At 38.8% G+C, this 72,089-nt stretch overlaps 1 protein-coding gene and 1 long non-coding RNA gene across 3 annotated transcripts; both read right to left on the bottom strand.

Moving 5' to 3' along the window:
- Window positions 1-22,991: 22,991 nt before the first annotated feature.
- LOC142176352 (uncharacterized) lies at window positions 22,992-28,603 on the bottom strand. Its single transcript, XR_012704862.1, has 2 exons — window positions 27,995-28,603; window positions 22,992-24,952 (listed from the first exon to the last, which is right to left on the bottom strand). It is a non-coding gene; the product is annotated as an uncharacterized LOC142176352 (long non-coding RNA).
- A 13,175-nt stretch (window positions 28,604-41,778) lies between these two features.
- On the bottom strand, window positions 41,779-49,052 carry LOC107767511 (mediator of RNA polymerase II transcription subunit 27-like). 2 transcript variants are annotated; one of them, XM_016586543.2, is made up of 2 exons: window positions 48,751-49,052; window positions 41,779-43,351 (listed from the first exon to the last, which is right to left on the bottom strand). In XM_016586543.2, the coding sequence occupies exon 2, from the start codon at window positions 43,284-43,286 to the stop codon at window positions 42,039-42,041; it is 1,248 nt and encodes a 415-aa protein (XP_016442029.2). In that variant the 5' UTR covers window positions 43,287-43,351; window positions 48,751-49,052; the 3' UTR covers window positions 41,779-42,038. The 2 variants fall into 2 exon arrangements, with proteins under 2 accessions (XP_016442029.2, XP_016442030.2); XM_016586544.2 differs by lacking the exon at window positions 48,751-49,052 and adding an exon at window positions 43,467-48,344.
- Window positions 49,053-72,089: the final 23,037 nt, after the last annotated feature.

Below are 72,089 nucleotides of genomic sequence, written 5' to 3'. Positions count from 1 at the left end.
TATTTTTTTAGCACAGGCGTCTAAATCTTCGGCGTTTTGGTAGGTGAAACTACCCAATGACTATGATTGTTCTATTTTGTATCATTATGGAAAGACCAATATGGTGGTTGATGCATTGAGCAGAAGATCTATGGGCAACTTGGCACATATAGTTCTGCCAAAAGGACCTTTGACTAAAATAATGTAGAGGATAAAAGGGGTACATGTATCAAATTTAGTATGGAGAATATAGAGATATTAGTGGCTTGTGTTAAAGCCAAGTTGTAACGACCCGACCGGACGTTTCGAGCTTTTGCACTTTGATCGCCAGTTCTCGGGCATGACTTGTCCCGTATGATGTATTATGACTAATGTAAATCGTTGATTTTGGTTTTCACGGAAATCGGTATGAATTCGAAAGAATAGTCTCAGTTGAAAGCTTTGAATTTGAAAGGTTTGACCAAGAATTGACCTATTTGTATATGAGGTCGGATCGGACTTTTTATGATTTGGTTAGCTTTGTTGGGTGATTTATGACTTAGGAGTGTGATCGGAATTTGTTTTGGAGGTCCGGAGTAGAAATAGGCTTGAATTGGCGAAGTTAGTATTTTGGCGATTTCTGGTTGATAGGTTAGATTTTGATCCGAGGATCAGAATGGAATTCCAAGAGTTGTTGTATCTTCGTTATGTCATTTGTGATGTATGTGCAAAATTTCAGGTCATTCGGACGTGGTTTGGTTGGGTTTTTTATCGAAAGCGTATTTTAGAAGTTTTTAGAAAACTTAGGCTTGAATTCGATGTGAATTAATGGATTTGATGTTGTTTGAAGTGTTTTGATGATTGGAACAAGTTTGAATAAGGTATTGGGTCATGTTCGTGCTTTTGGTTGAGGCCCGGGGTGCCTCGGGGTGATTTCGGATGGTTGGCGGGGAAATTGGAATTTGTGTTGCAGCTTTAGATTTGCTGCTTCTGGTATTTCAGCATCTGCAGATGCGGCACCGCAGATGCGGGTGTATTATTGCAGAAGCAAAAATGGGTCAGGCGAGCTGGACCGTAGAAGCGGCTAAAGGGATCGCATCTGCGGAAGCGCAGATGCGGAAGTGGTTCGCAGATGCGACTTAGGCCGGTTTAATGAACTCCGCAGAAGCGGATGTGTTGACCATATATGCGGTACCGCAAAAGAGGATTTTGGACCGCAGATGAGGTCATGTCTGGGCAGAATGTATATATGTCTTCCTTCGCGATTTTTGAAGGGTTTAACCATTTTTGCACTCGGAATTGGGAGCTTTGGGCGATTTTGAAGAGAGGAATCAAAGAGACTTCGTTGAGGTAAGGATTTTGGACTTAAAACACATTCATATAGTAGAATTTCATGAATTTAGGGCTATAACTAATGGGTTTAAAGGGTTAAAAATGGAGGATTAGGGCTTGAGTTAAAGAGGCCTTTAATGGAGGATTCGAGGGGACATTTGAACTCCGATTTTGATGTTGTTGATATGAATAAACTCGTGGAAGGATAAGGAACCCGTTGATGTAAAAAATTTTGAGTGTCGAAAAGTGGGCCCGGGGCTCGGGTTTTTGGTAATTTCAGGATTTGTGCCCGTTTTTGATTGTTTTCGCTTGGGCTTGGTTCCCTTAGCATATTGTGATGCATTCGTTCTGATTTTGGATAGATTCGATGCACGTGGAGGCCTATTTGAGGGGCAAAGGCATCGTGAGCTAGAGATTTCGCCGGTTCGAGGTGAGTAATGATTGTAAATGATATCCTGAGGGTTTGAAACCCCGGATTCGCACATCGTAGTGCTATATTAAGGTGAGACACGCACTTGATGATGAGCGTGGGGTCGTTTACTACAGGGGATTGTGACTTGGTCCATCCTGATTGACGCTTTTACCGCGTATTTAATTGAAACTTATTTGTTATCATCATGATTTGAACTGATTGTCATATTTGGGCTTCGAGTAAACTATTTGAACCCTCCGGAGATTTTTATCACTATTTCCTCACTGTTTTGACCTACTACTTGAACTCAGTCGTATTGTTTTCCACTGTTGTACAACTCAGCCACTTTTACTCGGTTTTGAAACTAAAATGATATATTAAATGATGTTTTGAGGCTGAGAACTACTATTTTTACTAACGCGTGAGGGGCTTATGTGATTTTTGGACTAAGTATGGCCGAGGACAAGATGTGAGGATACTATGAGATCGGGCTGTGCGCCGCAGCAGTGTTATACTAATATTGATATGAGGCCGAGGGTCTAGATTTGATGCCACGAGATGGCTTGATATTGCGCTTGGGCCGTAAGGGGCCCCTCTCGGAGTCTGCACACCCCTAGTGAGCACCGTCGATGAGATATATGGATTGGGCTGCATGCCGCAGCGGTGTTAGTACTATTCTATGTGTTTACTTTACTTCATCTGTTTGCCATTATCTGTTGTTTGTGCTACTTCATGTGATATCTATCTGATCGCCTAGCATTTATCTGTTAATTGAGTGTTGTGCCCAAGGGGCGGATTTTCGTGCTTATCTGCACTATTTGTTTACAGTCATTTGCGTAACAGTTGAAAAAGTCATTTTTAAAAGAGGTTTAAACTGAGCTAAGATGTTTTTCCAAGGATTTCACACTTTCACTGCTTTTATTCAAAGGGTTTTAGACTGCTCTATACAGCATGTTGATGCATTTTTTATGATTTCTTACTACTCAGTTATTATTTACCTTTATTGCTCACTGAGTTGGAGTACTCACTTTATTCCCTGCACCTCGTGTGCAGATGCAAGTATTTGTTCACCCGGTAGCGGGTTTTGAGCCGGTTGAAGGCTAAGTTATCGGAGTTTAGTGAGGTGACTGTCAACGTTCGCAGCACCGCATCTCTTCCTTTTGTTTATCAGTCCTATTTTATATGTTTCATGCCTTGCAGTTGTATTTATACTCTAATAGATGCTCGTGACTTGTGACACCCCGGTTTGGGCTATGTCGGGTTGTACTTCCGCTAATTATTATCATTTAATCACATTTAAACTGCTTATGAACTGTTTAACCACTTTAAATAGGATGTATTGGGTTTAGTTGGTTGGCCTTGTCTTCACGAGAGGCGCCATCACGACCAGATCGGGGATTGGATCGTGACAAGTTGGTATCAGAGCCTAGGTTACATAGGTCTCACGAGTCATGAGCAGGTTTGGTAGAGTCTCGCGGATCGGTATAGAGACGTCTGTATTTATCCTCGAGAGGCTGCAGAACCTTTAGGAAAAACTTCACATTCTTGAATTCTTATCGTGCTTCTTTGATCCAGTTTGAAAAGTAACTCTTGAAATTCCTTACACGCGCTCGCATGCGCGCATGAGCGCTCAATATCAGATATGCCTTGATGGCTTGTGATTCCCTGATCGAGGGGCGAGATGTGATCTCTGTGAGTTTGATGTTTGGCCAATCTGGAGAACTTGAGGCCGGATCTTTGCGTATGGCTTGAGCACCGAGGCGCTGATTGTGTGAGCATGTGTGTTGCACTTATATGTTCAGTATTGTCCCTATTAGTGGAAGTGATGGCTGGATAACTGTGTGGTGAGTATGTTAGTACTGCGAAATATATCTATACGACTTGGAAGTAACGAGAAAGGCCGGCTGGAGGATAGAAGAACTATTAGGAGCTTGAATTCCATCTTGATTCGAAGTATAACCCTGAGTTATGGGCGCGTGAAGGATCTTTTCATGTTTTCCAGTTGAGAGTGAAGTAAATTTTATGTTACGATATGAGTTCAGACTCAGGAAGACTAAGCGACTGTGTAATGTGTATAACGGTGGAAGGTATATAGAAATGTTAGATTGAGGTGAAGCAGGTGGGTTATCTCCTACGGAGTGTTCTGAAGTGGTGTGATCCTTATGTAAATGTTAGAAGATCTCATGTGTAAGTGAAAAGTACGTGTTGAAATTTGAAATTTCGGGTCGCTTAAGAAAGTGGGCTTAACTGTTGCGGGGATGAATGCGAGATTTGCAGAAGATTTAAAGTACTAGATGATATGTGTTTTCACAAGCTTACAAAAGGATTTGAGCTTAATCTCACTATGGTATTGTGGCATCAATAGAGTATAAGTGTTATGAGTTATCGAGTGTATTTTGATCTATGGGTCCGAGCCAAGTGGGGGAGTCTGCTGTGAGTAGTTGGTTGCACTGTTAGATGTTATGTTGGTTCCAGTTTGAGGCGTATGGGCAAATCAGTTATGGCTTGCGGAAATTGAGACCGAGGATGACTCGAGTAGAGGAAATTTTTTGACAAAGGTTATGTTATGCTTCATAGAGTAAGAAAAATCACGGGATGCCTTAAGTTGTTGTTGGTAAGGAATGCTCAGTGCATAGAGCAGGAAGTCCTGGATGTGTTGGAATGAGGATTTCATTCTGCGGTGTCAGAGTGCTAATGAGGCATGGGTGGTTCTGTTCGTTTGATTAGGCTAATTGCAGTTTGAAGAGAGTGAGTGACTCTCGAGAATGGTTCTAATGTGTTCGAGGTTCTACATGTAACAATTGGGTATCTTAAAGTTGTATATGGGGTTAGAAACTGTGTTTTCATGGGAAGAGGTCAAGACTTGTGATATTTCTATATTGAATATAGGACTCTATGTATCAGTATCAGGAAAGCAAAGGTAACAGATTTAGATTCGCAGGAAGTTCCTCAGAGTAAAGTGTTCTGGAATGTGGTGTTTCTAGGAGTAATTGAGTGAGTATTCAGCGGCTTATAGGTCTTAGACAATGTGGTCTTGTGCTTGGGTCTCGTGTGGTGAGCCTGGGTTGAGGAATTATGGTACTACAGCAAGAGAGAATATCAAGTTGAAAATGAATCAGAAGGAAATTTAGATAGATGGAATAGTTTGATAGTAGACCGAATCAGTATGGTAAGGATATGATTAATTCCTTGTGTGTGTTCGAGGTAATGAGTTCTTTCAGGTATTTTGCGGCAATTCTCTTAAGTTTAGATGGCTTGCTTAGCTTGATCGAGTTAGAAGGATTCAGTCCTGACATGTCTGATTTGTGCAAAGGGAACTCGGAGAGTTCTTGATGGTTTTTACCACGGTTTGGAGATGTATATTTTCTATGGGCATGCAGAGCATGGGATGTATAGTGATTCTTCTTCTAGATTGGGACCAATGGAAAGTTCTTGACCAATTAAGTACGTAGATATTTGTGGCTCGGAAGGAAGATAAAGTTCTCATGTTATCCTGAGATGGTATGTATATGCGGTAGGTTGTGGAGGATTGACAATTGCGTGTGGAAGGTTACAGTTCAGTTCTGAACGAAAAGTCATGAATCCTTAGGCAGCACGGGCAGTTTCAGATGATTAAGGAAGTGGTAATGCTAATTGGGATGATCTAACGAGGGTATATGTTTCAAAAAAGACAATAATTAAGTTGTTGGTACTTCGGTAGTATTGCAACACTTTCTTGTTAGATCGACTAGTGATATTCGAGTTTGCTTGGTGGCACAGGGAAATTTTTGAGTATCTATTGTGGAATGATTGGGTATTTGAGGCGTAGCATGTATTCGGACGGCGAAATTGGGATCGGATATGGTGATTCATCGGTCGTGTGGATTTGGAGATGGAAATTCTCATATTCAGGCTATGTTGTGGTTGTGGATCGTGTGTATCGGCACTGTTTAGTGACTATCGGGATTTGGAGGCTCGAGTAGATTTTTCTTTGTTGGTATGTTAGATGTTGGATGTGATGTTGGAGTTCAGACTGGTCGTCTTAGTGTTGGGTTATTCTGGACTATCACTCTATGGGCTATGCTGGAAATGCCACGGGTTGAGTGGCGAGGTGCGACGGATTATGTTCTAGTAGAGTGGTTTATATTTCAAAGACCTAGCGAACGGCTGGGAAGGACCGCCTTTCTTAATTGAGCCTTCGTGATGGATGTCAGTGTAGAGGATTCTACCACTGATTCAGTTCTGGTGTTGAGGAACTCTCCAGATGTGTTCCTTGTGGCCGAGCATGTCGCCGGGCAGAGTTGTTGATTTTGGTATTGATTTGGCATCGGGCACCGTATCGTATGGCTCCGGCAGGAGTTATAGTAGTGGAAGGAGCAGCTTCGGGCTTCTTTGATAAGGAGTTCGTTGGCAGGCCAATGTGGATGCGTGTTCTAGCTGAGTCGGCTTAGTTGGCCCCAAGCTATATTGTTGAGAGACAGGTTGATTCGACCGTTATTGAGCTTACTTGTGATCTGGGAGATCTATGAGTTGCCTTTCTGTGTTGCAAGACATTATGATTTGTTAGTCATGGGCACATATGGTGCGGTACTATTGGGATTCATAGTGGAAGTCGAGCGGGAAAAGTAATTGGGTGTTGCTCAGTGGATGGCGTATCAGTTACGTCGTATCGGGTCTGCGTGGTATGTGTTCCTTGTTTCACCGTGGGTGTAGTGATTTGCTTTGGTTCCAGGCGTCAAATTGTGCGCGGTTGTCAATTTCGAGCATAGTGACTTGAGGTGTTTCATGTGGAACAGTGTTTAGATAGAATCGCGCATTTTTGCAGCAAAGCTAGGTGGAGATATGACCTTGCGGGTTAGATTCAGGTGTTCTATTTCTATGATGTGAGACGGGTCCTCAGTCTTGTGTTATGGTGGTACGGGTGAGCTTGAGGTATAGCTCCTTCATTGAGTCATTTTCATGATTGAGTATGTTAGGACTGTTGCCTATTGGCGCGCGTATTATGCCAGTTGTGGCTTAGGTCTCTATTGATGCGTCATGTCACCAGAGTGATGTGTTGGATTAGAGGAGATCGTTGGGATCATTAATGAATACGAACGGATTCGATTTCAACATGTTGGGAGGATAATGTCGAGGTTCGGCTCGGAAATTTGCTATGGTATTTGCCAAAGGAGAAGTGGCTACATGAATAGTCGATCTCAGAAATGGTTATGGTTCAGTGCGTATTTCATTTATCGTTGGCAGTATATGAAAGTGTTGGAATGAGACTTTAGTTGATAAGAGGTTTTCTACCAGTATTCGGTTGTTGTGGGCAGCTGCGGTGAATAGAAGTTATCGCTACGAGTGTTTGAGTTATGTGGTATATTATGGGATTTCTCCCGAGGTTGCAGGCATGGGTTATTACAGCTGGTTCGGGTCTATTCAGAGTATAGATGTGAGGTTTTGATCGTATTGATGGTTTCGGAAGTGGAAATGTGGTTCTATGGCTTATGGGCCAGATTGGATTGTGCTATTTCAGTTGCAATATGTTATCGAACCTATATGAGATAGGGTGACCTGGGATCACCCCCAGGTATATGCATGGTAAAATTATTCAGCTACGGGTTGGCTTTTAGAACAACTCAGGGTACGTTCGAGGATGAACGTGTATTTAAGTGGGGGAGGATGTAATGACCTGATCGGTCATTTCGAGGTTTTGCATTTTGATCGCCAGTTCTCAGGCATGACTTGCCCCGTATGATGTATTATGACTGATGTAAATCATTGATTTTGGTTTTCACGGAAATCGGTATCAATTCGAAAGAACAGTCTTAGTTGAAAGCTTTGAATTTGAAAGGTTTGACCAAGAGTTAACCTATTTGTATATGAGCTCGGATCAGAATTTTTATGATTTGGTTAGCTTTGTTGGGTGATTTATGACTTAGGAGTGTGATCGGAATTGGTTTTGGAAGTCCGGAGTAGAAATAGGCTTGAATTGGCGAAGTTAGTATTTTGGCGATTTCTGGTTGATAGGTGAGATTTTGATCCGAGGGTCAGAATGGAATTCCAAGAATTGATATAGCTTCGTTATGTCATTTGTGATGTATGTGCAAAATTTCATGTCATTCGAACGTGGTTTGGTTGGGTTTTTGATCGAAAGCGTATTTCAGAAGTTTTTAGAAAACTTAGGCTTGAATTCGATGTGAATTGATGGATTTGATGATGTTTGAAGTGTTTTGATGATTGAAACAAGTTTGAATAAGGTATTGGGTCATGTTCATGCTTTTGGTTGAGGCCCCGGGGGGCCTCGGGGTGATTTCGGATGGTTGGCGGGGAAATTGGAATTTGTGTTGCAGCTTTAGATTTGTTGCTTCTGGTATTTCCGCATCTGCGGTTTGTGGACCGCAGATGCGGGTGTATCATTGCAGAAGCGAAAATGGGTCAGGCGAGCTGGACCGCAGAAACGGCTAAAGGGATCACATCTGCGGAAGCGCAGATGCGGAAGTGTTTCGCAGATGCGGCTTAGGCCGGTTTAATGAGCTTCGTAGAAACGGATGTGTTGACCGCATATGTGGTACCGCAAAAGCGGATTTTGGACCGCAGATGCGGTCATGTCTGGGCAGAATGTATATATGTCTTCCTTCGCGATTTTTGAAGGGTTTAACCATTTTTGCACTCGGAATTGGGAGCTTTAGGCGATTTTGAAGAGAGGAATCAAAGAGACTTCGTTGAGGTAAGGATTTTGGACTTAAAACACATTCATATAGTAGAATTTCATAAATTTAGGGCTGTAACTAATGGGTTTAAAGGGTTAAAAATGGAGGATTAGGGCTTGAGTATAAGAGGCCTTTAATGGAGGATTTGAGGGGTCATTTGAACTCCGATTTTGATGTTGTTGATATGTATAAACTCGTGGAAGGATAAGGAACCCGTTGATGTAAAAATTTCTGAGTTTCAAGAAGTGGACCCGGGGCTCGGGTTTTTGGTAATTTCGGGATTTTGTGCCCATTATTGATTGTTTTCGCTTGGGCTTGGTTCCCTTAGCATATTGTGATGCATTCGTTCTGATTTTGGATAGATTCGACGCGCGTGGAGGCCAATTTGAGGGGCAAAGGCGTCGCGAGCTAGAGATTTCGCCGGTTCGAGGTGATTAATGACTGTAAATGATATCCTGAGGGTTTGAAACCCCAGATTCGCACATTGTAGTCCTATATTGAGGTGAGACATGCGCATGATGATGATCATGGGGTCGTTTGCTGTAAGGGATTGTGACTTGGTCCATCCCGATTGACGCTTTTACCGCGTATTTGATTGAAACTTATTTGTTATCATCATTATTTGGACTGATTGCCATATTTGGGCTTCGAGCCAACTATTTGAACCCTCCGGGGATTTTTATCACTATTTCCTCACTGTTTTGACCTACTACTTGAACTCAGTCGTATTATTTTCCACTGTTGTACAACTCAGCCACTTTTACTCGATTTTGAACTAAAATGATATAGTAAATGATGTTTTGAGGCTGAGAACTACTATTTTTACTAATGCCTGAGGGGTTTATGTTATTTCTGGACTGAGTATAGCCGAGGGCCAGATGTGAGGATACTATGGTATCGGACTGCGCGCCGCAACAGTGTTATACTGATATTGATATGAGGCCGAGGGCCTAGATTTGATGCCACGAGATGACTTGATATTGCGCTTGGGCCGTAAGGGGCCCCTCCCGGAGTCTGCACACCCCCAGTGAGCATCGTCGACGAGATATATGGATCGGGCTGCACGTCGCAGTGATATATGGATCGGGCTGCACGCCGCAGCGGTGTTGGTACTGTTCTATATGTTTACTTTACTTCATCTGTCTGCCATTATCTGTTGTTTGTGCTACTTCAAGTGATATCTATCTGATCGCCTAGCATTTATCTGTTAATTGAGTGTTGTTCCCGAGGGGCAGATTTTCGTGCTTATCTGCACTATTTGTTTGCATTCATTTGCGTAACAGTTGAAAAAGTCATTTTTAAAAGAGGTTTAAACTGAGCTAAGATGCTTTTCCAAGGATTTCACACTTTCACTGCTTTTATTCAAAGGGTTTTAGACTTCTCTATACAACATGTTGATGCATTTTTTGTGATTTCTTACTGCTCAGTTATTATTTACTTTTATTACTCACTGAGTTGGAGTACTCACTTTACTCCCTGCACCTCGTGTGCAGATGCAAGTATTTGTTCACCCGGTAGCGGGTTTTGAGCTGGTCGGAGGCTAAGTTATCGGAGTTTAGTGAGGTGACTGCCAGCATTCGCAGCACCACATCTATTTCTTTTGTTTATAAGTCCTATTTTATATGTTTCAGGCCTTGCAGTTGTATTTATACTCTAATAGATGCTCGTGACTTGTGACACCCTGGGCTATGTCGGGTTATACTTCCGCTAATTATTATCATTTAATCACATTTAAACTGCTTATGAACTGTTTAACCGCTTTAAATAGGATGTATTGGGTTTAGTTGGCTGGCCTTGTCTTCATGAGAGGTGCCATCACGACCGGATCGGGGATTGGGTCGTGACACAAGTTTTCACTAGTAGAGCACATAAAGGCCACTCAATATGGACCGTTTTGTACTTCAGGAACAAGCATAAAGGGATATTGATCACTTTTGTCTTAATTTTAATTTTTTTAAAAAAAAGAATCAAGTGTCTTGGAATCAGATGTTCAAACAGTGTTTCTTGCTATTGAAATCTAAATAAAAAAATTATTTATGGAAATAAATTGCGTCGAATAGGATTTGAACCTATACCAAAGGTATGAAGATAAGTGATTATGTAAATAGATGAGGTCTTAGCTAGTAAAAGCAAGGATATGATTATTGATATTGATGGTATTCTTCAATTAGGTAACCGCTTATGTGTACCAGATATAGATGGGTTAAGACGAGTTATTCTTGAAGAGATTACAACTCTAGATACACCGTACATTCGGGGTCTAATAAGATGTACCGTGAGTAGAAGAAAATTATAATTGTGAGAAAAGAAAGAAGAAAGATTTCTTTAACTTATTTATGACTATTTGACTTGTTAGCATGTCAAGGTAAGCATTTGCGATTTGCAGGACCACTATAACAACTCAAGATTTCTAAGTGAAGATTATAAAATTATAGTAAATTTTATGATAGAACTACCTCAAATGATTGAAGGTTATGTTATATTTGGAAAATTATAAATTTGTTACATAGTAGGCACATTCGCTAGTCAAAACTTTTTGCAATGAGGTGAAATATGCACATATATACATGAATGGAAAATTATTCGACTCCATGAGGTTCTATTGTCCACCATTCTGATAGAGAATCACAATTTATTGCATGTTTTTGAATATCTTTCCAACAAACATACGAGTAGATCTTAGTACTAGTTTTATCACACGCAAACACAAAGTCCAAATATACTATACAGATCTTGGTGGATATGTTGAGAGATTTCATTCTTGAGTTCGGAGGTTGTTGGGATGCCTATCTATCTTTAGCTAGATTTCCCTACTGTAACGACCTGACTGGTCGTTTTGCCTTTTAGAACCATGATCCCTTAAAATAAAACTTCCCGCACTTGATTTAGCTAATTTACGACTTGCGGGGATGGTTGGTTCGGGATTTGGAAGAGTTTGGAGTGAAATATACCCATTTGTTTCCTTAGGATTTTCTTAAAAGCTAAGTTTGACTTTGGATAACATTTTAAGCAAATGGACCCGGATTCATGATTTGACGGTCCCGGAGGGTCCGTAGGAAAATATGGGACCTGGGCGTATGCCCGAAATCGAATTCTGAGGTCCCTAGCCCGAGTAACGAATTTTTATTAGAAATTGTTAATCTGAAGTTTTAAGGATTTAAAGAAACTAATTAATGATTGATCACATGGGTATCGGGCTCGTATGTTGATTTCGAAGCCCGGTATATGTCCGAAATAACATTTAAGACTTGACCGCAAAATTTGGTGCCAATCAGAGTAATTTAAGGGCGATTTGGCCCGTTAGAGGAAAATTAAGAACTTGAAGTTCATAAGTTTGATTCAATTGGTTTTAGGGGGTGATTCTTAGATTTAGCGTTATTTCGGGCATTTCGAAGGTTCGAGTAGGTCCGTTTTGTGATTTCAGACTTGTCGGTATGTTCGGGCAGGGCCTGGGAGCCCCGAGCGTCAATCGAACGAGGCTCGAGTGAAGTTGAAATTTTTGAGAAGTGCTGAAGCTGTTGCTTCTATCATAACCGCACCTGCGGTTTGTGGACCGCAGGTGCGAGACCGCAGATGCGGTCCATCTATCACAGATGCGGCCCAGGGAAGGCCAGGCCAAACTGCAGAAGCGGCTTTAAGACCGCAGAAGCGGTTCCAGCCCTTTAGGCCCCTTTTCGCAGATGCGGTCCCCTGACCGCTGATGCGGAAATCGCTGAAGCAGTGAGCTTCATTTAATACGGTTCTAAGTCAATTTTTACCACTTTTCACTTCTCCATTAGCGATTTTGGGAGCTTTTGAGAAGAGACTTCCACCTAGCATCTTGAGGTAAGTCTATCCCACTAATTCTTAGTTTAATACTTGTGTTTTAGGTAGAATAAACAGTAGAATTTAGGTAAATCAAGGGGTTAGAGCAAAATCTAGGGTTTTTAATAAAAGTTAAATTTAACCACGAAATTTGTTATGGAATGAATTAGAAATTATATATTATTGATCCTTAGGTTATAGAAAACAACTTCCTTCGAAAGATTTCAGAATTCGGGCACGTGGGCCCGAGGTAGGATTTTAGGAAACTTGTGTTAAAGGTTGGGAAATTGCTTAAATTGTTAGAATTCGATCTTGTGAGTTTATATTGACTAGTTCCTACCTCATTTAACTAGTTTGGGATCGTTCGACTCCGAACTGAGGGCTTGGACTCGTTCTTGATATTGGAAGTGCACTGTGGAGCGAGGTGAGTCTTCTTTCTAACCTTGTAAGAGGGAATTGTCCCCATAGGTATAATAATTGAATTAATTGTTATTATATGCGAGGGCTACGTACGCACTAGGTGACGAGAGTCCGTGCGTAGCTACTACTATGTTAAGTACGGGTAATCTAGGGCCCAAAAGCATGCTCTACGTGATATTCTTGTAACTTGATGATAAATTCGGATGCGTATAAATCATATTGATTAAGGTAAATTCGGATGCGTATAAATCATATTGAGGAACCTTATCTTGCTTGATCTTTTAAAAGAGAATTTGAATATCCATGTGAATAACTACTCCCTAGATATACATTATTGTCTGCTTGTTGATGAGTTTATTTATATTTGACCACGTCGCACGTGTGATTCGCGAGTGGGGTAATAGATACATCTATGGTTCGAGCCGTTCGACCCTCAGCAGTGCACAATTTACTTTTATGTTGGGTCGGTCCATACGTCCCTCGGTGTTACTTGCGCATGCTTTACTTAGTATTTCTCTGTGGACTGAACTTCATGTATGCCTTGAAACGTAAATGGATACCCATGATATTATTTGGAAGAAGAACTGTTATTCCCTTCCATACAATGTTATTAAATTGTACTATCCATGCTTATTATAAATTCTTTTCTCATATTACTTGACCATAGTAAGTATCAAGTCGACCTCTCGTCTCTACTTCTTCGAGATTAGACGGGATACTTACTAGGTATATATTATTTATATAATCATACTACACTTTTATACTTAATTGTATAGGATCTGAGGCAGGTGTATCTGGCTATCAGTCTGGTGAGCATCACTGAGCGGATTTCGAGACTTCTACGGTGAGATGCTTCCCTTCCCATGTCGTTCAGCAGCCTGAAGGAGTCTCTCTTCTGTATTTTTGTTGTCTATTCTGTTTCGGACAGTAGTATAGTGTGATTCTTTTGTATATTCTACTAGTTTCCCATAGCTTGTGACACCAGGTATTGGCACACACATTAGTAGAACATATTATTTTTTGGGTTGTATGATTATTTTCGGCTTTACCGATCATTTCTGATTTTATTACAACTTAAGGAATCATTGAAACTATTTTTGGATAAAAGTAAATGGGAGCTTATTTAGTATTTTCCGTGTTGGCTTGCCCGGCAATGGTGTTGGGGGTCATCATGACCTATTATGGAAATGGGTCATGACACCTACCATAATAACTTCCAGTCCAGCATTCAGATGACACCATACGAGGCATTGTATGGTAAGAGATGTTGTTCTCCTAACGATGGTTTGAAGCTGGTGAGACTAACTTATGGGGACCTGGCTAGTACAAGAAGCTATTGACAAGGTTGAATTGATCAGGCAAAAAAAATTGCTCACAACTAAAAGCAGACAAAAATTTTAGCTGGTAAAAAGAAAAAGGACTTGGAATTTTTAGTTGGGGATCGAGTATTACCATGTATCTCTCCCATGAAAGGTGTAGTGTGATCCGAAAAAAAAAGGAAATTAAGTCTTAGATTTTATAAGACCGTACGAGATAGTTGAACGAGTGGGCGTTGTGGCTTATCGTTTGGCACTTCCTCTTGAATTGTCTTTTATTCATCCAGTGTTTCACGTCTCAATGATAAGGAAATGTATATTAGACTCATCTCAGGTGCTTGAACTACCTACTATACCAATTGATGAGAAGTTGTCTTACAAGGAGGAGCTGATGGCTATTGTTGACAGGCAAGTAAGGAAGCTACAGTCAAAAGAAATTGTGTTCGTTAAAGTCTTATGGAGAAATCATATTGTTGAAGAAGCTACATGGGAAATGGAAGATGTTATGCGAGTCAAGTATCCTCATTTATTTCAGTCTACAGATACGTACCTGAGCTAAATTCGGAGGAATTTCATAAGGTGGAGAGAATGTAATACTCGTTACAAAAAAGAGGGTAATTAAGTAATTTACCAACAAGAACTAAAAAATAAAAAAAATTACAAAATAAGATGAAATAGGGCAAAGCCCTACGCTAGCTAACAGAAACAAAAAGGAAAAAGGCCGAAGCCCCTTTCTCTAGCCAAAAAATCAAATTTTGCTGTGTAAAACCAAGCCAGAAGTAAAATGGGATTTTGACGGGTCAAGGGTTAAGGCAAAAAACAAAAAAAATACAGAAGGTGAGTTGGAAAAAAAGTTTGGTGCCGCAAAAGAAGCCACTTCCACTCATTATTTGTTCAAATCTTCAGGTACTGTATTCCACAAATTTAAGAATATATTTTATTGATTAGAGTTAAATAAGGAGATTGGCAAAAGTCAATGAAACAAAGAAAGATATGTATAAATTTTTGTTAATCTTTTGCAATATGTTGAGGAATCTTAAGCACGAATTGTGTCTTATGGGTATTGTTTGAGCTTCTCCTTCTGATAGATTTTAATTTCGATTGTCATGATTGGAAGATTCTACAGAGTTAGAAATTACACTAGTTCATTCACATAATTGAGAATTTTCTTCCTAAAGAATCAATAGAACTTTATGAAATTGGATTAATAAAATATATGAATATGTTGGAGTTGATAGATTAGTAATTACTCATAGGTGGGTAAATATAATTCGGCGAATTAAGAGTCAAATATGAAACTTCGAGGGTTGGGTATTCTAAATTAGTTATGAATTAGCCTAAACAAGGAAATTAACATGAGATCGATATTATGTAATTATAAATTGATTGGAGGAATTTGTACGAATTGCTCGAGGTGAAGCATTTGGTATTTCGGCACGAGTACTGTGAGTAGTAATCTTACCGCAATTTGTGTTTTCATAACTTGCATGATTAATACATGATTTTTAATATGAATATGTTGCCGATTATTTTGAAATTGCATGTGGGACAAGTCCTTTACTTGATATGGTACTGAATAGTTTACTTGAGAGGTTTACAGTTATTTAAAATGTTCTCATGTTACTAGACATGTTTTACTGGTATTTGAGATATGATTACCGTTACCGAAATCGGATTACATGATTTGATAAGAATTGAAATGCCCTGTGCTATTTTGAAAATGCTTTCATGTGAATATTTAGTGTTACAAAGAAAGTATAAATGGGAGGAGACTTTGAAGGATCCCGTAACTAACGACGGGTTCGTTAGACCTGGTGCACCTTGTATTTATCGATTATCGAGTATAGTTATAGCCCTCTCTAGTGGGAAGGTATAACTAGCATACAGTTACAGTTTTCCCTCGAGTAGGGACCTACAGTTATATTTGACTCCTTTTATGAATAGATCCACATAACGATACAGATTACATGATCTTTTTCTGGAAACCTTCCAAATATAAAGATTTGCTATAACTCGGTATTTATCGAGTCTATTACTGAATTGTTAATTGATTTTGTTACATGAAACACATGATGAGACTGATTATTATAACCATTTTAAAAAGGGAATTTTATTTTGTGATTATTATACTGTCACACCTCCTTTTTCCTACACCCCAGAAGGGTATAACGGAGTTTTTTCCAATTAAAGTGACAAATTGAAACAGGATTTATTTATTTAAAGATTCAGAGTCGCCACTTGGGATAATTTATGGTGTCCCAAGACACCGGTTCAAATACTGAATCGAGAAAAAGATTGACTCTGTCTTACAGTCCGCGAACACAGAAATCTGGATAAGGAATTCTGTTAAACCGGGAGAAGGTGTTAGGCATCCCCGAGTTCCGTGGTTCTAGCACGGTCGCTCAACTGTTATTATTGGCCTAATTATCTGACTTTAAAACACTTTTGATCCTATGTGCATTTTATCTTTAAAACCGCTTTTAATTATTTTAAGGAAGATTTCAATGTCATCTGAAACATGTCTTTGGACCACGCCACATGAAATGCACCTGTAGTCCGAGACACATTTTATTTAACGTTGTTGAGATTTGGATTTGGGTCACATGAAATGTACACCCGAGTTTAAGGAGGTTAATTTAAATTATGCGCCTAAAGCAACTACGCACTTTCAAGTTAATAACAAAGTTTGCGAGGGCCATGGAAAGTTCAATTGATGGCACACCTCAATTTTAAAAGAGTTACTATTAATTAAATGAGGGCTATGAGTTGTTTCATGAAAATGGTACACCTCAAATTTTCTATAAAAAGCTAGCTAGTTTTATGAGGGCTATGGGCTTAGGGGTTTTATTTGGCATGGCACGCCTCAATTTATTTCAAAGGGTTTTATTATTCGAAGTTGTTATGATCGGGTTACATGAAATGCACCACCGAATCATTTAGCAAGAAATAAAACTACGCAAATCGGAAAGGTAACGAGCATGGTAAAGTGAATCAAAGCTTTCAGAAGTCATTTAAATCCCTTTAAACTATCCATGTTAATTCCTCAAATAATCAAATACCGAGTGTCTAACACATTATTCAATTCCTTAACGTTATCTCCCATATGCCAATTAATTCACAAAATAAATCACTAAAGTGACGAAACATGTTCGTTCCAGTGGACTAGACTTTTGAAAACCATATATCAAAATCAAATGACTCATTTTGAATATTGGCAACGCGAGACAGTGCCTTGAATCCGTCGAAACTAAAGTCTAAAATCCAACGTTAAAGGATCACACAATTGAAACAAGAGAATGAAAACTGCATTTATCCCCAACCACAAGCCCCAAAACTGACTTGTCTCGAGCAAAACGGATTTTTTTATATTCAGCGTGACAATTATTCTAACCCAACTAATAAGGACAATATTTCGACACTACGAAAGATTAAAAATCAGATTTGGCTCAAATAGTGTAAAATTGTTCAAAGCATCTAACAGTAGGACAAATTTTCAAACAATAAGAATTCCACCATATTTATCTCCTCTTTTACTAATATAACTCTAAGAAGGCTAAAGAAAATTCAAACATGAGCTTCAAAATTAAACGAGGAAATCTGAACACTATTTTTGTCATGGAACGAAGCCAAACCGAATTCAAAGTTCATTCATCTAATTTAGCCAAGATTCAAACCATATTATTACCAAAACCAAAGCATAAAATAAAGGGGATAAGATTGAACTTGAGAATTCAAGTTTCCTTTTGATAATAAAAATGAAGTCGGCTACAGGGCTTTGAACCTTAAATCCGAATGAGGAGGAACAACAACACAAACTGCAACCTCGATCGAAACCTAAGTCAACAACAAAAATTCGAACAACCACTCGGCTTTACTCCATTTTGAACAAAAATCCAAAAGAAGAAAACTGATTTTTCTTGTATCTTTGACTTTGAAGTAAAATTGAAACTAGACGAAATTGATTTTTCTTCACTTTTCTTGTCCAAAGACCTACAAATTTCTGTCCGATTTTATCTCTTCTTTTTCACTTTTTTTTTTTTGTTTTTCCTTCCATTTCGTCCCTTCTCTTTAATGTGTGTGTGTGGGACTGTTATTCTTCAGTGACTAAATCACTATTGGAATTTTTGAGGAAAGTGGGGGTTGATGCTTAGAGGATTTTAGAGATATAGGAGCCGATTGTCTTTCTTCTAAAAATAAACATGGAGATTCTTGTTTGGGATCTGTGGTCGTAGATTGGTGGATATTTGTTAAGAAAAAGTCATGGCCATGGTTGCTTTCTTTAGAGAAGAAGCAGATGATTCCATTTTTTCTAAAAACGGCCGAATTTTTTTCCCCCGGGGTGTTTAGGGATTGGGTAATATTATATAGGTGTATGGATTAGGTTAGGGGTATGGGCCTAGGAATTATGGGCTAGATCCAAAATTAGGCCTAAAGACGGGTTGCTCGAGCCCAAGTTTTATTCTTTCCCCGCGAACGAGATTAAAAACGCAACTTTATTTATTAAAATAAACTATTAAAATAAGACTGACCGTTAAAATAAACTATTTTTTTAATTATTTTTTTTGGTATTTTTCAAGATTAAAAATTACTACAGCACATTAATGCAACTATTGTTTTTGTAATTTTCATTTTCTTGTATTAAAATAAAGTAAAAGAATCAAAATTAATTAAAATAGCTATATTAGCCCTAAATTAAATATTTACGTGCTAAAATATGAAAAATCTTGGGGAGGGTCAAAAATCACATGTCTACAGTTGTCCCTCTTTGACTGGAAACGCGAAGAGTTTTCAGACAAAGAACAACTTTACAGGTTTTTTGACCCGATCCTTATTTGGAGAGACTAAAACTAAGAGAAAAGGGGAATGTGACCGAGCCCTGGTATCTGAGTTGCCTACATATCTTTGGCTATAAAGGAATCAGGCCACGTGTAGTTCAGAAGTGACTGAGATGATGGAGTACTGAGGTTGAGAGCCGAGTGAGGTGTCGTCGATGTTCCGGTCCGCTGTCCCGTTATTACTTCAAAATCAAAAATGAAAAAGGCTAACTAAGCCTATCAGCTACGAGTTACAAGATTCATATCTATGAGTCTTCTGAAGCTTGATCCTGAGTCTTGGTTGGTTCTTCATACGGACCCTGATCTGAATCTTGATGCTTGTTAGCTGCAGGTGCTGGTTCTTTCCTTTTCAACTTTTCGGATCAAAACCGGACACACCATGCTTGTGACCTCAGTCATGTCTTGAGCATCTCACATCTTTCATCAACTTCTGCATTTTGAGTTCATTTCTTGCCTTTCTTTTTGTTTGTTTTTTCTAGATTGTGACTAACTTCTGTTGATCATCTCAGACTGCTGACTCGCATTCTTGACATGAGCTTCTTTTGTTGCTGACTTGAATTGCATTCTGAGGTGAATTTCCTTGTTCTCCGGGTGGGCGCCTGATTGCTGAACTTGAACCGTCTTCTCTTGTTACTTGAAACTATTTTCCCTTACACCTTGAACAATTTTCCCTTAGAAACTTGAACTGTATCCCTTTGAAACTGTTTTCCCTTGAAAGTTAAGTTGTCTTCCTTCGAAACTGCTTTCCCTTGAAACTTGAGTTGTCTTCCCTTGTTCTCCAGGTGGGCGCCTGATTGCTGAACTTGACCTGTCTTCCTTTGAAACTTGAATCATTTTCCCTTAAAACTTGAACTATCTTCCCTTGTTCTCCAGGTGGGCGCCTGATTGCTGAACTTTAACTGTATTCCCGTGCTCTCCAGGTGGGCGCCTGATTAGCAAAACTTTAACTGTATTCCCGTGCTCTCCAGGTGGGCGCCTGATTGCCAAAACTTTAAATGTATTCCCGTGCTCTCCAGGTGGGCGCCTGATTGCCGAACTTGAACTGTATTCCCGTGCTCTCCAGGTAGGTGCCTAATTGCTAAACTTTAACTGTATTCTCGTGCTCTCCAGGTGGGCGCCTGATTTCAACAAAATAGACAAAACAAAGAAAATTTTCTGCCCCAGTTTGGTAGCTGGGCACATATGTGAGTGTTTATCGAATATTTTAAGAATTTAAAAGCTAGATCCCATTATCCAGGAGGGTCCTGGCAACTCCTAGTTAAATGACAGTTTTTTAAAAGTTGAATTATGTTTTCTAAATGTATGACTTCCGCTAAATCTTGTTATCTAAGAAGTTCTTAAAGCTACATCCCATTATCCAGGAGGGTCCTGAAAGTCAAAAATCAAGTATTATCCTAAAGTCAAAAATCAAGTATTTACGGCTGAATTACACTACCCTACAACAGAGCTTATGCTAAATCTTGTTATCTAATGGAAGTCTTAAATCTAAGTCTCATTATCCAGGAGGGTCCTAAAAACTCCTAATTGAATCCTATCTCAAACATGTCAACTTATATTCCTTCGGGGTACATTTATGCTAGAGTTTGCTACTCATGATTGTTTTGAATTTTAACCTAGGTCCCATTTTCCAGAAGGGTCCTGATTTCGAGACAACTAATGATTGATAACTCAAGAAACTAAAATTGACCCCTTCTTTTTTTTCAAATCCAGACTTTTTTTTTCAAATTATCCTAGGAGAAAATTCGTCACACTAGGTTTTTTATCTTAGGAGAGAGATTCATCATACTAACATTTCTATCCTAGGAGAAAATTCATCAGACTAGGTTTCTTTTTTTTGGTATCTTAGGAGAAAGATTCATCAGACTAAGATTTATATCCTAGGAGCAAATTCATCAGACTAGGTATTCTATCTTAGGAGAAAAAATCATCAGATTAAGATTTTGATCCTAGGAGAAAATTCATCAGACTAGATCATTTTTTGGTATCTTAGGAGAAAGATTCATCGGACTAAGATTTCTATACTAGGAGAAAGTTCATCAGACTAGGTCTTCTATCTTAGGAGAAAAATTCATCAGACTAAGATTTTGATCCTAGGAGAAAATTCATCAGACTAGATCACTTTTTTTTGGTATCTTAGGAGAAAGATTCATCAGACTAAGATTTTATTGAGAGAAAATCCATCAGACTAGGACCTTTTATCCTAGGAGGAGAAAAAAAATGTGAAGATCAATGGCAAGGTTTTATGCACAATAGCAAGACAAATAAAGGCAAAGATTTGAGAAACTTCCCTTTGTCGGCTCTTCTCGTCTTTTCTTTTTCTTCTCTCTTTTTTTTGGTTGTTTTTTTCTTTTTTTCATTTTTTTTCTCTTTTTGAATCACTTTCCTTGCACCGCTTTGTTCCTCTTTCATACAAAGAAAAATTTGTAAGTTTTGAAAATGGTGGTCGGTTTGTGGCCTTTAGTCTTGGGCAGCTTGGCGTCTGCTCAATCAGCTTCAGTCGGCTTCAAGAGACTTTTGCTCTGCATCAACCCTGATTGTTTCACAACCATTTGTATTTGCAGCTCAAACAGCCTTATCCCAATTGGAGATCTTTGCTTAGGTGACCTTTTCCGATATCTTGAATGACTTCTTGCTTTTGAGCAATTTGTCTGTTAGAGAGAATCACCAGTTATCTTTGCTTGCGCCAAGTAAGCTGGCAAGAGTCTTTTTTGGGGAAGCCTTTGCATGAATCAAGGTATATTGACAGTAACAACTGAGTGTGATGGCCAAATTTACTTTGTGCAACTGAAAAGTTGGTAGCAGATTTTGAAATTTTTTCTTGCTTGTTTTGACAAGGACGGACTCAGAGTGAAGGACACAATGGTGCAGGAAACAAGTATTAACAAGAAATGCCCCTGTCGGAAGGATAGAAGGAAGAAATTTTCTTTTCTTTTTCATTTTTTCTTTCAATAACTAGCCTTAATGATCATGACATGCATTTTGGACTCAACGGCCTGATCAAACTAATCCAATCTTCCCTTTTACCATTCTTATGACCTTTGAAGTCGGGTTTGTTCGTGCCAATCCTTTGCATCAGCTTCACGACTCACTTTCGACTAGTGGTGCCCCAAGGGATTTTCACCTACAAGTCTCTCTCATTTATTTATCTCTACTTACCGTCGCCTTACAGTGCCCGTAAAGGTTTTTACTAGTAAGGCTCTCTCATTTTTCTTTTTCTTTTTCTTTCTGTTGCTTTCTTGTGTGGGCAACTTGACAGTGTTCTATGTCGCGTGACAACCGTTGCTCAGTGCATACTTCTCTTGGCATTCTTGAAGGCGCATCGGGAGGTCTTTATTTGGAAGGTTTTTGGATAGGGTTGGAAAGAAGGGTCGGCATGACGGCTCAAAGTAAACTTAAAATGAGGGGTTATGCACTTACAACTCTTGGAACCGACTCTTTTACAAGTGAAATAAAAATTTCTGCACCAGTTTCAGCTATTGGGGATTTTTTGGATTTTTTTTTTGAATTCTTATTTGGTTGGACCGAACCGTGAGGCTGCCTACGTATCCTTATTTTTTAAAGAATCAGGTTGAACATAGTTCAAACATCTGACCTAACTAATTTTTTCATTTTTCTTTCTGTTTTTTTTTGTCTTTTCTTTTTCTTTTTTCTATCTTTTTGTTTTCAAAACAAGTTGCCCCAGCTTCTATTTTTTTTTAGGGCATGGACCTTTGACAATTCTTTTTTTTTTTAACTTTCCAAGAATTGCCCCAGTTTGTACTCTTGGGATATGGATTTTTTTTTTGACTCTAAACTTGATTCTAAAAGAGGGTAGTCAAAGAAAATAACACAGACTCAAAAGGGGTTGCGAAGGATATAAAGTGTTTGGGTAGCAGAAAAAAGGGCTTCCCAACCTCGAGAACGTCAAACATGGTATCTTTTCACGATCACAGCATTGACGAACATGTCTGTCTTCTTGGTGTGCCGAGGTCACAAGACATTTTTTCATCCCTTAGTGACAAACTTTCCAACAAACTTCAATTGATTAAACATCCTCAAGCCCGATCTTCACAATGATTTGAAGGTGAATTTTACTCGACCTTAGTTCCAAAGTATTCCAACTCTTTATTCATCCTCAAATATATTTTTTTATTTTTTTTAGTTATTCAATTCCAGATTAAATCAGTTCCTAAGATCTGACCAAAATTTCCGCATGCATGTCATGCCATTAAAACTAGCGGGAAAAGAACTAAGCATGGAATGAAACAAAAGGACAAATTGTATTTCATTGAGTAAACAACAAGACAAACAACCTAAAATTCGAGTTACAACCCTAAATAACCCGGCTAATGAAGAAAGACAAGACTCACACAAACAGAATGGATGGATAGAAGGGTTTGACTAAATAAAATAAATAAAATCTGGATCACAACCCTAAAATAACCCAGATAATAGAAAAAAAAATCAAAACAAACTACCAAGATTCCTTCCTAGTGATGAGGGAATGACTTTTCAATTGCTAAGCTTGACATTTAGCCACAAATTTGCTCATCAGAATCAGCAGAGCCTTCTCCAATTTTAAAATCATTAACTTCAGTTAGCAAATTCCCGAGAAGATTCTCATACTCCCTGTCACCATGCATCATCCCCACAAAGTGTGCATCATCATGTGCAGGTAAAGGATTCTGTGCGATATTCTGTGTGTCACTGTCTTGGATTACAATCAGGTTTTCCTGGATCATCCTTTTTATTTTTCTTTTCAAATCCCGACAGCTTTCAATATTGTGCCCCTGGGCATTGGAATAGTATTCACACCTTTGAGAAAGGTCAAAGCTTCTTGCACGTGGGTCCACATGATTTGGAGGAATAGGTGCAATCATGTCATAATACTTTAATTTCTCAAACAAGCTTGCATAGGACTCTCCTATTGGTGTAAAATTATCTTTCAACTTTCGTTCCCCTCTATACCTCTGGCCTGGAAGTGGGTTATAGGGTACCTAAAAATTTTGTGGAAGCTGGTGAAGATTTTGTGATGCTCGTGCTCGCCTTCTGGGGTGTTTTGGTGGTTGGACAACATACTGATGTGGAGCAACAGAGTATTGTGGGTTCTCAGGTGGATAGAAATGCTCAGGGGAGTCATGGGAAACCTGATGAGGCTGCTCATACCTTCGAGGTATTTTCCTGGGACCTCTTCTCGACCCTGTTGTCATCATGATTTCTTCATCCTTCTCATTCGCGCCACTGGAATTATCAGATTCAACCTGGACAGCCTAAGTTGCGGCTTTAAGAACTGCTTGACTTATAATTTTGCATGTCTTAAGACTATTCTCTACCATTTCTCCCATTTTGATTGCTTCCGAGAAGGATTTACCCATTGTGGACATCATGTTTTGAAAATAATCTGGCTCTTGAGCCTGAAGGAAGATAGTGACTAACTCGTGCTCATCCATGGGTGGCTTAACTTTGGTCGCTTGCTCTCTCCATTTAATGGCATATTCTCTGAAACTTTCAGTTGGTTTCTTCTTCAAGTTTGAAAGGGAATTGCGGTCTGGGGCAATGTCAATGTTGTATTGGAACTATTTGACAAAGGCCTGTGCCATGTCATCCTAGACATACCAGCGAGACATGTCTTGATCCATAAACCATTCGGAGGCTACTCCCGTAAGGCTTTCCCCAAAATAAGCCATCAACAATTCTTCATTTCTTCCCGCACCTCTCAGTTGATTGCAATACCTTTTTAGGTGGGCTATGGGATCTCCATGTCCATATACTTTTCAAATTTGGGAGTCTTGAAACCAGGCGGCAAGTGGACATCGGGGAACATACATAGATATTTGAAGGCAACACTCTTTTGACCTGCCAACCCTTGCATGTTTTTTAACCGTTGTTCTAAGCTTTTCGCTCTTTGGGTCATTTCTTCTTGTACCATCTTTCGGGCAGGCTTCTCAATGTTTGCAGGAAGATCAAACGAGTATGAGTGGTACTGCTCTTGCTGTGTAGCAAATTATGACTCATGACGAGGTTGTCCTTGACCACTAGCCCATGCTTGACACATTTCGGTCATTTGCTGTTTCAGTATTCTATTTTTCTCAAACACAGTAGACTCTTGTTGAACCCTCTGACCCTGAGTCTCTTGAGCACTTGGAACAGCTTCGATGTCAGTTATCATTTTTCCTTAGATCTTGTATTTCCAGCTTACCACAAATCGACCACCTCAACTTTCTTCACAATTCAAAACAAAACATGTTAGAATGGATTCAGTCGGTCCTTATTATTATCAATATTTTTTCTTTTCTTCATTTTTTTCATTTCTTTTTAATGATGATCGAACCTGATGTGGGTTGCCTACGTATCATGTGGGAACATGAATCAGATCTTGCGTAGTTCGGGAAGATTTAGGAATAAAGTAAATAAACTAACTCATTTCTTTATGGATTTTGGGCTTTTTTCGAAAGAAAGACTTATAAAGAAAAAAGAAAATATTTTTCGATTTCAATTTTTTGCTTTGTTTTTTTTTCCCTGAGAATTTCTGAAAAAGGCTTCTAAAGAAGGCAAAAAATATTTTCTTTTTTTTTTGGAATTTCGAAAGAAAAACTTCTAAAGAAGAAAGAAAATATTTTTGAATTTTTGGACTTTTACTTTGAATTTATGAAAGAAATACTTATAAAGAAAAGAGAAAATATTTTTGAATCTTGAATTTTCTTTTGAATTTTCGAAAGAAGAATAAAAATATTTTTAGATTTTGAGAAGAAATTAAAAGAAAATATTTTTGTATTTTTTTAGAAATTGGGGTCTAAAAGAAATACTTTCTAAAGAAGGAAGTAATGAAAAATATTTTTGGACTTTTTTGAAAACTGTGGGCCAGAACCGATGAAGTTTGCCTATATATCTCACATCCGGTGAGAATCAGACTCACGTAGTTCGCCCAGTTTTGACGGAACAAAAGAAAATATGACTTATTTTGAAATGACTTTTCTTTTTTTTCTCAAAATTTCAACAGAATTTCACGGTAATTCAAATACCTACCTCTCACTCTCTTTTCTTTTCTCTTTTTTCAGTTTTCATTTTTTTTATTTTCTTTCCCTATTCTAGAAGTCAGTCAGCATGCAAGCCGAAATAGACAGATACGCAAGTAGCACGTAAGATGTATCAAGATGGTCTTTTAATTTGGGTGCACCTGTCCTAAACGGACCCAACCCCTGTGTTGAGTCCCCAAAGTCAAATGCACATGATACAAACATACATTCCTACTAGGAATCTGTCATGAGGCTGAGTTATTCTAAGCTAAAAACTTGGGTATATTGTTCTAGACTTGTGTACCCGAGCGGACAACTTGAGCCGAGGAGGGGGCTATGTACCGGGAACCAAAAGGCCATCCGGCTTTGTAATTTGTCCGAGCCTCTTTCGTATTTCAACGTATGACACTAACAGAATAGGGAGTCACGCCAGCGTGCACATCCCTGAAGATGAGAAGAGAGGGGTTTCGTAGCAGTTTATATACAGTTCAGACAATATTAAAGCGGTAAAAAGCAACATTTAGCACATTAGGCCCAATCATGTAGTTAAAACCAGATAATAGATAAAAGCCAAATATAACAATTATACTAAGCTCGAATTTTGAACCCTGAACTAGAGATTCTGGGTTCTTGTTCCCAGCAGAGTCACCAGAGCTATCACACCTCCTTTTTCCTACACCCCGGAAGGGTATAAGGGAGTTTTTTCCAATTAAAGTGACAATCGAAATGGGATTTATTTATTTAAATATTCAGAGTCGACACTTGGGATAATTTATGGTATCCCAAGTCACCGGTTCAAATCCTGAATCGAGGAAAAGATTGACTCTGTTTTACAGTCCGCGAACACAGAAATCCGGGTAAGGAATTTTTTTAACCCGGGAGAAGGTGTTAGGCATTTCCGAGTTCCGTGCTTTTAGCATGGTCGCTCAACTGTTATTATTGGCCTAATTATCTGACTTTAAAACACTTTTAAATCTATGTGCATTTTAACTTTAAAATCGCTTTTAATTATTTTAAGGAAGATTTCAACGTCATCTGAAACACGTCTTTGGACCACACCACACGAAATGCACCCACAATCCGAGACACATTTTATTTAACGTTGTTGAGATTTGGATTTAGGTCACATGAAATGCACACCCGAGTTTAAGGAGGTTAATTTAAATTACGCGCCTAAAGCAACTACGCACTTTCAAATTAATAACAAAGTTTGCGAGGGCCATGGAAAGTTCAGTTGATGGCACACCCCAATTTTAAAAGAGTTACTATTAATTAAATGAGGGCCATGTGTTATTTCATGAAAATGGCACACCTCAAATTTTCTATAAAAAGCTAGCTAGTTTTATGAGGGATATGAGCTTAGGGGTTTTATTTGGCATGGCACGCCTCAATTTATTTTAAAAGGTTTTATTATTCGAAGTTGTTATGATCGGGTTACATGAAATGCACCACCGAATCATTTAGCAAGAAATAAAACTACGCAAATCGGAAAGGTAACGAGCATGGTAAAGTGAATCAAAGGTTTCAGAAGTCATTTAAATCTCTTTTAACTATCCATGTTAATTCCTCAAATAATCAAATACCGAGTGTCTAACACATTATTCAATTCCTTAACGTTATCTCCCATATGCCAATTAATTCACAAAATAAATCACTAAAGTGACGAAACATGTTCGTTCCAGTGGACTAGACTTTTGAAAACCATATATCAAAATCAAATGACTCATTTTGAATATTGGCAACGCGAGACAGTGCCTTGAATCCATCGAAACTAAAGTCGAAAATCCAACATTAAAGGATCACACAATTGAAACAAGAGAATGAAAACTGCATTTATCCCCAACCACGAGCCCCAAAACTGACTTGTCTCGAGCAAAACGGATTATTTTATATTCAGCGTGGCAATTATTCTAACCCAACTAATAAGGACAATATTCCGACACTACAAAAGATTAAAAATCATATTTGGCTCAAATAGTGTAAAATTGTTCAAAGCATCTAACAATAGGACAAATTTTCAAACAATAAGAATTCCACCATATTTATCTCCTCTTTCACTAATATAACTCTAAGAAGGCTAAAGAAAATTCAAACAAGAGCTTCAAAATTAAACGAGGAAATCTGAACACTATTTTTGTCATGGAACGAAGCCAACCCGAATTCAAAGTTCATTCATCTAATTTAGCCAAGATTCAAACCATATTATCACCAAAACCAAAGCATAAAATAAAGGGGATAAAGATTGAACCTGAGATTTCAAGTTTCCTTTTGATAATAAAAATGAAGTCGGCTACAGGGCTTTGAACCTTAAATCCGAATGAGGAGGAACAATAACACGAACCGCAACCTCGATCGAAACCTAAGTCAGCAACCAAAATTCGAACAACCACTCGGCTTTACTCCATTTTGAACAAAAATCCAAAAGAAGAAAACTGATTTTTCTTGTATCTTTGACTTTGAAGTAAAATTGAAACTAGACGAAATTGATTTTTCTTCACTTTTCTTGTCCAAAGACCTCCAATTTCTGTCCAATTTTATCTCTTCTTTTTCACTTCTTTTTTTTGTTTTTCCTTCCATTCGTCCCTTCTCTTTAATGTGTGTGTGGGGCTGTTATTCTTCAGTAACTAAATCACTATTGGATTTTTGTGGGAAGTGGGGGTTGAAGCTTAAAGGATTTTGGAGATATAGGAGCCGATTGTCTTTCTTCTAAAAATAAACATGGAGATTCTTGTTTGGGATCTGTGGCCGTAGATTGGTGGATTTTTGTTAAGAAAAAGTCATGGCCATGGTTGCTTTCTTTAGAGAAGAAGCAGATGATTCCATTTTTTCTAAAAACGGCCGAATTGTTTTTCCCCCGGGGTGTTTAGGGATTGGGTACTATTATATAGGTGTATGGATTAGGTTAGGGGTATGGGCCTAGAAATTATGGGCTAGGTCCAAAATTAGGCCTAAAGATGGATTGATCGGGCCCAAGTTTTATTTTTTCCCCGCGAACGAGATTAAAAATGCGACCTTATTTATTAATTAATCCTACTTAAGTAAAATAAACTATTAAAATAAGACTGACCGTTAAAATAAACTATTTTTTTAATTATTTTTTTTGGTATTTTTCAAGATTAAAAATTACTACAACACATTAATGCAACTATTTTTTTGTAATTTTCATTTTCTTGTAATAAAATAAAGTAAAAGAATCAAAATTAATTAAAATAGCTATATTAGCCCTAAATTAAATATTTACGTGCTAAAATATGAAAAATCTTGGGGAGGGTCAAAAATCACATGTCTACATATACAATCATGTTTTCTGACTTGTCCCCTATTAAAAACGATTGCGGTTAAGTGTTATTACTCACGGAGCTAGCGACCCACTCCCCGTTTTTATTTTTACAGAGACAGCAGTAGACGCAGGTGAGGATTTCGTTAATTAGAGTATACGAGTTGACAATTCCTGGTGAGCCCCGCATTTATTCATGTGGGCAAAGATTGTTATTTATTTGTTATAGTCTCTTTCTTGAAACTCTTAGAGTCGCTCCATAGTCATTTTTACGAGTGTCATAAGTATTCTTTTATTTATATAGATTTGTGACTCCTATTAGACTTTCCTATCGTATAATTAGAGATGAAGTTAGTATAATTGTGTTGGAAATACTTCGTGAATGAGGATTATAACTTGTTTGGTTAATATAGGTTGGTTGTGTAGTTGATTTATAAGAAAGGTTTATTTTTGGATAGTCCTAAAATAGGGAAAACTCTGTCCGATTTTCTGTAAAATACCGATGAGGCTTACTTGGGGGCACTTGCTCCCAGGCGCCGGTCATGATCCTAAATTGGGTCGTGACATCCCGGCCCTTGTGTCTTAAAATCCGACTTCATAGTCGAGAACCCTCCATCGATCCCTGGCCGACATGAACACGTGTCGAGATACATCTGCTTGATAATGGCGGGCCATCTCAAGGCTGTGAAAAAAGACCATAACTAGGGGGCCGAGGTCGTGGTACAAATCCCCGCTCCTGAAGAGAGCATTACCACCTATTTGGAGAGGTTTTTAAGTGTCTACACTTACCCCTTCACATTGGGTCCTCTCGACCAAGTCATTGTCAACTTTTGCAAGATGTACCAGGTCACCCTCGGCCAGGTTCAGCCCTTATTCTGGCGCATAGTGATCATACTCTGCTTCTTTTCCAGCAAGGCCGAGGGGCTGGAATTCACTCTCAGCTACCTCATACGGTTATATCGACCTCGGCTTTTTTGATGATTGATCAAGCTCCAACGCCGAGCGACGAAAGCCTTGTTCGCGAGCATCGATGAGGACAAGGATCGGGGTTGAATGAGCCAGTTCGTGCGGGTAAGGACCTCCGACCTTATTTTAGAGGAGAAATTGTCATTCCCCGAGAAGTGGAACCCCGATCATAAGTAACGTATTACCCATTAGTCTTCGTACTCTCTTTTTTGCTTTATGTAATACTTTCATCTGTTATGCAGCGGTTGCCTGGATGCCTGAAGCGGTCCCTGACCTCGAAGACTGGGTTCAGAAGTTGGCCTCGACTTCCTCCCATGCCGAGCGCTACTGGCGTGACTTGGCAAGGTTCAGATGGGAAGCCAAGAATCATGGTAAGATTATCATGTGCGCTTTCGATGACTTTTTCTGTAACATTTCTTTTTATTTATACTTCACTCCCTTTTATGCAGGCCTTGGAGATGTTGCTGAAATGAGGCTGGCCCCACCTGGGGAAGAGAACAAGTCCCTGATTTCGAAGTCGGGGAAAAAAAAATAAGAGAAAGAGGGTCTCAGAATCCGAGGACCCCCAAACTAAAAAGGCTCCAGCTCGAAGACGCAGGAGAAATGCCATCCCTCTGACTATAGAGTCGGTCTGCCAGCTGAGGGAAGAAGAAAATAAAGATGAGGGTGATCACTCGGTGCTAGTGGTTCGAGCTAGGAAGCCGGTCAAGGCCACCAAGCCTTCCAAGCCGGAGGTGATTGTCGAGACCCGGCCTCGTGATGAGGAGGCCTAGAAGAAATATTCGCGCAAAGCCCCTGAATCTTCTAAGGTTGAGGTTATCCCTCGCCATCAACGAACATGCTGGAGGAGGCTAGTTGTGAGACCCCCAGGGCTGAACAGGGCACCCGAGAAATTTGCTCAGGGTTGTGACAGTATGTCACTCTCCTTCTCTACCAGCCTTTTCTGAGGAGGCTATAAGGGATGCTCGGGCTCTATAGACCCCCGACATAGGCGGATTCCCCAGTGAAGAGGATCCCTTCTGGGATTGTTTTACCGGGGTCGATGATGCCGATGATCTCAATGATGCGTCTACCCTTTTTGAAGAGGCCCAATGCCTTTTATCTCGAGTAAGTACTAATCCCCATTGCTGCAATTTCCTTTTCCTTTTTCTCCCTTTAACCTAACTTATATCTTTCTTGTCATATAGGCTTTTACCAAGTCTCGGGCCGACCTGAGCCAATGCGAGGTCGAGCTCTAGAAGACCTCGGAGGAGAGGAATGCTTTGAAGCTCCTTTGCGGTTAGAAGGATGAAGAGCTCAGGGATCTTCGAGCAGACTTGGCCCATGCTCGTAAGGAAGAGGCCGAACTGGACGAGCAGGTAAATGTCCTTTTGAGAAAATATGGGCTTGACCCAAAAGTGGAGGCTAACACCTCGATGTCTCAGTTACAGCAAAAGATTGAAAGGATCGAGCTGCTCCGGGGGAAAGTCGATCAAGTTAAAGCTGACTGCAATCGGTGGAAAGAGAACATGGAGCGCCTAGCCGCGGAGAAAGAGGCTGCCTTGGTGCGACTGTCATCAGCCGAAGTTCAACTTCGGAGTACTAAAGAAAATAGCTCAGCCCAAGCCAAAAGGATCGAAGAGCTCGAGGCCATTGATGAGGCCAAGGCGGAGGTCAAAAAGGCGAAGGTCTTAGCTGACAAGTCCATAGCCGTGTACCTGGATGATGTTGAGGCTGCCCAAACTCAGCTGAGGGAGGCCGTCGATCGAGCGCGGTGAAGTAATAATCTGGCCAAGTTCCAATCTCGGAGGGAGACCCTCGAGGAAATCCATGCTCGAGGTTTTGACCTCTCCAAAGATATAGCTCAAGCTAAGGTGCTTGAAGTCGATGCCAGGCTGCTTGCCTCCTCCGATGATGATGAAGGCAGCCAAGGTGGATCTGATAACGGTGAGGGGTTCGAAGGAAAAGCTCCTCCGAGGGAGAAATCAGCCCCGGGCATAGTTAAGGTTTTATTTTTCTTTTCTAAGACCCTTGTCGGTCCCTTGTACATATTTTTGCCCACATATAAAAAGAAATTTCTCTTTTGGATGCCTTCTCAAATTTTCTCTTCAAACATGTTTCGTGCCTTGTACAATTTTAGCACATTTTTATGCTTCAACAATATGTTTGAGGTTTTGGTTTCAAATGACTTAATCGAAGCCACAACAATAATTCTGCTTTTATAGTCGGATTCGAGTGAAACCTAAACTCGAAGTGAAAAGACCCTTAGGTTTGTTTTGAATGACACAGGATCCTCGATCTGTAGTCGAGTAGGTTCATGTTCGAATTCGGGATGGCAGGACCCTTAGGTTCGAATGAGCGAGATCGTGTTCTCGAACTCAAAGTGTATTGGCCCTTGGGCTCTTTGAATTGGGTCGATATGGCCTCTAAAGGGTGGCTATTTTTTCCCTCTTTCGGCTCAAAGACTTAGTAAAATTTTCTTATGCCTTAGCATGTATTGGGTTTTTTGAGGGTTTAGTGTTGATCGAAACCCCTTTATTTTTTGTGCCTTAGCACAAGTTTGTATTTGAATAATTCGATACCTCTTAAGGTTTTTCAAGGGCTGATTTTATCGAAGCCCTTTGATTATTTTGCCGAGGGTAGCCTTTTTTAACCAGTTTTTGGAGAATTCGAAGGCCTGTTTTTATTGTAGGGTTCAGACGTCTCTGAGCCGCATTAGTTTGGCCATAGCCTTTGGGTGTGACTCTTGGTATTACTTTCCCATCAACGCTTCGAACTTGTTCGAAGCGTTAGTCCCCGAGAATGATGACCTTGGCCTATAAATCGAGGGGTGCCTCTTTGAGGTCTTTAGATAATTCGAACATGTTGATTTTTGACGGCAGTCCCCGAGTTGAAGGGTCAATTTGTTCGAAGTGTATTTATATTTGGCCCTTGAGCCATTTTTCACAAAAATCATAAGTATGAAGCTTGTATAGTAGAAAATTTTCTTTGAGGCACAAGGTATTTTATAAGGAAAAATGCTTCTTTGAATAATTTATAAATGCGTACGGCTCGATTAATCTACATAGACACGGTTTGTTCGACCTTTGGCCCATTACAAAGTGTCCCTATCGAGGCCCTATTGACACGAAGTATTTTTCCTTAAAAATAAATCATCCGAGGGTGATGCCACCCAGTATTCGAGGTTGAATGTAGAAAAGCCTCAAATACTGTTGAATTGTCCCCAGGTAGCACATATAATTATTGCCTCATTAAAAACCTCGCCAGAAAAACCCATTTGGGATAAAAACCAATATAAGGGAAAAAGAGTGCAATGCGTGCTTTAAAACCTAAGGCCCTCATGTTTAAGAGCTTCTTCGACGTCTTCGATTGAACACCTGCAACAAGTTAGTATCAAATACAAATGGAAAGGGAGAAAATCATACCTCAGCAATAATATCGTTTGAGGAGTGATATATTCCAATTGTTTGGCAATTGTTCGCCCTCCACTGTGCCAAGTTTGTAAGATCCCTTCCCAACAATATCGAGGACTTGATAGGGTCCTTCCCAATTTGGACCGAGTTTTCCTTCGTTAGGATCTCGAGTGTTGATGGTGACTTTTCTTAAGACTAAGTCCCCGATTCGAAGTGGCGAAGGTTGGTTCTTCTATTATAATATCTCTCGATTCTTTGTTTTTGCGCAGCCATCCGAAGGAGTGCAGCTTCTCATTTTTCATCCAATAGTTCGAGGTTAGTATTCATAGACTCATGATTTGATTCTTCCGTTGTATGTTGAAATCTGGCGCTAGGTTCTCCGACTTCGACCGAAATCAAGGCTTCGAAGCCATATACTAAGGAGAACGGGGTTGCCCCCATACTAGACTTCGATGTTGTTCGATATGCCCAAAGAACCTTGGGTAGAATTTCTCTCAATTTTCCCTTGGCGTCGTTCAATCTCTTCTTTAGATTCTGAATGATGGTTTTTGTTCGTTGACTCGGCCTATCCATTTCCACTTAGATTATATGGTGTTGATAAGATCCTTTTTATTTTATGTTCTTCGAGAAACTTCGTTACCTTGCCACCGATGAACTGCTTTCCGTTGTCGCATACAATTTCGGTAGGTATCCCAAATCGGCATATGATGTCATCCCAGATGAAGTATATAACTTTTTTTCTCTGACTTTCTTGAAGGCTTGTGCTTCCACCCATTTAGAGAAGTAGTCAGTCATAAACAAAATGAATTTAGCTTTACCTGGAGCCGATGGTAGAGGGCTGATGATATACATCTCCCATTTCATGAATGGCCACGGATATAGGACCTAATGAAGTTGTTCTATATGCTGATAGATCATTGGTGCATACCTTTGGCATTTATCACATTTTTGAACAAACGCCTTAGCGTCTTTTCCCATACTATCCCAATAGTATCCTGCTCTGATGACCTTGCGAATTAGTGATTCGGCACCGGAGTGGTTCCCACAAGTACCTTCATGGACTTTTTGCATAACATAATCGGTGTCCCCTGGTCCAAAACATACTGCTAATGGTCCGTCGAATGTCCACCTAAACAATGTTCCATCTTCAATCAATGTGAATCGAGCAACTTTTGTTCGTAGGGCCCTCGATTCTTTAGGGTCCGATGGGAACTTTCCATTTTTCAAGTACCCGATATGTTTATTCCTCCAATCCCAAGTTAAGCTTATGGAGTTTATCTCAGTGTAACCTTCTTCGATCACTGATCTTGAGAGTTGAACGACAGTCCCCGAACTGATTTCGTCCTCCTCACTGATGACCCCAAATTTGCAAGAGCATCGGCTTTACTATTCTGCTCGCGAGGTATGTGCTGCAAGGTCCATTCTTTAAAACGGTGCAGAGTCACTTGTAGCTTGTCCAAATACCTTTGCATTATATCCTCTCGAACCTCGAAGGGTTTGTTTACTTGGTTTACTACCAGTATAGAGTTGCACTTGGCTTCAATGACTTCCGTCCCCAAGCTTTTAGCTAGTTCGAGACTTGCAATCATGGCCTCGTACTTGACCTTATTATTAGTCAGCTTAGAAGTTTTGATAGATTGTCTAATAGTGTTGCCCGTGGGCGGCTTCAAAATGATGCCTAGCCCGGACCCCTTCACATTCGAGGCATCGTCTGTGAAAAGGTTCCACACCCCCGATGATGTACCTGATTTTAACAAGAGTTCCTTCACGACTTCGGGTACGAGGGTTTGCATGAAATCGGTCACAAAGTCTGCTAAAATTTGAGACTTGATGGCCGTTCGGGTTGATATTTGATATCGTCCCCACTAAGTTCGACAGCTCATTTGGCCAATCGGCCCAATAACTCGAGCTTATGCAAAACATTATGAAGTGGGTAAGTGGTTAGTACACATATTGGGTGACATTGAAAATACAGTTTTACCTTCCTAGAGGCGCTTATCAATGCAGGTGCCAATTTCTCTAAGTGTGGATATCTAGTTTCTGCTTCTCCTAGAGTTCTACTTACATAATAAACAGGAAATTGCATACCTTGCTCGTCTCAAACCAGGATACCACTTACCGCGATCTTTGAGACTACCAAGTATAAGTAGAGTTTTTCATCTGCCTTTGGAGTATGAAGCAATGGTTGGTTCAAGAGGTATCGCTTCAATTCTTCTAATGCCTATCGGCATTCTGGGGTCCAAGAGAAATTTTTCTTCTTTTTTATAAGAGAGAAGAATCTATGACTTTGATCCGATGATCTCGATATGAATCGGCCTAAGGCAGCTATCCACCTCGTCAACCTTTGCACGGCTTTAACGCTGTCCACGATGGTGATGTCTTCAATAGCCTTGATTTTATCGGGGTTGATCTCAATTCCCCGATTTGACACCATGAAGCCAAGGAACTTGCCCAAAACGACCCTGAAAACACAATTCTCGGGGTTGAGCTTCATGTTGTATTTTCTCAGTATCTTGAATGTTTCCTACAAATGTGTCAAATGGTCCTCTGCGCGCAGGGACTTAACTAGCATGTCATCAATATATACTTCTATTGATTTACCTATTTGTTCTTCGAACATTTTATTTACTAGGCGTTGGTAGGTAGCTCCTGTATTTTTTAGCCCAAAGGGCATTACATTATAACAATATATTCCATATTTGGTGATGAATGAAGTCTTTTCTTAATTTTCCGGGTTCATTTGAATTTGATTGTACCCGGAACAGCCATCGAGAAAACTAAGGATCTCATGGTCGGTCGTGGCGTCGATCATGCTATCGATGTTAGGCAGTGGAAAAGAATCTTTTGGACATGCCTTATTTAAATCTTTATAATCTACACACATCCTAAGTTTGTTCCCTTTTTTAGGAACTACGACTACATTAGCTAACTATTCGGGGTACTTTACTTCATGAATGGACCATATTTTGAGAAGTTTAGTTACCTCGTCCTTTATGAACGCGTGCTTTACGTCGGATTGGGGCCTTCTTTTTTGTTTAACCGATCTGAACTTTGGGTCCAGGCTTAGTCGATGCATTGTTATTTCCGGTGGGATCCCTGTCATGTCTAAGTGGGACCAATCAAAACAATCTATGTTATCAATAAGAAAATGAATAAGCTTTTTCCTGAGTTCGAGGGTTAACCCTGTTCCCAGGTATACCTTTTGCTCGGGCAGGTGCTCGATCAATATAAACTGTTCTAGATCTTCGACCGTTGATTTGGTGGCGTCGGAATCTTCGGGAACAACAAAAGTTCGAGGGGTCAAAAATCTTCCTCTTCCTCTTTCTCTTCCATTTCCTGCTTCTTCGATTTGATCGAGGCTGGTGGCGGTGATTGCTATTTGGATTCCTATTTACCTTTGATGCCCGATCCTTCTGCTATTGATAGCATCGAAATCAGTATTACCTCATTGACCACGAACATTTCTTTTGTAGCATGCTGCTCCCTGTACATTGTTTTTACCCCGTCTAACGTTGGGAATTTCATCATTTGGTGGAGAGTTGAAGGGACTGCCCTCATGTTGTGGATCCAAGGCGTCCCGAATAGGGTGTTGTACCTCATGTCTCCATCGATCACGTGAAACCTGGTACCTTGGATAGTTCCAGCCACATTCACCAGTAGGATAATCTCTGCTTTAGTTGTTTCACTGGACATATTGAAACCGTTCAAGACCCGAGCTGGGGGCACGATCTGATCTTGTAGGCCGAGTTTCTCCGCGACCCTCAATCGGATGATATTTGCTGAGCTACCTGGATCTACTAAAACACGCTTAACTTGAACTTTATTTAATAAGATAGAGATTACCAGAGTGTCGTTGTGAGGCTGAGAAATTCCTTCTTCCTCCTTGTCGTTGAATGATATGGTTCCTTCTGGCACATAGTCTCGGGTTTGTTTCTCTCTAGTAATTGATACCTTAGTGCGTTTGACCAAGGGCCCTTGTGGAATATTGACCCCTCCGACGATCATATGAATTACATGTTGTGGCTCTTCCTGTTCAATTTTCTTGTTGGCGTCCCTTTCCCTGAAATGATTCTTGGCTTGGTCACTTAGGAATTCTTGAAGGTGGCCCTCATTGAATGAACATGCTACCTCCTCTCTCAATTGCCTACAATCCTCGGTCCTATGACCATGCGTGCCATGATATTTACACATCAGATTGGGGTTCCTTTGGGAAGGATTGGTCTGTATGGGCCTAGGCCATCTAGTGTCTTTGATTCTTCCAATTGTCGATACAATACCTGATGCATCGACACTAAAATTATACTCTGATAATCGAGGTGCCTCTATGGGGGTCGGCATACTTATCAAAACCATTTTTGCTCATGAGTCCCTGAGAATTCTGTCCTTGATCGCTTATCCGATCGTTCCGGGCGTGATTGCATCCTGGACCACTGTTCCTGCGATCTAAGGTGTGCGGTTGATATCGATCTTTGTTCGATTTTGGCTCTTTGTTGATGTCCCTCTGATTTTTGGCGGCTGACCTGTTCGGGTGCACTGAACCAGAAGGAGCTCCTAATTGGTCATCCTCGACCCTGATCTTCGATTGGTACCGATTGTGTACATCTGCCCAAGTTACAACCGAATATTCGATCAGATTTTGCTTCTACTAACGTGATTCTATCGAACTTCATTCATTCAATCCTTGAGTGAAAGATTGAACGGCCCAATCATCAGTGACTGGTGGAAACTCTATGCGTTCCATTTGAAATCGGGATACAAACTCCCTTAACATTTCATTATACCTTTGTCTTACTTTGAAAAGGTTCAATTTTCTTGTCATAACCTTTATGGCTCCGGCATGTGCCTTTACGAAAGATTCTGCCAACATGGCTAACGAGTCGATGGAATTTGGTGGTAGATTGTGGTACCAAATCATTGCTCCCTTCGATAGGGTTTCCCTGAACTTTTTCAATAAACAGATTCAATCTCATCATCTTCCAAACCATTACCCTTGATGGCGCATGTGTAGGAGTGATATGCTCCTTGGGATCGGTGGTCCCATTGTATTTAGGTATGTCCAGCATACGAAACTTCTTTGGAATGGGTTTCGGTGCCGCACTCGAAAGGAAAAGCTTTTGTACAAATTTCTTCGAATCCATCCCTTTCAAGATTGGTGGTGCCCCCGGTATCTGATCAACTAGGGAGTTGTATGTTTCCACTTTTTTATCATTATCATTTATTTTCTTCTCTCCTGACTCAATTCTTTTGGTGAGCTCCTTGAGCATTTTCATTATGGCATGATAAGTCCCCAATTCGTTATCATTCGACCTTTCCGGCACTGGCTCGGTATGGCGAGTGATTTCTGGCTCGACCCTACTCGGAGTTCTATGTTGATTTTGTAACTGAGCAATAGCGGCCTGTTGAGTCTGTAGCATCTCGAATATCACCTAGAAACTAACTCCTCCGTCTCCTCTGCCATGTGTACCTTGGCCACCAGATTGGCCTTCTCTGCGTACACTCCCTTCGGGGTCCGCGCCTAGGTCCGCATTTAAAGCAACGCGCGAACTAACATCGACTGGATTGGCAACTGATGCTCCCCCGAGATTAGCCTGCAGCACCTCAGCTCTTAGAGCAATTACATTGTCGTTTTCCCCGTGAAACTCGAGACCATCTTTACCATGTGTGGGTGTGTTTTGTGAGTTTGACATGTTTTAACCTGAGAGCAAAGATACTCGACAAGAACAAGTGTAAAATAATGTGTGTTATCAGAATCAGCATCAAGCAATCACTATTATCCTTAGCCCCACGGTGGGCGCCAAACTATTTACCCTCAAATTCGGATAACAACTAAATTTATATTGTGATTTTAAGGATATGTGATTTCGTCCAATACCAATTGAAAAGTAAAAAAATAAACGAATAAATTAGAGGGCAAAATAAATCAAACTAGTATGCTAGCCAGGTCTCGACCTCGACTTAAGATAGTTTCGAGGTGGGATAGTAAATGATAAAGCAACTTTGATGAACAATAAACAAAATAGCAAGAAAGTAATGAGTGTATAAATTCTTATCAGTGAACAATGGTGATCCTTGCAAATAAATGTGATCCTTCTTTATATAATAGGGGAGTCCTAAATAAGGTGCACTTCTAATTATAGTAGGAAACCATATTAACATCTAATTAATCGATGTATATTGATTCGTTCCGAGATTCACGCCACGATCCTCGGCCAATCACGAATATCTCGCCTTTTCCGTTATCAAGCTATGCTGATGTCACTCGAAGTCTGCGTCTTTCTGGTCGCAATTGATGTCTACCTCGGTCCGGACTCGATGTCCTAGCTTTTTGACGTGACATTCCTATCTCGACCAAAGAACGAAATCGGGTAGCCCCGATTTCTACCGTATACAACAGTACTAAATGATATACGTAAAAAGGAATAGAGGACACCACTTGATAAACACATTCCTCTCTGCATCAGAAAGATGCTACTCCCTCCGTTTCAATTTATGTGAACCTATTTACTTTTTAGTCTGTGCCAAAAAAAAATGACTCATTTCCTTATTTGGAAACAATTTATCTTTACACAATGATTTATAGCCACACAAAATATATGTGCCTTATTTTACACCACAAGATCAAAAGTCTGCTCTCTTTTCTTAAACTCCGTGTTCAGTCAAATGGCTTCACATAAATTGAAACGGAGGGAGTACATATTATCATAGAGGTGACAGGATCGAGTCCCCGGCTATGTGTTAGCTCGGCTTCTTTTTCCCTTTTAGGAAAATACTGAATATCAATCTTGCTAAGTACTGTCATCTTTACTTGCAAGTGACCATGGTTTAGCTTTATTTATTTATTACTTCCTTTTTTTTGAAACATTTATCCCTTCTTTGTTTTTCTTTGTAATGTTAATGACAATACATTAATGCATTTAACTTAATTTTTATTTATACGATCTTCTTACAACGATTTATTTATATGTTCATTTATTTAAATGTGACACCATTTACAAAAAAAGTCTTGCATACGCCATTGCACACAGGATTTGGAAAAGAATCGCACCCTAAGGGAATGTGATGTAGGCAGCCTAACTTGAAGGATAAATTTAAATCTATTTCCTGAAGAAGTTGAAAACATGGTGTCGATCCATGCGCTTCGTTCTAGAGCTTGTTAATAGCAGCATACAAAATAATTTGATACATAAACCAAAATCATAGTGAAAGACAAAATTGATATAAAAAAGATACTGTAGAACCACGAAGTAAGTTCACATCAAGAGGGAAACTCGTTGCTAATCCTTTACAAAAATCTGTGGCTAGTGTAGCATTCTGAAAATTGTACTGTCCTTAGAAAGATTTTTCAGCCTTGCTTAAGGACGATTGACACAAAATCAGTAAGGAAGTAGACCCACCCTCCTGCTGGCCAAGGCATTTTGCATTGACATTCAATATTAGATGGTGGTAGGAATATGCTCACTGTAACTTGTGTTAATTCCCTACTTGACACTTTACTATCAATTTTAAGAATGTAACAGGCAGTCGAGATGGTTTCCCTATATGCTATTCCTTGGAATATATTATGGTGATTTATAATATTTGCTGGTTTTAAAAGCCAATTGGAATGGAGCCTTTGAGTTGTTTAAAGAATTCCTCATGTTAGAAATCATTCTTGAAGACATGCCTGCATCAATATATTCATTCTTCAACACAGAAAGGGGGATCTGGGCATTGTTACCGGTGGACTAGTGAATGTGTGCATTATAAAGGATTTATTCTTCTTGGTGGTCGTCGTTTATTTTTATTCCAAAACGTAACCAGAGATCCGGAATTCACTTTAGGAAAGGATTTCTTTCTCCTCAAAGTAGGTGTTTGCTCCACAGAACGAGATTAGACACGGATAAGGGCCCTTCCCCCAAGCAATGGTCAGAATATTAAGTGGTGGCCTCGGTCAACATACTTTTATCCCATGTGCCTACCTATTTAGCCAAGAACTTTAGATCTTCTTACTACAAGATATTTTCAAGAGCTTTCAAAAGCTTCTTGTATGAAGCTTAACTGGTCAATAAGACAGGTACTTTCAAAAAGAACAATATCAAAGAGCCAGAGATCATGATCCAGTTCAACAATAAGGTTGGTTCTTTTACAAGATAGCTTTCCATGCTCTTCATACTGTGTCTGCTCAAAGAGTGTAGAAACGTGAGCCTGCAAGCTTCCCTACAATGATCGAGGAGCTGCTACAATCGAGTATGTCGGACAGCTACCATTGCAAACCAGGCTCAGTTGAAAACGGAACTTTTTTTGGTTCGGCTGAGAAACACATAGCACTAAACAACTAGGCCTCTAAGAATGCTACATGCTACATTATAACCAAAGTGGATGAGGTCCTTTTCTTTTTTGGTTGAAGAGAGGTCCAAATTGTAAAAAAATTATAAATTTGACATTTCTTGGTACAATCTTCAAGATCAGGCATGGTCAGAAGGGGAGTAAAAGCTACACTTTTCCAACAAGAGAAAGGAACTTAAACGCAGGAAAACTAAGTACAAATGCTGCTACTATGAGAAGAAAGTACAAAAGCTGCTACTATCTGGTTGGGAAGAGGTCCAAATTGTTCAAAGCCTACAGATTCTGAATTTCTTTGTGCAATGTTCCAGATCAGGTATCAGAAGGCTGATTTTCTATGCTTCCTCAGAAAAGCAGTCGATATGAAAACTCTGAGTAGAATCCACACTTATGTCGTCTTTTGAGACAGACTTTGACAAGAATTTTCCAGCACAAAAATTCCGGTAAGGGCGATACACAGGAGGCAGTAGCATTGCAGACTCTTTGTCCATTGATAGTAGCCGGCTACACTTGCTGCATACTTTTGAGAACAAAGTTTGGTAGCTGCAGACCCAGAGCAGCAAAGAAAGCAAGGCTGTCTCGGTACCGACACCTGTAAAATGCTGTAAAGCCATAGCAGCATGCTCCGTGATGTGCCTAAATACATGATGAACAGAAAATCCCCTCGCATGTACATAGCTACCACCCTCATCTGGCGAGAAGAAAGCTAGAGCATCAGGATCCAATGAACCAGCAGGGGAAACTGATACTATGGCTCTAAAAACAGAAGGTATCAACAACTCGATTATAGCAACCTTGTCTGGAACAACATCATCAGATGATCCTTGTCTTAACGTTGTCGTGCTTTGGAAAGTATTATCTTTCGATAATTCAATAGAATTTTCACTGGTCGAAGAGGGCAATGAGGTAGACCGCTTTAACCAATCCAAACGCTGGTAGGAGAAAGTTGTTACATTTGGAACCTCCATTTTCAGATGTGTCAGAACTTCAGACACTGTTTTCGGTTCCCAAGTTTCTTCTTGATCACTTGATGGAGGACCACAAAGTTTCTTTGTAGCACCCTCCTCACCAGCATTGGTATCAAGGTGTGGGAAAAATCGTCGTTTCTGATCATTAAAGGCCTTGAGGGCTAACCTAGTCCTATCAACTGCAGATGCACCAGCCTGACCAGCAAGTTGTCTCTTCCATGCATATGCAACAACAGCACCATCGGGACAAACCAAGGGCATGTGGAGGCCCCACGAATTACTTCGTGATCGAAGGGAATCATTGAGGACACCAGAATCTTCCAACTGCCTTCCAACAGAGCGAAGGTCTTGTAGGTGTTGTCTCATAGAAGCTTCTTCTTTGAGGATAAGATGCAAAGGTTTAGAAGAGTGTTGTGGCTGAGCTGCCACAAATAGGGCTTCCAGAAGCCGATCTGCGCCAAGTCTGATATCAGCTATGAGTCTACTCGCCTGCCCCAGCCGCTCCAGTGCCATTGCCACCTGCTTTGGCGGCGCATCTCCATTCGCCTGGCTGGACTCTGCCCCTGAAGCTCCTGGTCCCGCCGCTGTGTGGGGTTGTGGTGTTGGTTGCTGCATTTTTGTATGTCTGAACCTTGGGAGGTTTTAATGTTGGTGATTATAGTCCCCGTGGATGAGGTGTTCTGTTTTAATTATAAAAAGGAGAAGTGGGTGAGAGTCAACCTTAACAGGTAACCATAAAAACCAGTTCAAAACCTACATTTCATTAAATCATATTTCAAAAGTTTCAATGGTCACCTCAACACACTCATTTTGTCACCACTTGGGCTCGAACATGTAAGTAATGTCTGATATCGTGCTTCAGAGCAAAAATTCTGACCAAGTACCCCATAAAACTAGGAACATGTACATAAAGTAGTGAAACAAAACAAAAATTAACCACAGCAGCAAGCTAAAAGGATGTGCGAGTGACTGTAGCCTCCTTTTCCACTTTGAAGAAGGAGACTGTTCATCACCCAACTTTATAGGACAACTGGATACAGCAAACAATCACTCCGTATTTTCTGTAATCCTTTTGTCCAATTGTACGGTATGAACAAAATACTCCCAGAATGGAAATGCAAACGATTTTTACCGCATATTCCAAAAGATAACAGTAAGAGGCTGTCCGAGTGATTGTAGCCTTCTTTTCCACTTTGAAGAAGGAGACTGTTCGTCACTCCTATATTGTAGGAAAACAGGATACAACAAATAATCACTTGATATTTTCTGCATTCCTTTTTGTCCAATTGCATTGTGCGAACAAAAGACCCACAAATTGGAAAAGCAAAGAATTCCTACAGCTATTCCATATTCCACAAAATTATGCAGCGGCGCAAAGAGGATGTGTGAGTGAGTGTAGCCTCCTTTTCAACTTTGAAGGAAAATGTTCATCACTCACATGTTGTAGGGCAACAATATACAGCAAACAATCACTCAATATATTCCGTAATCATTTTTTACCAGACTATAGGGGATTTGATGTGAGCTATCCATCTTGCTATGCAATCACAGCAAATTTTGTGAAGTACAAATATTTTTTGAGTTACATGGGGAAAGGATTTCCCTTGTCTATCAAAAAAAGTAGCAATGATGGGAATAATGTCTTTGAAGTTTCAACGCTTTGTGATTCAGGAAAGTCTCCCCGCCAAGACAGGAATTTTCTAGCTTTTACTGATGTAGATTGATAAATATAATCCACTATACTGCTGTTTTATAAAACTTATACAGCCAAATTCTTTCACGAAGGGAAGAGAATGTGTCATATATCTTTTTTTATCCTATATCCTTTTCACTCCATCCTATTGCTCATTGTGGAAGATTATCTTCAAAAGTTTGGAGAACTGTAGGGCAGAAATGGAAGCCAAGGTATCCTCGATACTGTAGATTGAAAATATTAAAACTTTCTAAAACAGTTCTCCTATTTTAATGATAAACTATTTGGTTGACCAAATAAAAGACGATAAATATTGAAAAATAGTTAGAGTCCCACAAGGCCACAACAGCAGCCAAAACCAACACCCCAGAGCACATCTGGAAAATATACTAATTCATGTCAAACTGGTTGTGAAACAATGTTAACAAGAAAGTGAACTGTGGACAACCAAAAAGGAAAAAACATTAGAAGAGATAGAAATCTAAGTTTCTTAGGTTTCTGTGAGGATGAAACAAATATAAAGAAATGTATAAAGAGAGAAACATTCAGAAATGACTAGAAAGCATCACCACAGAAAACACACTCACAAAGAAAACACACAAGCCTTTCTAGGTGGACGGACTTCCAAAATAATTACTCAATTAGAAATACTTCCAATTCCTGCTACAGAAACAACTCTCCCCGCCTAATACTAATGTAGTTCTATCTTCTAGTCTATCAAAACTTCACACCTTCAACATTACAACTCCGACTCAGCAAATCCTTCATTCGCTTTCCACCCAGTGAACGCTCATCGTAAGAGATACAGAAGGCAAGGGATGAGATGATGTGTAATGGTGCCTCGGGTTGGAGGCAAGGAGAAAGGTCAAAGCATAAATGACCAGAGCTTAGAACCTCCGGAAACGTATGCCCAACAGAGATTTACCGCGATCATAGCCTCCTATCTCATTAGAAGGAGAAAGAAAGGACTATGAATCACCAGAAGTCACCAAGAAGAGATAGACTATAAGTTATAATTTGCACTTGTTTTCCTACCTTTACTTGATTAAAAAAAAAAGGTGGACACATTGTTGGCTTCCACTGGTAGGCCATCCAACTTATTGTTATCTTTCTGAACAAATGTGACCTCTTCTTGAACAACAAACCATAAATGAGTATACAAAGTCGAGAGAATCAATGAAGTTATATTTTGTCTAAATTCAGAACATGTCTATATTCATTGAGCTTGAGTAGCTACAGAAAGTTTATAGGATAAGATAAGATAGTATTTTTTGAATTTTATTATGGGTATTACTGTCCTACCACATGAATGTAGTATATTACTATATTAGGAATGTGTAGACAAGCTTAGTTTAACAGAAGAAGTAGCAGTCAACGGGTAACCAAATACAAATAAATTCGCCTCTAAACAAAATAAAGAGAATCCACAAGCTATTCTAAGCAAACGAACATTCAAGAAAACAACACCCAGCAAGGATATGACAATAAGGAACAACTGAACTCTTCCCATCTAGTACATTTTGGCTTATAGTTTTTAGTCTATCAAAAAGTTCCTAATTTCCACCTCAGCACTCCAATAAACAAATCCTAGATGTGTTGTCCATCCACTTAACCGCCACTCATAAGCAACATGACAGGGGTGAGATAATGTGCACGGCACTCTGGGGTAAGCACCAAAAGAGAAGCAACAAGTTTAAATGATCATAGATTACAATTAGTACCTTCTGTAAAAGTAACTAAATAGAGATGTAGGGTTATTGTAGCCTACATTCTCATCAGGAGGAGAAAGTAGGGGACTATGAATCACCACAAGATGTAGGATACCAAGGAGAAACAAACTAATAGGTTATCGTTTGCATGTCTTCTTGGTGTCCAAGGTTTAATAAAATTTAAAAAACCATCCAGGGAAGGCACAAAAAAGCATAAGCAATCCACTTAACAGTCCACAAAATGCATAAGCATAAAAAAGCCTGTCCTAGATGTGATGTGCATCCACTTAACTGCCAATCGCCAGCAGAATGAAAGGGGTGAGACAATGTGCATGGTACTCTGGGGTAGGGGCCAAAAGAGAGGTAAATGGTCATAGAGATGTAGGGCTATCGTTTTTTAATAACAAAATACAAGCTTAGTTTAACAGAAGAAGTAGCAGTCAACGGGTAACCAAATACAAATAAATTTGCCTCTAAACAGAATAAAGAGAATCCACAAGCTATTCTAAGCAAACGAACATTCAAGAAAACAACACCCAGCAAGGATATGACAATAAGGAACAACTGAACTCTTCCCATCTAGTACAAGTTGGCTTATAGTTTTTAGTTTATCAAAAAGTTCCTAATTTCCACCTCAGCACTCCAATAAACAAATCCTAGATGTGTTGTCCATCCACTTAACCGCCACTCATAAGCAACATGACAGGGGTGAGATAATGTGCACGGCACTCTGGGGTAAGCACCAAAAGAGAAGCAACAAGTTTAAATGATCATAGATTACGATTAGTACCTTCTGTAAAAGTAACTAAATAGAGATGTAGGGTTATCGTGGCCTACATTCACATCAGGAGGAGAAAGTAGGGGACTATGAATCACCACAAGATGTAGGATACCAAGGAGAAACAAACTAATAGGTTATCGTTTGCATGTCTTCTTGGTGTCCAAGGTTTAATAAAATTAAAAAAACCATCCAGGGAAGGCACAAAAAAGCATAAGCAATCCACTTAACAGTCCACAAAATGCATAAGCATAAAAAAGCCTGTCCTAGATGTAATGTGCATCCACTTAACTACCAATCGCCAGCAGAATGAAAGGGGTGAGACAATGTGCATGGTACTCTGGGATAGGGGCCAAAAGAGAGGTAAATGGTCATAGAGATGTAGGGCTATCGTTTTTTAATAACCAGATATGTAGGGCTATCGTAGCCTACATTCTCATTGGGAGGAGAAAGTAGGGGACTGTGAATCACCACAATATGTAGGATACCAAGGAGAAACAAACTAATAGGTTATAATTTGCATGTCTTCTTGGTGTCCAATGTTTAAAGAAAATAAAAAAGCCATCAAACTTTCCTGAACCACACGAAGGACATAACTTGGTCCCACAGAAACCAAAAATGGGTATATTATTGTATAGAGGTGTTAGCTTTAATGCACCTCCTGAGATTAAACTATTTTGATGTCCCTCACTAGTGTGTGCGTTCTGAAGGTTGATTTCCATGCAATATATTCTGTTCGGGTGAACTGAGCTGTTCAAGGTAGGAGGAAGTCACCAGTCATTAGCTTATCTATAAATAAGCAATTCAAAGTTAGAAAATGGGTATGGGCAATGGTGCCTTCCTACTCATCCTATGCAGCAAAAAGGGGACAATGAATCACCACCGATACTCGTTATGTCACCAGGAAGAAACAAATGAGCTATTAAATGCTTATGTCATTCTTCACTAATGGTCAAGAGCTTGCTAGGCTTTTAACCTCCCTGTGACCATGATCAATAACCCAACAAAAAGTTTACTAGAGAAAATTCTGACTGGATAATTTCAAAGTGATTCGAAGATGACACAATAGGTAACGAAAGTTCCCCTATCAATGTGTATCACTGCCGACACTGAAAACTTCTGCTAAACATCTATTCATTGCAGGATGCATATATGCATCTGCACTTCTTCAGGAACTAGCTGATCTTTTTAACAAAGTAATCTTTTCTTTGGCAACTTTGTGCATGAGGAAATTACACCAGTCACAAATGAGTGAAAGGAACTAAGAAAGGTGGAGGCGGACAGACACGGACTAAAGAATACTCCAGGCATCCTTTTTTCCCCGATAAATCTAAAAAGCTAATCGGGCTGGTATTAGGTTTAAGCAAAACCCTCAGAGAACTTTTCCCGGCATCCTTCCAGGAAAAAATGTTATTTAAAAGGAAAACTATGAATTTTTTTGTATTTTAAGTATTTATCACTGAAGTCGAGACTCATCCGTCAATAATGGATTCAGCAAAAAAATTCATGCATATTTTCCCGACCATAAAGTTGACTGCTTGGCAATATAAGTAATATAATAAGTAGATGCTGAGCATAATGTTGATGCTTTTTTTATCAGATAAGTAAATGTTATTCAAATCAATACCAAGATGGTACTGCGAGAAGTAAAAAACAGCTAAGTATAGTAGAGCATAATCTTGATACCACAAGCAATAGTGCTGCCCCCTGAATATCTAGGCGCAATACACTTTATGTTGTAATCCATTTTTATCAAAATAATAGCAAGCCATTCAAATAGTTCAGTTGATAAGGGGTAGCTACTCATGATACAAACTGCAATACGCATATTCCAACCTACAAAGTCACCCATGTCACTCGAAATATTTTAAAAAAAAAAAAAAAATTCGTGAGCGTCACCTTATGAATATCCCCGTGTACATGTAGAGAATGCTTCTTTATCAAAGATGGCCAGCTTGAGAGAACCTACAGAAGTCTTGTTTTTTCTTTCTTGATTGATGGTGTAAATCTCTCTCTGGATCTGTCTAAAAGGAAGAGGATGAAGGCTTGAATCAACTGTGAAGAGGAACTAAGGGACATACGACACAGAGGAGTGTCAGCCAGGGTTTTGAGGAGAAGATTTGGATTCGAGATTGTTCCAAGCGCAGTCGTATAACACTGGGAGGAAAAGCCCATACCTAAATCCCTAAATTTGAGGGTTCACTCAATAAAAAGTGGAGTATTAAAAGGCTTAAATTCGATGGAGAAAAAAGGGCTTAGTTCCCAATTTTTTCCTAACTATACCATATATGAAACCTTATTACCCTAAATGTGCATAGTTTGTTAATTATCCGCCCAGTCCACACTTTAACTACAATTTATATACCATTCGACTATTAGGCATTAAAAGAGCAGAATATTCCCTAAAAACGCGCTAAAATTAAGGAGAGAATCTTGATGTTAATTGATTCTACATTAAATTCAATTTTAAAAAGGGAAAGGAGATTTCTCATTTGTGTAGTTTTCTCCAGAACTACAATTCAAATTCTCGAAAAAAAAAGAACGAACAATTCAAATTTTCGAGTTTCAACAACTCAAAGTTGAAAAAATCTGTTCTTCCATATATTTTCCACCATTGATAGTCATTAAAAAGTTTGAAAGCTTTGAATTCAAATTTGGGTTTTCAAAAATCATTATTTGTTTGGATTGGGTGTTGTTGTAAATAATTCGGAATATGTTTAGGAGTTTATATCTCAATTTTGAGGGGTTTTGGTGAAGATTAGACTTGGTTTTGACTGAATTTCAGATTGAAACTCGAAGAAGAAGACATATTTCCAGAAATTGTAGATAAATTGTAGAATTGTAGATCAATTGTAGATAAATTGTAGATTGGGAAGACTAAAACTTCTACAAATCTTCTACAATTATGTCGAAAATGCCAATTATGCTACAATTGAAAGGGGAATTGGGATATTAAAATTCAATGTATCCAGTTTGTAGATATCTACAAATTTTCTACAAAGAAACTACAAATTAGTTTATGTATGTATAAAGCAGTATTGTTTTGAAGGGTATCTACAAAAATACTACATTTATAGTACAATTATACTATAATCTATGTTGAAAAAAAATGTTGACATAAAATTTTCTCTTTATCTACAAAATTTCTACAAATAAACTACAAATCAATTTTTCCAGGATTGATGAAGAACAAAACAGCAGAAGATGCAGAAGATGGGCCACCGGAGTTGCTCTTTATTCATGGTGGTCATACAAGTAAAATTTCTGACTTCTCATGGAACCCATGTGAAGACTGGGTCGTCGCTAGTGTTGCTGAAGACAATATACTACAAATCTGGCAGATGGCGGAAAACATCTACCACGATGAAGATGATATACTCAATGGATCTCATCTCTGTATTTTTTGAGAAGAAGAAGGAATGGAGAAGAGAAAGAAATGGGAGGGGGAAAACGAATATGGTCAGATCTTAGGAATTAAGGGGAGAGAGAAACATGGGATATATGGATACCTTTAATTAAGGAGTAAAAACTGCCCATTAATTAGACCCTTAATTAAGTATGGTATAGGATTGGTAATTTGATATACGGGTTTCTAATTAAATCAAACCTTAAACATTGAGGGTAATAAGGTTTCATATATGGTATAGATAGGTAAAGATCCCCTTACAAAATAGTGCAAGTATTTAAAGGAGGATGTGTGAGTGAGTGTAGCCTCCTTTTCAACTTTGAAGGAAAATGTTCATCACTCACAAGTTGTAGGGCAACAATATACAACAAATTACCATTTAACCTATACTCATTTTTTTTGAAATTTTTACCTTCATACGCCACATAGGAAACCTTATTACCCTCAATGTTTAAGGTTTGATTTAATTACAAACCCGTATACCAAATTACCAATCCTATATCATACTTAATTAAGGGTCTAATTAATGGGCAGTTTTTACTCCTTAATTAAAGGTATCCATATATCTCACGTTTCTCTCTCCCCTTAATTCCTAAGATCTGACCATATTCGTTTTCCCCCTCCCATTTCTTTCTCTTCTCCATTCCTTCTTCTTCTCAAAAAATACAGAGATGAGGCCCATTGAGTATATCATCTTCATCGTGGTAGATGTTTTCCGCCATCTGCCAGATTTGTAGTATATTGTCTTCAGCAACACTAGCGACAACCCAGTCTTCACATGGGTTCCATGAGAAATCAGAAATTTTACTTGTATGTCCACCATGAATAAAGAGCAACTCTGGTGGCCCATCTTCTGCATCTTCTGCTGTTTTGTTCTTCATCAATCCCGGAAAAATTGATTTGTACTTTATTTGTAGAAATTTTGTAGATAAAGAGAAAATTTTATAGTCAACATTTTTTTTCAACATAGATTGTAGTGTAATTGTACTATAAATTTAGTATTTTTGTAGATACCCTTAAAAACAATACTGCTTTATACATACGTAAACTGATTTGTAGTTTCTTTGTAGATTTTTTGTAGAAAATTTGTAGATATCTACAAACTGGATACATTGAATTTTAATATCCCAATTCCCATTTCAATTGTAGCATAATTGGCATTTTCGACATAATTGTAGAAGTTTTAGTCTTCCCAATCTACAATTTATCTACAATTGATCTACAATTCTACAATTTATCTACAATTTCTGGAAATATGTCTTCTTCTTCTTCTTCGAGTTTCAATCTGAAATTCAGTCAAAACCAAGTCTAATCTTCACCAAAACCCCTCAAAATTGAGATATAAACTCCTAAACATATTCCAAATTATTTACAACAACACTCAATCCAAACAAATAATGATTTTTGAAAACCCAAATTTGAATTCAAAGCTTTCAAGCTTTTTAATGGCTATCAATGGTGGAAAATATATGGAAGAACAGATTTTTTCAACTTTGAGTTGTTGAAACTCGAAAATTTGAATTGTTCGTTCTTTTTTTTTCGAGAATTTGAATTGTAGTTCTGGAGAAAAATACACAGATGAGAAATCTCCTTTCCCTTTTTAAAATTGAATTTAATGTAGAATCAATTAACACCAAGATTCTCTCCTTAATTTTAGCGCGTTTTTAGGGAATATTCTGCCATTTTAATGCCTAATAGTCGAATGGTATATAAATTATAGTTAAAGTGTGGACTGGGTGGGTAATTAACAAACTATGCACATTTAGGGTAATAAGGTTTCATATATGGTATAGTTAAGAAAAAATCCTTTTTGTAAGTCGGCCTCTTTATTTAGTCTTAAGCATACTAGAGAATAGTGTCCATGAAAAGAACATTTTAAATTAAAAATAGTTAAATTAATTAATTATGAATTTTAAAAGCGGAAATCTATATCTATATATATATTAAAGCAAGAAAGTTACCATATATAATTGACATTATAGTTAAGTCAAGTGGCAAGCTAATAAATGTCAATAATATATGGTAACTTTATTCTATATTTGACTATTTTAGTTAAATACAAATATATATATATATACGGAATTTGAATTAAAATATAATTTTGAATTTATAGATAAAGTTCTAAAATTTGAATCTAAATAGATATTAAAGCAAGAAAGTTACCATATATAATTGACATTATAGTTAAGCCAAGTGGCAAGTTAATAAATGTCAATAGTATATGGTAACTTTATTCTACATTTTAACTATTTTAAATATAATATAATATAATATAATATAATATAATATAATATAATATAATATAATATAATATAATATAATATAATATAATATAATATAATATAATATAATATAATATAATATAATATAATATAATATAATATAATATAATATAATATAATATAATATAATATAATATAATATAATATAATATAATATAATATAATATAATATAATATAATATAATATTGGTTAATGATCATATGCAATCATGTTAGGAATTTTTGTTATTTTCTCTAATTATTTAAATACTACTTCGCCTCTATAAAAAAAACTACTCCATATAATTATAAAACTCTTTCATATTTAAAATCTATAAGTATAGTTCTTTGAAACACTGTAGCTAGATTTGAATAAAATGAAATTCTTTTAAAATAAGTCCCGTCCCGTCCCGTCCCGTCCTGCTTAATTCTAAACGGGATGGGCCCATGTTAAACGGGACACGGGATGGGACGGGATGGCCATTTCGTCCCGTCTCGTCCCGTCCCGTCCCGTCCCGTCCCGCCTGTCCCATCCCATCTCGTCCCATCCTGTCCCGTCCCGTCCCGTCCCGCCTGTCCCGCGTCCTGCCAGTTTTTTTTAAAAAAAAACTAGTCGTTGGGCAACTGCTTAAATTGCAAAAAATAGTCGTTGCCAACGGTCCAAAAAACCCCTACCCCCCCCCCCCACCAAAACTTTTAATATAACCCCTAAGTTTATTAAATTACACTTTGGCCCTATTTTCTACTATAAATACCCCCCATTCTTCTTCATTTTTTCCCACAAAAAATTAATCTTCTCTCTCAAATCTCTTACATTCTAATATTCTATATTATTCTCTCAATTTTGTTACTATCAAGTATCAATTATCAAGTATCAAGTGATAACTTTCAAGTATTTGGGCAAATTTTTTGGAGCAACTTTCAAGCTTCAAATTAATTCGTCAAGTATTTGGAGCAATATTTTGGGCAATTTCTTCAAGTTTCAATATTTAATCACGGTGCACTCGTTCCATCCCCTAATTTTAATATATAATTTTTGCGTATCATTTTAGTGCTTAATTTTTGTGTTTACTTTACGTGTTATATTTTTGTATTTCATTTGTGTGTTTAATATTTGTGTTAACTTTTTTAATTTAATTTCGTATTTAAATTATGGCACCTAAAAATGTATTTGGTATTTTTAAAAAAAGCAGTAAAAAAATAGTAAAGGTGAAAGTAGTAGTAATACTAATCATAACCCTTCTCCAAGACCTAGAATTAGAAAGCATATTGATGAAATGACTCATGTTGATGAAACTTCATTTTCCAACTCCCCACATTTTATGATGTTCATGTCGGGGAACAATTAGATCATGAAACTTTACAAAGACAATTTGGCAATGATATTTTTTTTGAGAATGAAGAAAATGAGGATGAAGAAAATGAGGATGAAGAAAATGAGGAAGAAGAATTAGATGAAACACCCACTAGTCCCGCAACACAAGCTCCAACTCAGAGTCAATCTCAGTCTGGAGCTTTACCCCATATACCCCCTGTAAGGGGTAAGCCTAAGGCTGAACGTCCCAAAACATCACTTGTATGGAAATTTTTTAAACATGATAAAGTCAATCATCGTGCTATATGTGAAAAATGTAAGCAAGTATTTGCACACACAACAAGTGGTGGGACGGGGGGTTTAAGTAGACACTTAATAAGGGATCACAAATCTTTATGGATACAAGCTAACATAGAAGCCGGAAAAATTATAGATCCTACCATCAGTACTGACACACCTAGTGGATCTGGTTCTAATCAAATTCAACAACAACTTGACCCTGCTTCTGGTCATGTTTTACGCAAATATAACAAAGATAGAGATCGTGAGAACTTAGCAAAAATGATGGCTGTCTGTGACTTACCTTTTACTTTCCCTTCTCACCCTGCTTTTGTGCATTATATATAAGAAACTTATAACCCTGCTTTTCAAGGTTTTCCTAAAACCACGGTTAGAAATGATGTTTTTAAATTTCAAACCGAATATCTTCAGTATATTCGTTGTGTATTTTTTCACTTAGATTGTAAAGTGTCTATCACATCTGATATAGGTCTAGTCCTAATGGTTGTGATTATTTAACTGTTACATGTCATTGGGTTGATCATCACTGGAACTTGCAAAAACGTATTATTGGTTATAAATTTGTTGATTTAAAACACACTGGAGCATATATTGCAACTACTGTTCTACAAATACTTGATTTTTATGGACTCATTAATAAAGTTTTAACTATCACCTTAGATAATGCTTCTTCTAACACAACCGCAGCAAATAGCTTAAAATCTAGACTTTGTCCAATTAATCCAACAATTTTTCATGTTAGATGTGCATGTCATATTTTTAACTTGGTTGTAAAAGATGGTCTTAATTTATTTTCTGATGCTTGTAGTAAAATACAACATGCTTGTGGCTATATTTTTCGTGCTCATAAACAAAGTAGAATTCGTGAATTTGCTCAACAATGTGCTAGTGCTAACCTTCCGTTTAGAAAAGTTCCAAAAGATGTTTGTACTAGGTGGAATTCTACTTATGAAATGCTTAAAGTTGCTTATGACTATCGGGTGCCTATCCAAAAAGTATTTAATATGCATAATGCTCACCCTGTTGATCAAATTGTTTATTCTGATTGGGATGAGATTAGAGAGCTTACTAAATTTTTAGAAAATTTTTATTATGCTACAAAATAATTTTCTGGTATATATTATCCTACTTTCACACAAATATTATGGTATATTTGTGGAATTTCTGTTGTATTTGGTAAGTATAAAACAAATTCAACTTATGCACCGGCCATTAAAGAAATTATTTTAAAATTTAAAAAGTATTTTTTTCCCTATTCCCGAAGTTTATTTAATTTATACTCTACTTAACCCATTTTTAAAACTAAGAGGTGCAAAGGGACTTGTTCGTAAAATTTATGAGAATTTAGAAATTCAAGAAAATGAACAACCATCTCTCGAAAACTGCCAAGCTAGCATATATTCTTATGCTAGATCAATGTTTGATAAATATAAATCTATGGATACAACTGGTTGTGAAACTGCTCCTTCTACTTCTAAGTCTAGAGCAGAAGTTTTATGGGAAGATATAGATGATATAACAGGTTTTGATTCCTCTATTGATGATGAACTTGATTCTTATCTTAATCAAGGATTGGAAAATATTAAAGACGAAGAAGGCAAGGAACAACTTTTGTCATGGTGGAGGGAGCGTGGCAAGACTTTTCTATAACGACCCGAACCGTCGTTTCCTGTATTTTCATCACGTATTCCCGTTAAATGCTTATTCATGTTTCAATAGGTGTACTTGGTGAATTTGAGTCAATTCGGATCGAGTTTGGTATGAAATGGGACAATTAGTCTCTTTAAGGAAGAATTAGTTTGGAAAAGTCAACCGGACATTGACTTATGAGTTAGAGGGCTCGGAATTGAATTCCGATGATTCGGTTAGTTTCGGGGGATGATTTAAGGCCTAGGAGCGCAATCAGAATTAATTTTGGAGGTCCGGTGAAGAAATTAGCTCATTTTGGCGAAGTTAGTATTTTGGCGATTTCCGGTTGATAGGTGAAATTTTGATCCGACAGTCAAAATGGAATTTCGAGAATTTCCGTAGCTTCGTTATGCCATTTTGGACTTGTGTGCAAAATTTGAAGTCAATCGGACGTGATTTGATAGGTTTCGGCATCGGAAATAGAAGTTGGAAATTCTAAAGTTCATAAAACTTGGATTGGAGGTTGATTCATGATTTTAGCATTGTTTGATGTGATTTGAGGCCTCGAGCAAGTCCGTAATGTATTTTGAGACTGGTTGGTATTATTGGTCGGGGTCCCGGGGGCCTCAGATGTGTTTCGGATGCCCAACGGGTCATTTTTGGAAGCTTTTTGCCGTTTTGAGCATAAATGTAATGATCTAAAGGTTCATTTTTAGTTCTAGAGATCCAAATTTGATTTCGAGACTTCCAGAATTTAAATAATGAATTATAGGACTGATCTGGAAATTTTGGTTTAATTTCATCAAGTCGCGATTGGGTTTTTGACGTGAAATGTGAGTTAATTGTTTAACGAGTGAAATGGGTATTGAACTGGGCAAACGAGCTCCGAATTGAGTTTTGATTAAAGGGTTGTGTTTGTATTATTATTTGTGACTCATAGGAACAAGAATCGTCTAATTCTGAGTTCGTATGATGGATTTAGAGCCATTTTAGTGAAAAATGGTTGTGCTGTAAATTTCTTAAAAGCTGTTGTATTTTCTGCAGCAGTGAACAGTACCCGCGCGGGTGAATAGTGAACAGTGACCTCACGCGCATGAACAGTGCCCCCACGTGAACAGTACCAAAAATTTCTGGACAGATTTAATGTCCAGCAGTCCGAGTTTGGTCATTTTTTTGACTTCCAAGCTCGGATTTTGGGCGATTTTTAGCAAGAAATCTTGGGAAATCTTGAGGTAAGTCACTTGTGATTGTTTCTACTCCATAATATTGAATTATCATCGAATAATCCGACTAGATTACATGTTTTTGAGGAGTAAATTGAAGATTTAAGCCTAGGGATTTAAAAATAAGATTTGAAGATTTGAGGGGCCATTTGAACTCCGATTTTGGTAACTTTTATATGTACGGACTCGTGGCGAGACGAGGAATCCGGTGATGTAACTTTCATAATTTTTTGAGAAGTGGGCCCGGGGCTCGGGTTTTGCGAATTTCATGAATTTCGATATTTTTCGAGTCTTTTCGATTGGGTTATATTCCCTTAGCCTATTGTAATGTATTCGTTGTGGTTTTGACCAGATTCGACGCGCGAAGAGGTAAATTCGAGAGGCAAGGGCATAGCGGAGTAGACATTGGACCGTCTTGAGGTGAGTAATGATTTTAAATGATGCACTGAGGGTTTGAAACCCCGGATTGCACAACATACTGCTATGTTGAGATGAGACACGCGTTGTATGACGAGCGCGAGGTCATTTACTATTGGGGATTGTGACTTGGTCCATCCCAGTTGATATTTTTACCGCGTAATTGATAAAGATTTATTGTTTTTCATTATGATTGGGCTTATTGCCATATTTGGGCTTCGTGCCAATTATCTGAAATCTTTTGTGAATTTACATCACTATTTTCCTCACGAATTGAAATATTATTTGAACTCAGTCCAATTGAATTATATTATTTTGTGAACTCAGCTACATTTATACTCAACTCGAGATTTAATGATATTTATAATGCTTTTGAGCTGAACACTATTGTTTTACTGATGCCCAAGAGGCTTATGATTATTTTCTGGACTGATTGAGGCCGAAGGCCATACGTGAGGATATGTTGAGTGATGTGAGGAGGCTTTCAGGCCTCGAGTGTTATATGAGGAGGCTTTCAGACATCGTGTGTGATGTGTGAAAGCTTTCATGCCTATTGATATTGCGCTTGGGCTATAGGAGCCCCTCCGGAGTCTGTACACACCCCCAGTGAGCGCAGGGTACCCAAGTGAGTTGGGAGTGGGCCCGAGAGGCCGTTGCTTGTGTGTGGTGAGTTGGGAGTGAGCCCGAGGGGCTGATGTTGTGTGCTGGTGAGTTGGGAGTGAGCCCGAGGGCTGATACTATACTGAGATTTACATATTGAGCCCGAGGGGCAAGCTTTTGATTTATCCTTACTGTGGAAATTATTTGTCTTTACTATTTTAAAAGAAGAATTATCTGATACTCACTATTTTACTGTATAACTGATTTTACTGCTTGGGATAGCGCTATATTGTGCCGTTATGAGATTTCATGTTTTCAGTCGTTATTTATTTTTATTACTCACTGGGTCGGAGTACTCACATTACTCCCTGCACCATGTGTGCAGATACAGGCAGAGCTGAGTTCGCTCCTGAGCGCTGATTCTTTCCAGACCAGGCGGTGACTAGGAGTAACGAGGTAGCTGTTGACGTCCGCAGCCCCGTTTTCTCCCTTATCTTTGTTATTTATGATAATTCCAGACTTTGTAAAATATTAGTAAACTCTGTAGTAGCTCATGACTTGTGACACCCCGATTTCGGGCTGAGTTGGGAGGGTTTTCCTTGTTCTATCACGTTTATTTCGCATTTAAGATTATATTGCTCATGATTTAGACTTATTCCTGCTAAGTAATTATAAAGAGATGTATTGTTTTGTTGATTGGCTGGCCTTGTCCTCACGAGAGGCGCCATCACGACCGGGTTGGGATTTTGGGTCGTGACAAGTTGGTATAAGAGCTTAGGTTACTAGGTCTCGCGAGTCATGAGCAGGTTTAGTAGAGTCTCGCGGATCGGTACGGAGACGTCTGTATTTCCTTGAGAGGCTGCAGAACATTTAGGAAAACTTCATATTCTTGAATTTTTATCGTGCGTCCTTGATTCAACTGGAAAAAAAGTAACTCTTACAATTCCATCCACGTGTTCGTATGCGCGAACGAGCGCTCAGTATTAGATGTGCCTTGATGGCTTGTAATTCCCCGGACAAAGGGCGAGACGTAATCGCTATGAGTTTGATGTTAGGCTATTCTGGAGGACTTGAGGCTGGATCCTTACCTATGGCTTGAGCACCAAAGTGCTGATTGTGCGAGCAAGAGTTTTGAAATTATATGTCCGGTATTGTCCCTATTAGTGGGAATGATGGTTGGATAGCCACGTGAGGAGTATGTTAGTACTGCGAGATATATCTATATGACGTGGAGGTGACGAGGAAGGGCGTCAGGATAATAGATGAACTATTAAGTGTTTGATTTTCATTGTGATCTGATGTGTAGCCCCGAGTTATGGGTGCGTGAAGAATCTTTTCATGTCTCCTGTTTGGAGTGAAGTAAATTTCATGTTACGGTATGAGTTTAGACTCAGGAAGACTAAGTGATTGTGTAATGTGAATGACGGTGGAAGGTATACAAAAATATTAATTAGAAGTGAAACATGTGGGTTATCTCCTGCGGAGTGTTCTTAGGTGGTGCGATTCTTATACTGTCTATTAGAAGATCTTATTTACAAGTAAAGAATATGCATTGAAATCTTAATTTGGTCGCCTAGAGAGTGGGCTTAACTGTTATGTGAGTGAATGCAAGAATTGCAGAAGAGTTAAAATTCTAGATGATTTGTGTTTCCACATGCTTATGAAGGAGTGAGTTCAATCTCACTATAGTATTACGACAATAATAGAGTATGTGCGTTATGATTTATTGAGTGCTTTTTGATCTATGTCTTTGAGCCAAGTTGGGGAGTTTGCTATTAAATAAGTTGATTGCACGATTTTGTGCTATATTAGTTCCAGTTTGAGGCGTGTTGGTGAGTCGATTATTGCTTACGGGGATTAAGGTCGATCAGGCGGTGGATGGACCAGTTTTTTTTATGTTATTATTTCAAATGATGTCATTACAGGAATTGTCCAGTCTGCCACAGATATGCCTCTGTATTATTCGATCCCGGTTCCACCTATTCTTATGTGTCCTCATATTTTACTCATTATTTGGGTACGCCCCGAGAGTTTCCTTCTTTACCTGTTCATGTATCTATCCCGGTGGGCGATACTGTTGTTGTGGACCGTGTGTACCGGTCATGTGTTGTGATTATTGAGGGTCTGGAGACCCGAGTTGATTTATTGCTGTTGAGCATGGTAGATTTTGGTTATTCCGGGTGTTCCGAGGATCGAGTGGCGTGGCATGACTGATTATGTCTCTAGCAGAGTAATTTCTTTCTTGAAAGCCCTGCGTATGGTTGGGAAGGGTTATCTATCATATCTGGCTTTTGTGCGGGATGTTGGAGTTGAGACTCCTAGTATTGATTCTGTCCCAGTTGTGAGGGACTTTCCTGATGTATTTCCTGCAGACCTGTCGGGCATGCCGCCGGACAAGGATATCGATTTTGGCATTGAATTAGTGCCGGACACTCAGCCCATTTCTATTCCGCCATATCGTATGGCACCAGCAGAGCTGAAAGAATTGAAGGAGCAGCTTCAGGAACTCCTAGATAAGGGGTTCATTCGGCCTAGCGTGTCCCCATGGGGTGCACCTGTTTTATTTGTGAAGAAGAAAGATGGCACAATGAGAATGTGCATTGATTATAGGCAGCTGAATAAGGTAACAGTGAAGAACAAGTATCCTTTGCCTCGCATTGATGACTTATTTGATCAGCTTTAGGGAGCGAGGGTATTTTCTAAGATTGATCTCCATTCGGGCTATCACCAGTTGAAAATCAGGGAGTCGAATATTCCCAAGACTGCCTTCAGGACTAGATATGGTCACTATGAATTTTTGGTTATGTCTTTCGGGCTGACCAATGCCCCAGCAGCGTTCATGCATTTGGTGAACAATGTATTTCAGCCTTATCTGGATGCATTTGTTATTGTATTCATTGATGATATCCTGGTGTACTCGCGTAGCCAGGAGCAGCATGCCCAGCATTTGCGTGTAGTGTTGCAGAGATTGAGAGAGGAGAAGCTTTGTGCAAAATTCTCCAAATGTGAATTTTGGCTAAGTTCTGTGGCATTTTTGGGACACATAGTGTCCAACGAGGGTATACAGGTTGATCCAAGGAAGATAGAAGCAGTGCAGAGTTGGTCTAGACCGTCCTCAGTCATAGAGATTCGGAGTTTTCTTGGGCTAGCAGGCTATTATCGCCGATTTGTTCAGGGGTTTTCTTCTATTGCATCGCCTTTGACCAAGTTGACTCAGAAAGGTGCCCCATTTGTATGGTCCGACGAGTATGAGGAGAGCTTTCAGAAGCTCAAGGCACTTCTGACCACAACTCCAGTGTTGGTGTTACCATCAGCTACAGGTTCATACACGGTATATTGTGATGCTTCCAGAGTTGGGATTGGTTGTGTGCTAATGAAGGAGGGTAGAGTTATTGCTTATGTTTCTCGTCAGTTGAAACCCCATGAGAAGAACTACCCTGTTCATGATTTAGAGTTGGCTGCTATAGTTCATGCCTTAAAAATTTGGAGGCACTATTTATATGGCGTATCTTGTGAGGTATTCACTGATCATCGCAGTCTTCAGCATTTATTTAAACAAAAAGATCTTAATTTGAGGCAGCGGAGATGGCTTGAGTTACTTAAAGACTATGATATTACCATTCTATATCATCCAGGAAAGGCCAATGTAGTGGCCGATGCGTTGAGCCGAAAGGCAGTCAGTATGGGGAATTTGGCTTACATCCCAATTGGGGAGAGGCCTCTTCCAGTTGATGTTCAGACCTTGGCCAATCAGTTGGTGCGGTTAGATATTTCTGAGCCTAGTCGGGTATTGACTAATGTGGTTTCTCGATCTTCCTTATATGATCGCATCAGAGAGCACCAGTATAATGATCCGCATTTGCTTTTCCTTAAGGACAGAGTTCAGCATGATAATGCCAAAGATGTGACTATAGGTGATGATGGCGTATTGAGGATGCAGGGCCGTATTTGTGTGCCCGATGTTGATGGGCTTAGAGATTTGATTCTTGAGGAGGCCCACAGTTCGCGGTATTCCATCCATCCGGGTGCTGCGAAGATGTATCAGGACTTGAGACAACATTACTGGTGGAGGAGAATGAGGAAAGACATTGTGGGATATGTGGCTCAGTGTCTCAACTGTCAGCAGGTGAAATATGAGCATCAGAGACCGGGCGGTTTGCTTCAGCAAATGATTATTCCTGAGTGGAAATGGGAGAGAGAGTTACTATGGATTTCGTGAGTGGCCTTCCTTGGACTTTGAAGAATTTTGATTCGATTTGGGTTGTTGTGGATAGGCTGACCAAGTCAGCGCTTTTCATTCCGGTGTGTACCACATATTCTGCGGAGCGGCTGGCTAGGATCTTTATTCAGGAGATTGTGCGGTTGCATGGTGTTCCAGTTACTATTATTTCGGATAGAGGTACTCAGTTCACTTCTCAGTTTTGGAGGACTTTTCAACACGAGTTGGGCACTCAGGTGGAGTTGAGTTCAGCATTTCATCCTTAGAAGGACGGACAGTCCGAGCGTACTATTCAGATATTGGAGGATATGTTGCGTGCCTGCGTGATTGATTTTGGAGGTTCTTGGGTTGAATTTTTACCACTTGCAGAGTTTGCCTACAACAACAGCTATCAGTCCAGTATTCAGATGGCACCGTATGAGGCCTTATATGGGAGGCGGTGTAGAACTCCAGTGGGTTGGTTTGAGCCCGGTGAGGCTAGGTTGTTGGGGACAGATTTGGTCCAGGATGCCTTAGAAAAGGTGAAGGTGATTCAGGAAAGACTTCGCACAGCTCAGTCGCGTCAGAAGAGTTATGTGGACTGGAAGGTCCGAGATGTGTCATTTATGGAGGGCGAGAAGGTTTTGCTGAAGGTTTTGCCGATGAAGGGTGTTATGAGGTTCGGAAAGAAAGAGAAGTTGAGTCCGCAGTTTATTGGACCATTTGAGGTACTTAGGAGGATTGGAGAGATGGCTTATGAGCTTGCTTTGCCGCCTAGATTGTCGGGTGTTCATCCGGTATTCCATGTGTCCATGCTCCGGAAGTACATTGGGGACCCGTCTCATATTTTAGATTTCAGTACAGTACAGTTAGATGAAAATTTGACTTATAATGTGGAGCCAGTGGCTATTTTGAGTCGACAGGTTCAAAAATTGAGATCAAAAGATATAGCATCAGTGAAAGTACAGTGGAGAGGTCGGCCCGTGGAGGAGGCTACTTGGGAGACCGAGCAGGAGATGCGGAGCAGGTACCCGCACCTATTTGAAACTCCAGGTATGTTTCTTAACTCGCTCGAGGACGAGCGTTTGTTTTAGTTGGGGAGAATGTAACGACCCGAACCGTCGTTTCATGTATTTTCGTCCCGTATTCCCTGTTAAATGCTTATTCATGTTTCAATATGTGTACTTGGTGAATTTGAGTCAATTCGGATCGAGTTTGGTATGAAATGGGACAATTAGTCTCTTTAAGGAAGAATTAGTTTGGAAAAGTCAACCGGACGTTGACTTGTGAGTTAGAGGGCTCGGAATTGAATTCCGATGATTCGGTTAGTTTCGGGGGATGATTTAAGGCCTAGGAGCGCAATCGGAATTAATTTTGGAGGTCCGGTGAAGAAATTAGCTCATTTTGGCGAAGTTAGTATTTTGGCGATTTCCGGTTGATAGGTGAAATTTTGATCTGACGGTCGGAATGGAATTCCGAGAATTTCTGTAGCTTCATTATGTCATTTTGGACTTGTGTACAAAATTTGAAGTCAATCGGACGTGATTTGATAGGTTTCGGCATCAGAAATAGAAGTTGGAAATTCTAAAGTTCATAAAACTTGGATTGGAGGTTGATTCATGATTTTAGCGTTGTTTGATGTGATTTGTGGCCTCGAGCAAGTCCGTAATGTATTTTGGGACTGGTTGGTATTATTGGTCGGGGTCCCGGGGGCCTCGGGTGTGTTTCGGATGCCCAATGGGTCATTTTTGGAAGCTTTTTGCCGTTTTGAGCATAAATGTAATGATCTAAAGGTTCATTTTTAGTTCTAGAGATCCAAAATTGATTTCGAGACTTCCAGAATTTAAATCATGAATTATAGGACTGATCTGGTTTTGGTTTAATTTCATCAAGTCGCGATTGGGTTTTTGACGTGAAATGTGAGTTAATTGTTTAACGAGCGAAATGGGTATTGAACTGAGCAAACGAGCTCCGAATTGAGTTTCGATTGAAGGGTTGTGTTCGTATTATTATTTGTGACTCATAGGAATAAGAATCGTCTAATTCCGAGTTCGTATGATGGAGTTAGAGCCATTTTAGTGAAAAATGGTTGTGCTGCAAATTTCTTAAAAGCTGTTGTATTTTCTGCAGCAGTGAACAGTACCCGTGCGTGAACAGTAACCGCACGGGTGAACAATGAACAGTGACCTCACGCGCATGAATAGTGAACAGTGACCTCACGCGCATGAACAGTGCCCCCCCGCGTGAACAATACCGAAAATTTCTGGACAGATTTAATGTCTAGCAGTCCGAGTTTGGTCATTTTTTTTGACTTCCAAGCTCGGATTTTGGGCGATTTTTAGCAAGAAATCTTGGGAAATCTTTAGGTAAGTCACTTGTGATTATTTCTACTCCATAATATTGAATTATCATCGAATAATCCGACTAGATTACATGTTTTTGAGGAGTAAATTGAAGATTTAGGCCTAGGGATTTGAAAATAAGATTTGAAGATTTGAGGGGCCATTTGAACTCCGATTTTGGTAAATTTTATATGTACGGACTCGTGGAGAGACGAAGAATCCGATGATATGACTTTCATAATTTTTCGAGAAGTGGGCCCGGGGCTCGGGTTTTGCGAATTTCGTGAATTTCAATATTTTTCGAGTCTTTTCGATTGGGTTATATTCCCTTGGCCTATTGTAATGTATTCGTTGTGGTTTTGACCAGTTTTGACGTGCGAAGAGGTAAATTCGAGAGGCAAGGGCATAGCGGAGTAGACATTGGACCGTCTTGAGGTGTGTAATGATTTTAAATGATGCACTGAGGGTTTGAAACCCCGGATTGCACAACATACTGCTATGTTGAGATGAGACACGCGTTGTATGACGAGCGCGGGGTCATTTACTATTGGGGATTGTGACTTGGTCCATCCCAGTTGATATTTTTACCGCGTAATTGATAAAGATTTATTGTTTTTCACTATGATTGGGCTTATTGCCATATTTGGGCTTCGTGCCAATTATCTGAAATCTTTTGTGAATTTACATCACTATTTTCCTCACGAATTGAAATATTATTTGAACTCAGTCCAATTGAATTATATTATTTTGTGAACTCAGCTATATTTATACTCAACTCGAGATTTAATGATATTTATAATGTTGTTGAGCTGAGCACTATTGTTTTACTGATGCCCAAGAGGCTTATGATTATTTTCTGGACTGATTGAGGCCGAGGGCCATACGTGAGGATATGTTGAGTGATGTGAGGAGACTTTCAGGCCTCGAGTGTTATATGAGGAGACTTTCAGGCCTCGTGTGTGATGTGTGAAGGCTTTCAGGCCTATTGATATTGCGCTTGGGCTGTAGGAGGCCCTCCGGAGTCTGTACACACCCCCAGTGAGCGCAGGGTACCCAGGTGAGTTGGGAGTGGGCCCGAGAGGCCATTGCTTGTGTGTGGTGAGTTGTGAGTGAGCCCGAGAGGCTAATGTTGTGTGCTTGTGAGTTGGGAGTGAGCCCGAGGGGCTGATACTATACTGAGATTTACATATTGAGCCCGAGGGGCAAGCTTTTGATTTATCCTTACTGTGGAAATTATTTGTCTTTACTGTTTTAAAAGAAGAATTATCTGATACTCACTATTTTACTGTATAACTGATTTTACTCCTTGGGATAGCGCTATATTGTGCCGTTACGAGATTTCATGTTTTTAGTCGTTATTTATTTTTATTACTCACTGGGTCGGAGTACTCACATTACTCCCTGCACCATGTGTGCAGATACAGGCATAGCTGAGTTCGCTCCTGAGCGCTGATTCTTTCCAGACCAGGCGGTGACTAGGAGTAACGAGGTAGCTGTTGACGTCCGCAACCTCGTTTTCTCCCTTATCTTTGTTATTTATGATAATTCCAGACTTTGTAAAATATTAGTAAACTCTGTAGTAGCTCATGACTTGTGACACCCTGATTTCGGGCTGAGTTGGGAGGGTTTTCCTTATTCTATCACGTTTATTTCGCATTTAAGATTATATTGCCCATGATTTAGACTTATTCCTGCTAAGTATTTATAAAGAGATGTACTGTTTTGTTGATTGGCTGGCCTTGTCCTCACGAGAGGCGCCATCACGACCGGGTTGGGATTTTGGGTCGTGACATTTTCCAACACTTTCAATTATGGTCCGAGATATCCTGGCTATTCAAGCATCATCAGTAGCATCGGAGAGTGCTTTTAGCGCGGCAAGATTTCAAATTGGAGATCATAGACATTCATTAGCGGAGGACAGTCTAGAGATTTCCGTATTATTCAGAGATTGGATTAATGTAGAAAGAAGAAATTTGGTTTTGAAAAATTAACCACTAGGGAAGAAGAAGAATACAATGAGATGCTAACCACTGGGAGCGATGATGGCATGGAGCTCATGGAACATTAATCAACATTGCCAATTCCAGCAGAATGTCCGAGAGATATTATTGATAAGTTACAAAGAAGCTATATGGGAGCTTACAAATATTAGTATGATAATTTGTAATTGGCTACTAAGAGGCCTAGTTCAAACAGAACCCTTCCTAGAAGGTGGTTGCATAGATTAGGTGCTCTTCAAAAGAATTATATTTGTATTTGAGATTTGAAAGTTCTATTAATAAAATAAAAGGCTCTAAGCGTTGAATTTTATTTATGAATTGTTTTAGTTACTTAATAGTTAATACTTTGAAATTATATTAAATAAATTATAACTCTATTATAAATTTATAATTACTAGAATATTTCATTACAAGTCTTTTGTTTTAATATTTTATAATTCTTTACTTAGTTTTCTAATTTTCATTTTAACATAGTAACATTTAAGTTTATTAAATAAGTCAAAAATCTAGCCGTTGCAAACTTTAAAACATAGTAAATTTAAAAAAACTAGACATTTTTTTTAAAAAAAATACACTTAAGGCCCACAAACCCGTCCCGTCCCGTCCCATCCCGTTTGTTAGTGGGACAGGATGGGACGAAGGTTTCGTCCCGTTTGTCCCGTCCCGTTTCGTCCCGTCCCCCCTCCATCCTGCTTAAATGTCGTCCCGTCCCGTCCCGTTGGACAGCCATAGTATATACGCAGACCTTACCCCTACCCCGAAAGAGTAAAAAAATAAATATAGGGTAATATTTGAAATTCTTTTAAAATAAATGTAATATACAGGGTACACGTTTATGTTTATCTAAATAACAAAAAAGAGTATACAAATGCATCCTCGGTGAAGAATCTATATATATATTAAAGCAAGAAAGTTACCATATATAATTGACATTATAGTTAAGCCAAGTGGCAAGCTAATAAATGTCAATAGTATATGGTAACTTTATTCTATATTTAACTATTTTAGTTAAATACTAATATAATATAATATAATATAATATATTGTCACGATCCAAACCTCGACTCGGTCGCGATGACGCCTCTCGTGAAGACAAGGCCAGCCAACTAAACTCAATTCACCTTTTTAAAACAGTTAAACATTACATAAGCAGTCTATACATGATTTAATGATAATTATTAACGGAAGTACAACCCGACACAGCCCAAACCGGGGTGTCACAAGTCACGAGCATCTATTAGGGTATAAATACCACTAAAAGGTCTGAAATATACAAAACAAGACTAATGAACGAAGAGGGAGAAAAGTGGTGCTGCGAACGCCGGCAGCCACCTTGCTAAACTCCGATAACTCTGCCTCCGATCAGCCAAAACCCGCTACCGGGTGCATAAATACCTGAATCTGCACACAAGGTGCAGAGAGTAAAGTGAGTACTCCAACTCAGTGAGTAACAAATGTAAATAATGACTGAAGACAAGAAATCACGTAAAGCCAATCAAGATGTTGTATAGAAGCAGTTCAAAAACCAGTAAGAAAGCAGTGAAGTTGTAAAATCTCTTAAAACATTTTAGCTCAGTTTAAACTTCTTTGAAAATGGTTTTTTCAACAGTTACACAACGAGTGCAAAACAATTAGTGCAGATTAGCATAGAAATCCGCCCATCGGGAACAAATACCATAGTAACAGATAAAATGACAAATAAATATTAAAGATAAACATATAAAGGTTCACCCCTCGGGTTCAATGTCAATAACTCCGCCCCTAGGGCAATATCTCGGAACAATACCAGCCCCTCGGGCAATCACATAGAACAATACCTTCCCCTCGGGCTATCACATGGAACAAAATCAACCCATCGGGCTATATCTCACATCACAATGGGTACCTGCGCTCACTGGAGGTGTACAGACTCCGGGAGGGCCCCCTTATGGCTCAAGCGCAATATCAAGCCATCTCGTGACATCAAATCTAGGCCCTCGGCCTCATATCAGTCAAGCCACCTCGTGGCATATATATCTCAGGCCCTCGGCCTCATAAACAATATCAGCAAGCCACCTTGTGGCGTACATATCTGAGGTCATCGGCCTCAAATCAGTATCAGTGTTTCCTCACAACTAGGCCATCGGCCTTACTCAGTCAACAATACTCACAAGCCCCTCGGGCATTAGTAAAACAGTGTTTTCTCAGCCCAAAACATCATTTAAAATATCATTTAAGTTTCAAAACGGAGTAAAAATGGCTAAATAGTAAAACAGTAAAAAATAACATGACTGAGTTCAATTAATAAGTCAAACCAATGAGGAAATAGTAATAAAAATCCCCGAAGGGTTCAAATAGTTGTCACGAAGCCCAAATATGGTAATCAACCCAAATCATGATGATAACAAATAAGTTTCAGTCAAATACGCGGTAAAATCATCAATCGATACGGACCAAGTCACAATCCCCAATAGTGCACGACCCCACGCTCGTCATCAAGCGTGTGTCTCACCTCAATATAGCATTGTGATGTGCAATCCGGGGTTTCAAACCCTCAGAGCATCATTTACAATCATTACTCACCTCGAACCGGCGAAATCTCTAGCTCGCGACGTCTTTGCCCCTCAAATCGGCCTCCACGCATGTCGAATCTATCCAAAATCAGAACGAATACGTCACAATATGTTAAGGGAACCAAGCCCAAGCGAAAACAATCAAAAAATACCAAAAATCCCAAAATTAGCAAAACCCGAGCCCCAGCCCACTTCTCAAAACTCAGAAATTTTCACATCATTAGATTCCTTATCTTCTCACGAGTTCATACATATTAAATTTACCAAAATCCAACCTTATATGGTCAGTCAAATTCTAAAAATTCACTCTCCGATTTCAAGCCCTAATTTCCCAACTCTTCCGCTAATTTCCACAAATTTTCATGATTAAACAATGATATAATTACCATAAACACAAGGTATAAAGCCCAAGTAGCTTACCTCTGCGGATACACTTGATCCCCTCTTGAAATCACAGCTTGGAGCTCCAAAATCGCACAAAAATGATAAACAAAATGACTGAAAATCGCGAAAGGGCATTTTTATACCTTCTGCTCAGCTCTTTCGCACCTGCGATCCAGTAAGCGCATCTGCGCTTCCGCTTCTGCGGAAAAACATCCGCTTCTACGGATTTCACTTATGACCTAGGACCCCCATCTACGGTCCAAACACGCACTTGTGGTACCACATATGTGGTTCTTCCTCCGCTTCTACGGAAATCACTTGCCGACCAAATCTCGCATCTGCGATCCTTTCCCCGCATCTGCAAAGCCGCAGATGCGGTCCACATAGCCGCTTCTACGGTCTCAACCCATCTGACCCTTTTTCGCTTCTGCGATGAATTACCCGCACCTGCGGCGCCGCATCTGTGGTCCCCAAACCGCAGATGCGAAAATACCAGAAGCAGCAAATCTGAAGCTGCAACCAGCATCTAACTTCTCCGATAACCATCCGAAATCATCCCGAGGTCCCCTGGGACCTCAACCAAAAGTACAAACATAACCCAATACCTTATTCAAACTTTTTCCAATCATCAAAACACCTCAAACAACATCAAATCTACCAAATTACATCGAATTCAAGCCTAAGTTTCTAAAAATAAATGACCTGAAATTTTGCACACACATCCCAAATGACACAACGAAGCTACTGCAGCTCTCGGAATTCCATCCCGACCCTTATATAAAAATCTCGCCTATCAACCGGAAATTGCCAAAATATCAATTTCGCCAATTCAAGCCTAAACCTTCCACGGACTTCCAAAATGCATTCAAATCACGCTCCTAAGTCCCAAATCACCTAACGGAGCTAACCAAATCATAAAAATTTCGATCCGAGACCATGTACAATTGGTCAAACCTTTCAAATTTAAAGCTTCAAACTGAGAATTGTTCTTCCAAATTCATTCCGATTTCCCGGAAACCCAAAACAAACGATTAACATAAGTCATAATACATCACACGGGGCAACCCATGCCCGAGAACTGGCGATCAAAGTGAAAAAGCTCAAAACGACCGGTTGGGTCGTTACATACATATAATATATATATGGAATTTGAATTAAAAGATAATTTTGAATTAGATAAAGTTCTAAAATTCAAATTTAAATTAAAAATAAAATTTATTCTTTTTATCATGTTATCATACTTAATTCGGTTAATGATCATATGCAATAATGTTAGGAACTTTTGTTATTTTTTCTAATTATTTAAATACTACTTCGCCTCTATAAATAAAAACTACTCCATATAATTATAAAACTCTTTCACATTTAAAATCTATAAGTATAGTTCTTTGAAACACTATAGCTAGATTTGAATAAAATAAAATTCTTTTAAAATAAATGTAATATATAAGGTACATGTCTATGTTTATCTAAATAACAAAAAAGAGTTTACAAAACCAAATAAAAGTTACTTACATATATATAATAAAGTAAACATACATGCTGGAGAATGAAACATCACAAAATCAATCAATATTAAAAAAAAAGTTGTTTCTTTTTTCTTCTTGAAGAATATTTGTTTGAAGAGTCAATTTGAATAAATGGACATCAAACAAAAAACAAGACTTTAGATTATGTGAAAGGTTTTCTTTTTCCAACTCAACAAGAGATAAATTGGTTTCTAATTGATAGTTTGTATAGTGACTTTTAAGTGTAGCAAAGAGTATATATAAAGAAAAAATTAGTATGATGTCAAATATTCTTTTTCAAAATATAAACAAATTATTTCGAAAAAACTCTTTACTTTTTTTAATTCAAAGATAATAAAAAAATAAGATATTTTTGAACATTAGTAGAGATTTTTAAAATTATTATAATAAAAATTATATCATGGATAAACGAAAACCCAAAATTTTATGGAATATTTACATAATATCCGGCCATATTTATTGTTTACTTTTTATAGCTAATATAAATAGATGATATACCGACAACACACGATTATACACATATTATATTTGGATTATATATAAATTACACGTCATTCAATTTTTTAATTTAAGTGGTCGGGTAAGCACCTATTTAGGCTAATTAGATAAAGCGAAAAGAAAAATAAGAAATAATTTCAACCAAAAACTAAAAATATAATTAAAGTTCATATGTAGACAATGTTTACTAAAAATAATCCTTTTATAGTGAAATAAATTAATTTTTTATAACAAATGAAATAATGACATAAAAAATAAGATAAAAGAAAATAAATATTGAAACAAATGTTAGAAATATCTAAAAACGAGAAATAAAAGATGACAACAAATTTCTTCTTATGTTTCATCTTTGTTGAGTATAAAAAATTTGAAAGTTAATCTCATCGATTTTAAATATATTTTTTTCAACTCAAATAAATAGATTATAAGATAAAGATATCTTAGAATATTTTTTTAATTTACATTGTGTCGTTTTAAAAAAATCACTATTACTGTGACGACCCAAAGGGTCATCACTTGCTTTTAATTAAATTCTGTGTCTCCGAGGCCTTGAAAACCTCATTTAGAGTAACCTCGATATGCGT

Source organism: Nicotiana tabacum, chromosome 22 (assembly GCF_000715075.1).
Source record: "Nicotiana tabacum cultivar K326 chromosome 22, ASM71507v2, whole genome shotgun sequence".
NCBI lineage: Eukaryota > Viridiplantae > Streptophyta > Magnoliopsida > Solanales > Solanaceae > Nicotiana > Nicotiana tabacum.
This window is presented reverse-complemented; position numbering and strand designations above follow the sequence as displayed.

Coding starts and splice junctions, on each gene's coding strand:
- LOC107767511 (XM_016586543.2), bottom strand. CDS start 43,286: ATGCAGCAACCAACACCACAACCCCACACAGCGGCGGGACCAGGAGCT.